Below are 72,089 nucleotides of genomic sequence, written 5' to 3' on the forward strand. Positions count from 1 at the left end.
AACAAAAAAAACTGAAATTTATGATATAGTAATTTTTTATTTTTGCGTGTTATGATCATATTAATTATTTTTTAGATATGATCTCATAAAATTTAAAATCATCATTTAATGAGAGAAATATTTTTTTTTTCAAAAAAATTATTAGTGATGAATATTATGAATGTTAGCAGAGTATAACTTATCAATAGTTTTAGTGGCATATGTATAAATATATATAAAAAAAAAATGGACAAATATAAGATGGTTATTTATATATATATATATATATATATAAAGTGAAATTTAATTTGCTTCAACGAGCTACAAAGAAAGTAAAACAAAAAAAATCTCTATCTAGGTGCCGATGTTTTTATAAATACAGTGTAATTTATACTAAAGGATCACTCATTTTGGGTACGAATAACTGCATCAATCAAATCACGATAAACCAAACCATGCACAATTAATGTTGCTAAATATATCTGATCGAATAAAGAGTATATTGAGTAGAACAAGACTTTGATTAGGACATCCTACTAATTAACATATATTTATACTTGGTTAGCTGTTGGAATCTATCGTTTTTTCTCTTTTTTAAAAAAGCTCAAATTTTAGTTGAAAAACGCTAATAAAGCCACTTTTAATTATAATCAAGCTAGGATAAGACCCACAAACAATTTTCTTGGCCTATCTATCTTGCTATATATATATAGTTATCGTACTGTTTGTGGTGAGGGTATAAGAGGACCCCAAATTATTGTTATTTATTAGGACTTATTAAGGACAAGGTACGTGTCCTCAGGATGTAGTAAGCCATTTTGGACCGTACACTTAATTATTTAAATCTATAACGTACTCATTTCAATGCTGTCTTCAAGACCAAATGCAAGTAGCTCTGAGTGGCATTGCCCAAATCCAAATGGCATGTGTATTTGTGTTATAACCCACCGACAATAATTGATAAAAACAATATTTCTCAATATATATATACATGCATATCAAATATGTATATAACCAGATTATCTAAGTGGGGTAGTAATGCATGAACTTTAAATTTTCACTGAATAGTGCTCTATAATCTTACATTCTCTTAATTTAACCCTGTAATATGGTTCGATGATTACAGACGAGAGCTATCCTCTCATGTGAGACCCATTGACTGTGTATATTTTATAAATATATATATATATATATAAATATTCAAACTTCTTTTAATAACCGATCGATCGGTTCAATCTATTACCATTCTTTATTATATTACTTTTATAGTTTTTTAAATTCTAATTGAATTGGATTGTGCGTAGTTTAGTTGAGATCTTTGTGTTAAAACCAGCGCTAATCAACTGAAATAATCCTTGTTGACTCGTTTTTTCGTTAATTCGTCTAACACCTAAATAATAATATTAAGAAGATTTGTGAGAGCTAAATAAAGTATAAGAGATATTTCTAGTATCCAGAAATAATAGATAAAGAGAGAGTTTTATAGTAGTCGGGCCCAAAAAAATATGGCTTACATCCACATAGTCACTATCATTGATCTTGCAAGTCATGAATTACATTTGTATTTATCTTTTAACTATTTAGCTTCATTGAAGATGGAGAGCTATCTCTGTAAAAAGTTGTTGCCCCTTTTTTTTCTCACCCACTTTCATTTGACCCCTACTCCTCTTATTTATATTGAGGAGTTAGGGTTACATTTGAGTGCGTATAAGTTATTGGGTTTCGCCCAATAATTAGACAAAGTAACGAGTGACTGGGCCTTAGGCATGATCTGGGAAGATGGGTAGTGACACTCCAAAATGGGTATAACAATAGCCCCCCAAGTCAGTCTTCATGTCCGCATGAGGCTGACTTATTGTGTGAACTCTCTCTTTCACGAGGACCAGATCTTTAGGCCTTGTACGTATCATTCCTTGACTTCGCCAATCTTTTAATAGTGATAGTAAGAAGATATGAGCTGCTCGTAGGCTGATTGGGCGTGCTTGTCCGAGACACTCCACTTCAGAGCTAGGCGAGCAACTCAGCAAGATGAATGCTCAAGGTTCCAAGGAACTCTAGGAACCAAGCAAGATGAATGCTCCAGGTTCCGAGAACCTCAAGGAACCAGGCAAGAGGAATGTCCAAGGTTCCGAGGACCTCTAGGAACCAAGCAAGATGAATGCTCAAAGGTTCCAAGCAAAATGAATGCTCAAAGGTTCCGGGGACCTCTAGGAACCAACCAAAATGAATGCTCAAGGTTTAGAGGACCTCTAGGAACCAACCAAAATGAATGCTCAAGGTTCCAAGGACCTCAAGGAACCAAGTAAGATGAATGCTCAAGGTTCCAAGGACTTCTAGGAACCAAGCAAGATGAATGCTACAAGTTCCGAGGACCTCAAGGAACTAAGCAAAATGAATGCTCAAAGGTTCTAAGGACCTCTAGGAATCAAGCAAAATGAATGCTCAAGGTTCCGATGACCTCTAGGAACCAACCGAAATGAATGCTCAAGGTTTTGAGGATCTCAAGGAACCAAGCAAGATGAATGCTCAAAGGTTTTGACGATCTCAAGGAACTAATCAAGATGAATGCTCAAGGTTCTGAGGACCTATAGGAACCAAGGAAAATGAATCCTCAAAGTTCCGAGGACCTCTAAAAACCATGCTCAAGGTTCCGATGACCTCTAGGAACCAAGCAAGATGAATACTCAAGGTTTAATGACCTCTAGGTACCATGCAAGATGAATGCTCCAGGTTTTGAGGACATCTAGGAACCAAGCAAGATGAATGCTCAAAGGTTCCGAGGACCTCAAGGAACCAAGCAAAATCAATGTTCAAAGGTTGTGAGGAGCTCAAGGAACCAAGCAAGATGAATGCTTTAGGTTCCGAGGACCTCTAGGAACCAAGCAAAATGAATGCTCTAGGTTCCAAGAACCTCTAGGAACCAAGCAATTTGAATGCTCAAAGGTTCCGAGAACCTCTAGGAACCAAGCAAAATGAATGCTCAAAGGTTCTGAGTGTTGGAAAAACTTATACAAGATCTTATTTATTTTCATGTACATCTTATATAAAACAAATTAATATAAGAAAACCAAGAACATGTTTCTAAAATTGAATTCATACAGAGATAATGATAAGAACAATTACATTATTGTGCAGTAGAATGATTGAGTCATTCCTTCAGTGTCTTTAACCCTTGTATCCTTTCTGTCGCAGGGTATCACCAAGAAACCGAACCGTTCTTCAATTTTCTTCACAGCCTTCCAAAGTATCCTTAGAATCAGCTAGACTAGAGTTGGCAAATTCTCAACACATGAGATAGATACAAAGAGAAGAAGAGAAAAGAATATTGACGCTTGGAAAAGGACTTATGATGTAGAGAGAATCTAAAACCTAGAGCATCAAGACTAGATCTTCTGATCTTCTCAAAAACTTGTCTTTTTGTATTCTATTTTCAACTCTCACTTAGCATTCCTTTTATAGACCCAATTAGGTAATTTATTTAATTAAAAAATCAATAAAATAATAGCCAATAATCAGCCCTAGGTCGAAATTATCATGAGCTTTAGGCTCGTAAAATTTCTCATTTGATTATAAGCCCATCGGACTTAAAATAAAGGCATGTATTATTTTCTATTGATTTAATTAATTAAATAATTATTCAAATCTTTTATCAAATTAATTATTTATAATTTGAATCTTGATTTAAACTTATTTATTAATTTATATACCAATTTATCTTAATTAATAAATCTGCCATAATTTCTCTTTTCTTATCTAAATAACATAACTCTATGAAACTATCCAAAATTGCCCTAGTCAACTTTGATAATTCTAATTGATAATTAAATCAATTAATTGAGACTATCTAGAGATTTTATCCAAGGTACAGTGGGGACCATGGGCCTATGAAATCAAACTCCAATAAGTTATCATAAATCTAACAAGTAAATTTATTAACTTATTAATTCCTCGTGAGTCCACTAAAGACTCAGAATTGCACTCTTGAATTCATAGAACGCTCTATAAGCAATATAGACACATTATTAATTATTCATTGTTACAACCATAATTGTCACCCAATCCTCTATAGATGGCCTACAATGAAATGGGACTAAAATACTGTTTTACCCCTCATTGTATTTATCATTAAAACACTTAGTTCCTTGTAAATGATATTTCAGTAAATTAATATTAATTACTAAAATGAGATCTCTATCATTTAGCACCTTGAACCAAACTAAAAGGAAACCATCATTTCACTTCTTCATTAGAAGCTGTAGATGTTCATATCTATGATTAACACTCCCACTCAATTATACTACCGAGTTCCCAAGATGTAAGTATGGGCTAGTCCATAGGGTAAGCTTGTAACGAACAAGGTCAAAGAACTCAAATAATACAATCAGTTAGAATACTAATCACTCAAAATTGAGATTGAATTGACCTATGGTCAACTATATGATATGACTAGAATAGATAATAACGGTATGTTTACTTATCTTATCAACTATCAATATCGGTCCTGTCCGATGTAACAAATACATCTGATCTTATCTACTTTGCTAATGTTCTGGAAAGAACATAACACTGTAATGTGTAAGTAGATCATATCGTAGATTGGCAAGTCAGTGTAAATCCAGTGCACTGACTAATCTTAGGACTAACTTATTTTGAACATATAGTCATATTTATATTCCACTGTGATTACGTCACTATAAATAAGATTAGTTATATGCTCGGGATTTAATAGAAGTTTATATTAAACAAATAATCATGAAAATAAAACATGTGAGCAAAGTGATTGACCAAGTCAAAAAATAATTTCTATTCTTTTATTGATAATAAAATGAGATTACAAAGAATTTGAGTTTTAATTAGGGCATAAAACCCCAACACTGAGGACCTCTAGGAACCAAGCAGGATGAATGCTCCAGGTTCCGAGGACCTCTAGGAACCAAGCAAGATGAATGCTCAAGGTTCTGAGGACCTCAAGGAACCAAGCAAGAGGAATGCTCCATGTTCTGAGGACCTCAAGGAACCAAGCAAAATGAATGCTCAAAGGTTCTGAGGACCTCTAGGAACCAACCAAAATGAATGCTCAAGATTCCGAGGACCTCTAGGAACCAACCAAAATGAATGCTCAAGGTTCCGAGGACCTCGAGGAACTAAGCAAGATGAATGCTCAAGGTTCCTAGGAACTATAGGAACCAAGCAAGAGGAATGCTCAAGGTTCTGAGGACCTCTAGGAACCAATCAAGATGAATGCTTAAAAGTTCTAAGGACCTCAATGAACCAAGCAAAATCAATGCTCAAAGATTTCGAGGACCTCAAGGAACCAAGCAAGGTGAATGTTCCAAGTTCCGAGGACCTCTAGGAACCAAGCAAGATGAATTCTCCAGGTTCCGAGGACCCCTAGGAACCAAGCAAAATGAATGCTTAAGGTTTTGAGGATCTCTAGAAACCAAGCAAGATGAATGTGCAAGGTTCCGAGTGTTAGGAACAGTTGCTAGTGAGCTGCGGAAATTGCGGTAATTGTAGCATTATATATAACAAAAAAAATTCATATAAACAACTTTACATGCGGATCCTTTAATATGCAATATGTTAATCAACAAAATATTTATATGAAAAATAATATGAAATGATTTACCTCTTGTAGCCTATCAAGAATCCTTGGATCTTTTCGTATATATTTTGATCTTCCTATCCTTGCAAGAGTAATCACACCAAGATCTTCCAAGATGTTCTCTACACCTCAAGATGTGAGTGGGCACATAGAGAACAATAAAAAAATTTGTGAATCATAAGTATTCTCAATATATGAGACTCTTGATTATAGGCTAGAGAGAAATGTTTATCTTTTGTGAGAGAAAGATGATCAGTTTTTCTGATTTTTCTTTGTAAAACTGTTATTTTCTCATTTTCTATCATATAGAATATATAGGCATTGTTATCATAATAATAATAATAATAATAATAATAATAATAATAATAATCAAATAAAATTGATCATCTTAATAATAATAAATAAATGATAATTAAAGTCAAAGTCTTACATTCCTTTTTAAAAACTTTTTTCAAAATGTTTTATTAATTAATTAAATAAAATAAAAATCAATAACTGATCACTATCAGTAGTGGTACACACATAGGGCAGTCTAGGAAGCCCTATGCGTGTAACATTTCCCTAAAATAAGGGGATTTGACTTTTCATTTATTTTTATTTTAATTAATTAATAATTAGAAATTCAAATAAGGTATCTTCTTTTTAAGGAAAAGATAACAACTTAAATTTAAATTCAAAATTTGAATTTCCATTATCATCTTATTATTAATTAAGTAAATATAATAATCAAAACCAATTTTGACTATAAATATTTATCCTTTCACACTTAAATAAAATAATTGATTAAAATCAACTTCTTTTATGTCTACACAAATTCAAAAATTGCATTAATCCAATAATAAATTGTGTAACTTCAATTATCACATAATTGCATACTTATTCCGAAGAATAAATATTTTCTCGAATAGCCCATTCACAGTTTGACCCTTGTATCAACTCTTACATTGAATAGTGTTGATAGAGCCGCCCCGAGGACCTATAGACCAATAATTCCAAACTCCAATAAATAAAAGATTATTAACCAAAACTCTTTGATTCAATAATCATATTTATTAATCTCATGATTACTCCACTATAAATATGAGACTGTGCTCTTGATAATTAAATACATATATTTATTGAGTACTTTATTGTAACCATAAAGTGTCAATTGATATAATCATTACATACAAATTAATCCTCTATTGATGATTCATAATTAAGTGGGAATAAAATTACCATTTTACCATTTTAATTATATATTGATTCCTAGTGTACCATTGACTTTACTAGTAAAGGCTAATTCATAATCTGATTATGAATTTGACGTCAATAACATTTTCAGTTCCAAAAGTCAACCCAATAGGGAACTGTTATCCTTATTTTCTCCCAGGACACGTGGCATGACACAATGGGTCCACGGACTCCCTCAAAAAGATTCAGGCCCATCATGAGCCCGATGAACAGGGAAGAAGAAAGTCCTGATAGCCCAATCGTCAATGAACCCAACAACGTTCGATGGGCGCGATCATAACAAGGGAACCGGGACAAAGGTGCAGGCCCAACTCTTATTCCCGGTCCCGACCTACCCATATCCTCTGGGATGCCAATAAAGTTTGCAGGCTCACTAGTCTGGGAATAGACCTTGTCGAGAATGAACCCGTCCTGGTGAGCAAACCAGGACTCCAGTAAATGAACTGAGAAATAAGTAAAGGAACCTGGACCAGACGTCCGGATATGGAAAGTTTGATCTTCCCTGATTCTGATAGGTCCCCGAGAAACACAGAAGTTGGTATCCTCAACTAACTTGCAGAAAAGGGCACACACAGAACGTACATTATTCCTAGGAAACAGTACTACCACTACTATGACAGATCATGTCCCCAGGATCTCCTTAGAAGCCCACACGGACTAGTCTGAGCTAACGCACTAGGGGCAGCTGTAAGGCTTGGCCATGCCCATGCCGACCCAATGGGCCCAGATTACTATATTTTATTATGTAACATTCTTTGTATTATGACTCCATTAGTGAGTAAACCGTGATTACATCCCTATTGGGCCCAAATTAGTCTGGTCCAAGCCCACTGCACTTGACTGCCTATAAATAGGGTCAGTTGTGCACTGTAGCGGGGATCCGAGATTTTCTCTTGTAATCAATTACTATGCTAAAAGCTTGTAGAAAACTCCATTGTCGAAAGCTCTCTAAAGTCTAATGCAATAGAATCGTGGACTAAGGCTCATTAAAGTCCCAACCATGTAAAAAATATGTTTGTTTCTCTTTGAGCCTATCTTCTTAGCTCTTATTTCTTAATCTATTTCTAGTTTCTGTAAAATTCGGTAAATAAGAACCATCATTCAATCTATAAGAAGGTATAGATTCCATGTATGTTGAGCTATGTGTTGGGGTTTTATGCCCTAATTCAAACTCAAATTCTTTGTAATCTAATTTTATTATCAATAAAAGAATAGAAATCATTTTTTGACTTGGTCAATCACTTTGCTCACATGTTTTATTTTCATGATTATTTGTTTAATATAAACTTCTATTAAATCCCGAGCATATAGCTAATCTTATTTATAGTGACGTAATCACAGTGGAATATAAATATGACTATATGTTCAAAATAAGTTAGTCCTAAGATTAGTCAGTGCACCGGATTTACACTGACTTGCCAATCTACAATATGATCTACTTACACATTACAGTGTTATGTTCTTTCCAGAACATTAGCAAAGTAGATAAGATCGGATGTATTTGTTACATCGGACAGAACCGATATTGACAGTTGATAAGATAAGTAAACATACCGTTATTATCTATTCTAGTCATATCATATAGTTGACCATAGGTCAATTCAATCTCAATTCTGAGTGGTTAGTATTCTAACTGATTGTATTATTTGAGTTCTTTGACTTGTTCGTTACCAGCTTACCCTACGGACTAGCCCATACTTACATCTTGGGAACTCGGTAGTATAATTGAGTGGGAGTGTTAATCATAGATATGAACATCTATAGCTTCTGATGAAGAAGTGAAACGATGGTTTCCTTTTAGTTTGGTTCAAGGTGTTAAATGATAGAGATCTCATTTCAGTAATTAAATTAGTTTACTAAAATATCATTTACAAGGAACTAAGTGTTTTAAGGATAAAATACAATGAGGGGTAAAACGGTATTTTAGTCATATCTCATTGTAGACCGTCTATAGAGGATTGAGTGACAATTATGGTTGTAACAATGAATAATTAATAGCGTATCTATATTTGTTATAGAGCGCTCTATGAATTCAAGAGTGCAATTCCAAGTCTATAGTGGAGTCATGAGGAATTAATAAGTTAGTAAATTTATTTGTTAGATTTATGATAACTTATTGGATCTTGATTTCATAGGCCCATGGTCCCTATTGTACCTTGGATAAAATCATCTAGATAGTCTCAATTAATTGATTTAATTGTCAATTAGAATTATCAAAGTTGACCAGGTCAATTTTGGATAGTTTCACAGAGTTGTGTAATTTTGAGAAGAAAAGAGAAATTATGGCAGATTTATTAATTAAGATAAATTGGTATCTAAATTAATAAATAAGTTTAAATCAAGGTTCAAATTATAAATAATTAATTTGATAAAGGATTTAAATAATTATTTAATTAATTAAATCGATATAAAATAATACAGGCCTTGATTTTAAGTCCAATGGGCTTATAATCAAATGGGAAATTTCACGGGCCTATAGCCCATGATAATTTCGACCTAGGGCTTCAAAATGGCTGTTATTTTATTGATTTTTTAATTAAATTAAATGGCCTAATTGAGTCTATAAAAGGAGTGCTTAGAGAGAAGATTTGAGAGACGACAGATAAGTCACAAGTCAGATTTTCTGATAGTTTTATATTCTCTCTAAACACAAGTCCTTTTCTAAGCCACTTTGTTATTTTCTCTTCTTCTTCTCTCTATATCTATCTCATGTGTTGAGAATTTCCCACACTAGTCTAGGTGGTTCTAAGGATACATTGGAAGATCGTGAAGAAAATAGAAGATCGGTTCAGTTTCTTGATAATACTCTGCGACAGAAAGGATACAAGAGTTAGAGAAACTAATGGAAGGACTCTTAATTCCGCTGCGTATACTGTAAGTATTATATTATTTGTTTCTCTTTGAATTCAATTTTAGAAACATGTTTTAGGCTATCTCGTATTAATTTGTTTAATATTAGATATACATGAAAATAAATAAAGATCTTGTATAAGTTTATCTAACACTATGTCCCCATCCATATACATCATTGAGTCCGCAAAACAATAGTTCTTAGCCTGATCATTCTGACAAACCGAACGCATGAATCAAAGGATCAAATGACATATATACGAGTTCATAGTAACTTCAGGATTAAGATCAGTTTGTATATGATCATCAGTTGATGTGTTTTATAATACTACGAAATGGTATTCAAACAAGTATAATTAAATCACATCTGGTCCAGTTCAACATACTCTTAGTATGCAAAGTACATCTACTAAAGTGTCTTACTACACTAGTAACTCGGATCTAGGTCACATATATTCAAAATACTAGTGGACCATACTAGCAGTAATTAATCTAAAGATTCCATAACTTTATTTTACTGCGAACTACTTAAGTCCATTATCTCAATCTCGATCCTCTTATACCAGTATGAGATTGAGACCACATAGATGAACTTGGGAATTTTATGATATTTACTTAATATTATTAACAATAATATAGTACAGAAGCTACATATATACAATAATTCAATTCATTCATTTATTTAATTAAAACCATTGTCTACTACAATTACTTTAAGGGCACAATTCCCAACACCGAGGACCTCAAGGAACCAAGCAAAATGAATGCTCAAGGTTCCGAGAACCTCAAGGAACCAAGCAAGAGGAATGCTCACGATTCAGAGGATCTCAAGGAACCAAGCAAGATGGATGCTCAAGGTTCTGAAGATCTCTAGGAACCAAGCAAGATGAATGCAAGTTTCGAGGACCTCTAAGAACCAAGCAAAATGAATGTTCAAGGTTCTGAGGACCTCTAGGAACCAAGCAAGATGAATTCTCAAAGGTTTCGAGGACCTCTAGGAACCAAGAAAAATTAAAGCTCAAGGTTCTGAGGACCTCTAGGAACCAAGCAAGATGAATGCTCCAGGTTCCGAGGACCTCTAGGAACCAAGCAATAGGAGCCAAGCAAGATGAATGCTCCAAGTTCCAAGGACCTCAATGAACTAAGCAAGAGGAATACTCAAGGGTCCAAGGACCTCTAGGAACAAAGCAAAATGAATGCTCAAGGTTGTGAGGATCTCTAGGAACCAAGCACGAGGAATGCTCAAAGGCAACCTCTCCTTTCAGATAATCCCAATAGATCCTAGACATGCGATAGCACCCGGGAGTGATCTTTTGCCTTTGGTAGTTTCCAGTATTTAAGCACGTCTTTGGAGATGGGTCCCCATATCTGACTAGCCTTAGATGTGCATATCTAAGGTAATTCGCCAATGCGGGAGAGCTGATGAGCCAATCTTCTAGCTACTAGAGTGATATGTCAGAGATATCGCCCAACAGAGATGGCTTAGGAAAGCTAGTCGTTGGGGGAAATTTCAGTGACTCCAATGTCTATTTCCTTGCGTTCAGCTCTCAATGAAAGCACCAAAATGTTGACTCATTTTTTTGTTAACTCGTCTAACACCCAAAGAATAATATTGAGAATATTTATGAGAGCTAAATAAAGTATAAGATATGTTTCTAGTGCCCAAAATAATGGACAAAGAGAGAGTTTTATAGTGGTTCAAGCCCAAAAAGATGGTCTACATCCACTTAGCCACTATCATTGATCTTGCAAGCCATGGATTACATTTGTATTTAGTTTTTAACTATTTGGCTCCATTGAAGATGGAGAACTCTCTCTGTAAAAAGATGTCGCCCCTTTTTTTTCTCTCCCTCTTTTGTTTTGCCCCTACTCCTCTTATTTATATTGAGGAGTTGGGGTTACATTTGAGTGGGCTTAATTTATTGGGCTTGGCCAAATAATTAGACATAGTAACAAGTGACTAGGCCTTAGGCATGATCTAGGCCGATGGGTAGTGACATTCCAAAAATGGGTATAACAATCCTAAAATCCAATATATATATATATAAATAAATAAAATTTGGGTAGTTGTAACACCTTACTACCCTAGAGTCGTTACCATGTGATTTTAAAATGTGCAATTAACTCGTTAATAGAGGTTTTAGAACAAAAAGTGTGATTAAATTAAGGTGAAGACTCATTTAATGAAACTTTAATGGAAAAGGTTGGGATATTCATTAAGATCATTAAAGTGTTACATTGGGATCTCAAAACTTAGTTTGAAACATAATTACAACTCAAAAGTTAATATACAGCCAGCCTAGGTGACAAAATCGGTCATTTGCACAGTGTTCCTCAAAGCTACCCCGGCTGTGGCGGCCAGGTAGGTCAAACATGTACTTGTCGCTCCATGCCCTCCAACTCATGCTTGGTCGACCTTTCCCTTTCTCTTACCTGCACCATAGAGCACCCGTGAGCTAAAGCCCAGCAAGAAAACTCCACAAACATAGCATATAATAATTCATTTAACTGAATGCATAACTAAATAAACACAACAGACAATTCACAACAGCAGCCTAAGCCGATTCAGGTGCGTTACCAGGCACCAGGTTCATGGTCCTAACCGAGTGGGTGAATACAGCACCCTAGATGGCCATGCCATGGCGGCCTGCATTTAGAAAGCTTATCGCCGATTCTGACCCATGCTGATCCCGGCCCTTTCCGATCCCAGCCTTTGTCGATCCGTCACAAACATATACATGACATAACAATTACAGACATTCATACATAACACTAAGCATAGATAATTAGGCCATGCTGTAATGCCCCCAAAATCCTTAATTCAATTTAATGGTTGGATTGGGAGGCTGGGAGGGTCATAATTGATTTATTATGCCATTTAATTATTATATGCACATTTATGTGAATTATTCTATAATATGATGGTAACTGCATGCATGTGGGCCCACATTTCATGTTAGGGGCATTTTGGTAATTTGGCCCGTTGAAGGCATAATTGTATATTTGTATGCATGTTGGTGAATTTATGAGGCTACATTATAAGTGGATTTGTTCGAGCCATTCGGCATGAGACGATCTTTGAATACAAGTTATCGGTTTGGTCATAACTGGGTTGAGTTCGAGGCTCGGGGTGAGTCTCGGGGTAATTTGGTGATTAGATCATTACCGAGAATTAAAGGGTAATGAGATATGATTTTATTAGTATTTGAGAATAAGGGGAATTGGATAGCGTTTATTATAATTAACGAGATAGGCGAGGAAGGACGGCTTTGCCCTTGGGGGCTGTTAATAGGTGAGTTAGGCATGGGGGGTATTTTGGTCATTTAACCTAGGTTATATTAAGTGGATGTCTGTAGAGAAACAAAACCAAAATAGAGTTCTTTCTTACCTCCCTCACGATCATCTCTTTCTCTTCTCTTTTCCTTTGAATTTTGAAGCAAGTTTGGGGATTCAAACTTGGAGATTGAGATCTTAGGCTAGTGTTCAACCATTGAAGAGGATTCAATTCAAGTTTAAGGTAAGGTTTTAGTTCAAGTTTACGGTTCCTTGCTCTGTTTTTATGTTAGTTTTGAGATTGGAGTTTTGATCATTGAAATGGGAATTTGATGATGTTTTGATTGGTTTAACGCTTAGGTTTTGTTGGTTATATGGTGGATAAGTTGTGGTGATAGTTGGTAGCTTTGCTTTGTGATAGTGGGAGTGTTTTAATGGGTTTTTGAAATGAGTTCGGAGGGGAAAAACAGGGGTTTTTGGCTGAGTTTCAGGTGGGGTCGCGGCTCTGTTCTAGAGTGCCACGACCCAAGCATGCTGAAGAGGAAGGGTGGAGCTAAAGGGGTCGTTGGGCCGCGACATGGTGAAGGAGGGCCGCGGGGCGTGTTGGGGAATTGGAGTGTGGCTGCTTCTATTTGAGGAGGCGGGCCACGGCATGGTGGTGTAGGGCCACGACCCTTAGTGGAATTTTGGCCAGAATTGAGCTTTTGTCGTGGGGAATCAAACCTTAGGCCTCAGGATTGTTCCTACTACTCGGTTTAGTAGGATTCGATGTCCCGGAGGCTAGGTCTTGGTTTGAGAACCTCTATTATTCATTTTATTGATGGAATCCCATAATTGGTTATGATCAGGTGACCGTCAAGGAACTAGAAGGTTGATCGTTCTCAAGGGTCGTTCTTTTGCTAATTCTCGCTCGGACTAGAGGTAAGAAAACTGCACCCCATATGTGACATGCATGGTTAATCATGAGGCATGTTGAGTGTTTAAATGTGGACATTGATTGCATGTCAAATGCTTAGCAAATCTTGCTTACTTGTAAATGGCACTGACTTATTAGTCAGAATTAGCAATGGTGACAGAATTGACTATGAAGCTGTGACTTACTAGTCAAGTTCGACAGTAATACTGAGCACTGGTCGTATGTTATTAGCCTATGAGTCAGGAGCGGCATATGCGTCATGAACGCAAAACCGAAAAGATTAGAACTAATCGACATCAACATTGAATGACTCATCATGAGCATTAATGTCGGACCGACCCCAAGTTCGATGAAAATTAAAAGTGCTTGTCTAGTTCCATGACTAGTCACTCAGAGCCAGGGCCAGAAGGCCCAGGTGACTGCATCGTCACATGGCTAAGGGTACGGAACCCACATTAGTGACTCCATGGTCATTCATTTGGTTTACATTAGTAACTCGCTCATCAGTCACTCATCTGGTTTAAGCTAGTGACTCGGTCACTCATTTGTGAAGGGTGCGCACATTAGTGACTTACAACATTAGTCACTCATTTTTTTGGGGCTATAAGCTATGGATGGTTATCATGACCATCATTTGATATTATATACATGCAGTAATGAGTTTTCTTACTGAGCCTTGGCTCACGGGTGCTATGTGGTGCAGGTAAAGGGAAAGAAAATCTCACCCATCCTTAAGTGGAGAGCTTAGGTGGTGATGTGTACATATGCGGCCGCTTGACCACCACGGACAAGGAGTTTCTCGGAGGAACTAGGGGGTTAACCCTATTTTTTCCGCTTAGGTCGGCGGGTTGTAATTTTACACTATAATGACCATTTTGGATTGTAAATAACTTGTAAACGCTTTGATGGGCCCATGAACAATTTTATGTTTTAAATAAAATATATATTTTCCTTTTTGATTGATTTTTCACCTTAACCTATTAATAACACTTAGATGCACGTTTATAACCAAATGACTCGATTAGCGAGTTAAGCACGGTTCAAAGTTCACAGTAACGGTCTTGGAGTAACCAGGGCGTTACAACTTAGTATCAGAGCGTGCCAAGGTTTAGGGTTCTTGTAGACTGGTTGGGCATGTATACTCGTCACTGAAGTCAAGCTCAACTCATGGTTTGGTAACTATTTATGTAGTTATATATATTTAACTGCTTAAATATAGTATAAATGCTTTACCTGTCTACATGAGATACCTTGATAAGGTTGTGCCTTGACTACTGCATCATCAGCAAGAACGTGCTTATTAGTACTGATATTGTTGGAACATGCTTATTATTATTATTATTGTTCATTGTGAATTATTATTTGATACATGTTAAATGTTAAATGCTATGATCATGTATCCATCTGTATATTTGTATAACTGTGGAAATGATCAAGGAGGGTCAGTTGGGTGATCCACAGCTGACCAATATCAGAGAGGATGTTTGGGCTGGAGCATCCAGAGATTATACAGTGTTTGAGACGGACTTGTTGAGATACAAGGGTCGAATATGTGCTCCATTAGACACTGCTATGAGGTAAGAGATTCTGGATGAATCTCATACTACACCTTATTCTTTGCATCCAGGCACCACGAAGATGTATCAGGGTGTGAGATCGTTGTATTGGTGGTCGGGGATGAAGAAGGATGTAGTAAAATATGTGGCTAAGTGCTTGACATGTCAACAGGTCAAGGCTGAGCATTAGAGGCCAGCAGGATTATTCCAGCCTCTGGATATCCCAGAGTGGATATGGGAGGACATCACGATGGATTTCGTGGTGGGGTTATCCAGGATTGTTGGTCAACATGATTCTATTTGGGTTATTGTGGATCGCTACACCAAGTCAGCTCACTTCTTGCTAGTAAAGACTACATATACAGTTGACCAGTATGCCGAGCTCTATGTGAGAGAGATCGTGCGCCTCCATGGAGTATCGAGGTCGATCATGTCAGGTCGGGACCCCACTTTTACTTCCAAGTTCTGGGGGAGTTTACAGAAGGCCATGGGAACATAGTTGAAGTTCAGTACTGCTTATCATCCTCAGACAGATGGACAATATGAGAGGATGATTCAGATATTAGAGGACATGCTGCGAGCATGTGTGCTGGACTTTGGTGGATCCTCTAGTAAGTATTTACCTTTGATAGAGTTTTCCTACAACAACAGTTATTAGTCTACCATTGGGGTTGCACCTTATGAGATGTTGTATGGTAGGAAATGTAGATCTCCCATTCATTAGGATGAGACAAGGGGAAGGAGACACTTGGGTCCTGAGGCAGTTTAGAGGACCAGTGAGGCCATTTAGAAGATTAGAGCTCGGATGCTCGCTTCTCAGAGTAGGCAGAAAAGTTATGCCGATCCCAAGCACAGGAACGTGGAGTTCCAGGTGGGAGACTATGTTTTCCTTAAAGTCTCGCCATGGAAAGGGGTGAGAAGATTTGGGAAGAAGGGAAAGCTGAGCCCTAGATTTGTAGGACCATTTGAGATCCTGGAGAGGATTGGTCAAGTGGCTTACAGGTTGGCCTTACCACCAGTATTGTCATTCGTGCATAATGTGTTTCACATTTTAGCTCTTCGTAGGTATGTATCTGATGTGACTCATGTTTTGAGCTATGAAGATCTAGAGCTTGAGGCATATCTCTCCTATGAGGAACAGCCAGTCCAGATACTTGACAGAAAGGACAAAGTCCTCAGGAATAAGACGATACCTTTGGTTAAGGTATTGTGGAGGAACAACAAGGTCGAGGAAGCGACCTGGGAGCTGGAGTCAGACATGCAGAATCAATATCCCGAGTTGTTCAGGTAAATTTCGAGGACGAAATTTCTGTAAGGAGGGGATAGTTGTAATGCCCCAAAATCCTTAATGTAGTTTAATGGTTGGATTGGTAGGCCAGGAGGGCCATAATTGATTTATTATGCCATTAAATGATTATATGCATATTTATGTGAATTATATTCTAATATGATGGTAAATGCATGCATGTGAGCCCACATTTCATGTTAGGGGCATTTTGGTAATTTGGCCCGTTGAGGGCATAATTGTATATTTGTATGCATGTTGGTGAATTTATGAGGCCACATTATAATGTGGATTTGTTCGAGCGATTCGGCATGAGACGCTCTTTGAATACAAAATATTGGTTTGGTCATAACTGGGTTGAGTTCGTGGCTCGGGGTGAGTCTCGGGGTAATTTGGTAATTAGATCATTACCGAGAATTAAAGGGTCATGGGATATGATTTTATTAGTATTTGAGAATAACGGGAATTGGACAACGTTTATTATAATTAACGAGATAGGCGAGGATGTAGGAAAAACTCATTGCAGGATCTTTATTTAAATTTAAATTAATTAAAAATAATAAACAAAAATAAAAGTCTTGGGCTGCCATATATGGACTTGTGCCCAATCTCTTTGTTTTGAATTTAAATCTCAACTGGGCCTAAATTCAAAACCTTTTATTTTTATTTTTATTTTTTTAATTAATTAATTAAATCCTTATTCAAATTAACTAATTATAATTTGAAACTTGATTTAATATTATTTATTTATATTGATACCAATTTATCAATATTAATAAATTTACCCAAAGATTCTCTTTTATTCTCTAAATCTTATATCTCTGTAAATTTTCCAAAATTGACCTAGTCAACTTTAAAAATCCTAATTGATAATTAAATCAATTAATTGAGACATTCTAGATGATTTACTCAAAGGTGATGTGGGGACCATGGATCCATGAAATCAAGCTCCAACAAGTTACCGTGAATTTATTTACGAATAATTTCACTACCTTATTAATTCCTCGTGACTCCACTATAGACTCGGAATTGAACTCTTGAATTCATAGAACGTATTTTTAAAACTATAAATACCTTATCCATTGTTATAACCATTACAATCAGTCAATCCTCTATCGATGACTTACTAACGAGCTGGGTGCAAATTACCGTTTTACCCCTCATCAGTATTTTATCCTTAACTCCCACTAAGTTCCTTATAAATGATATTTCCGTGAACTTAATCACAGAAATGAGATCTCAATCATTTAACCTTTTGAACAAAGCAATTAAGGAAATCATCTTTTCACCTCTCATACAGAAGTTATAGATTTCGTATCTATGAATAATACTCCCACTCAATTACACTAATAAATCTCTATGATGTAAGTATGGGCTAGACCGTAGGGTAAGCTGGTAACGAACAAGTCAAAAGATTTAAATAATATAATTAGCATAATATTATCACTCAGAATTAAGATCGACTTAATATATGGTCAACGTTGTGACATTGATTAGATTTGATAACAACGATACTTATTTATCAATCAATAATCAATATCGGTCCTAGTCCGATGTAACTAAATACATCCGATCTTATCTACTTGGTTGAAGCCTTGGACAAGACATCACACCCTGAATATGTAAGTAGATCATATCGTAGATTGCCTAATCAGTGAAAATCCAATGCACTGATCTAATCTTAGGACTGGTTCCTTTGAACATAAAATTACAACTATAATCCACTATGACCTAGTCACTATAATTGTAATTATCCATATGATCGGGATTTTATAAATGTTTGTATTATTTCAATTATCATGTAATAAAATAAATGATTTCTACTACTTTTATTGATAATATGAAATCGTGCTACATGTCCGACATGGTTTTATAAGGGCATAAAACTCAACAGAGGAAGGACGGCTTTGCCCTTGGGGGCTGTTAATAGGTGAGTTAGGCATGGGGGGTATTTTGGTCATTTAGCCTAGGTTATATTAAGTGGATGCTGTAGAGAAACAGAACCAAAACAGAGCTCTTTCTTACCTCCCTCATGATCATCTCTTTCTCTTCTCTTTTCCTTTGAATTTTGAAGCAAGTTTGGGGATTCAAACTTGGAGATTGAAGCTTGAGATCTTAGGCTAGTGTTCAGTCATTGAAGAGGATTCAATTCAAGTTTAAGGTAAGGTTTTAGTTCAAGTTTACGATTCCTTGCTCTGTTTTTATGTTAGTTTTGAGATTGGAGTTTTGATCATTGAAATGAGAATTTGATGAGGTTTTGATTGGTTTAACGGTTAGGTTTTGTTGGTTATATGGTGGATAAGTTGTGGTGATAGTTGGTAGCTTTGCTTTGTGATATTGAGAGTGTTTTAATGGGTTTTTGAAATGAGTTCGGAGGGGGAAAACAGGGGTTTTTGGATGAGTTTTAGGTGGGGCCGCGACTCTGTTCTAGAGCGCCACGACCCAAGCATGTTGAAGAGGAAGGGTGGAGCTGAAGGGGTCGTTGGGCCGCAACATGGTGAAGGAGGACCCGACGCATGTTGGGGAATTGGAGTGTGGTTTCTTCTGTTTGAGGAGGCGGGCCGCGGCATGGTGGTGTAGGACCACGACCCTTAGTGGCATTTTGGCCAGAATTGAGCTTTTTTCGTGGGGATTCAAACCTTAGGCCTCGGGATCGTTCCTACTACTCGGTTTAGTAGGATTCGATGTCCCAGAGGCTAAGTCTTGGTTCATGAACCTCTATTATTCATTTTATTGATGGAATCCCATAATTGGTTATGACCAGGTGACCGTCAAGGAACTAAAAGGTTGATCGTTCTCAAGGGTCGTTCTTTTGCTAATTCTCGCTCGAACCAGAGGTAAGAAAACTGCAACCCATATGTGACATGCATGGTTATTCATGAGGCATGTTGAGTGTTTAAATGTGGACATTGATTGCATATCAAATGCTTAGTAAATCTTGATTACTTGTGAATGGCACTGACTTATTAGTCAGAATCGACAATGGTAACAGAACTGACTATGAAGTTGTGACTTACTAGTCAAGTTTGACAGTAGTGTTGAGCACTGGTCGTAAGTTATTGACCTATGAGCCAGGAGTGGCATAAGCGTCATGAACGCAGAGCTGAAAAGATTAGATCTAATCGACATCTGCATTGAATGACTCATAATGAGCATTAATGTCGGACCGACCCCAAGTTCGATGAAAAATAAAAGCGCTTGTCTAGTTCCATGACTAGTCACTCAGGGCCAGAAGGCCCAGGTGGCTGCATCGTCACATGGCTAAGGGCACGGAACCCACACTAGTGACTCCATGGTCACTCATTTGGTTTACATTAGTGACTCGCTCATCAGTCATTCATCTAGTTTAAGCTAGTGACTCGGTCACTTATTTGTGAAGGGTGCGCACATTAGTGACTTACAACATCATTCACTCATTTGTTTGGGGATATAAGCTCTAGATGGTTATCATGATCATCATTTGATATTATATACATGCAGTAATGAGTTTTCTTACTGAGTCTTGGCTCACGGGTACTATGTGGTACAGGTAAAAGGAATGAAAATCTCACCCAGCCTTGAGTGGAGGCTTTGGTGGCAATGTGTACATATGTGGCAGCTTGACCACCATGGCCAAGGAGTTTCTCGAAGGAACTAGGGGGTTAACCCTATTTTGCCGCTTAGGTTGGCGGGTTGTAATTTTACACTATAATGACCATTTTGGATTGTAAATAACTTGTAAACGCTTTGATGGGCCCATGAACAATTTTATGTTTTAAATCAAATATATCCTTTCCTTTTTGATTGATTTTTCACCTTAACCTATTAATAACACCTAGATGCACGTTTATAACCAAATGACTCGATTAGCAAGTTAAGCACGGTTCAAAGTTCACAGTAACGGTCTTGGAGTAACCAGGGCGTTACACATGCCCTGCTCTACGGGCACAGACAGTTTTCTTACCTTGAGTCCCACAAGCCCTGGGTAAGCGGCCTAGATACGATCCTCGTCAACCGCTCAAATTAGCCCTAAACCACAATAATATGTAACCTCTATCAATCTCAAATAAATAAAGATGTCTGAACCTAGTTTTAGTCCCCGGGGCCTTGAATTCCACTATACCGGGTAGTAAGATCCTTCCTGAGCCCCCTAAGTCGAGTTCGCGAGCCTAAAAACCCTAATTGGCCTATATTTTCTATTTGATTCGCAGCCCTCCTTAGAGGTTTTGTGACCCTCAACAAGTCAGAGAGCAAACATAGACTTTTCTCTGAACACGTGTCGCGCCGCATCCTACTTAGCGTCACGACGCTAAGGTGATTCAGCGAACCCCTTAGGCCTTCTGGGTTCATGCAGGTCGCGCCGCGACCCCGCGAACCCAGAATTGCTATGATTTCAGACATCGTAAATCCTTCCCAATCCACCCTAAACTTGATTTCTAACCCATTTCAACCACAGAACTACACCAACAATACAAAACTACCACAAAGTAGTAAGAAAAAACTATCTAAACGCCATCAAACTTAGAATCAGAACTAAAGTTTTGAACCTAGAAAATTAAACCATGGTTGAAATTCATTAAAACCAGAGCAAGGAACCTTACCTCACTGTAAATTACGACCTTCAGCTGCCTCTAATCTCTCCTAGCTTTGATTTCTCCAACTCCCAACCTCAATTTTTGAGCTTCCTTTTCAAAACTTCTAAAGTTCCCCCAAAGCCTTAGAGAGAGAGTTGAACGGGAGAGGGAGTATGGGAGAGAAACTGAGTTCTGTTTTTGGTTCCACACTCTTAAGGTACTGATGGACCCAAAATGGGTATGTTTTAAATATTTATATTGCGCACAAATAGTTCATATAATATAGTGATCGTGTAAGCAAGGATGTCGAACCCAAATGAGTTGTCTAAAATAAAAAACAAAACTATTTTAAACCAAAATTAATAAACTCTAACCTAGCTCCAAAGATTGATGAGATTTTTGTATCAAGGAAATAAAATAAAAGATAATAATAAAAATATTAAAGCAAGAAAAATAAACAAGATAGAAATTGTAAACAAGTTGTAAGAGAGATTATTAAGATAATAGAATCCACAAAATATAAGTTCAATAATATCTATAAGTATATTGATTCCCAAGTTTTAATAGTAGAAATTAATCAAACTATTACCTATTCAATTTAGATATTTTTTTAAGGCACAAGTTATTATATTAATATAGGATTTATCTTTACTTTTAGCAATATAATATCAAATTATTTAGTGCTAATCAATCTAATGAAACAACAACAAAATCAATGAATATTATTTATAAGACAAAACATAATATTTTTGTTCTAAGCATTTGATGTGCAAAATTTAATGGCACACCTTAATAAAAAAATGTTATGATTTTGCACTAATGAAGAACAAAGTGTAAATATATGCTAACAATAAAAAATACATGATATTAAAGATGAAAGAAAATATTTGAAGAAGAAAAAATCCATAAACTTTGTTGCACAAATGGGAAATCAACATACAAAATAAATACTATTTAGTTACAATTTGTTTCATCATCACCTTAATAATCTTAAAAATATTATAAACTCATAACTAGAATAGAAATTACAAACATAAATAGGAAAATTTGGAGGAGGAACCCCCAAAATTTTCCTCTAAAAACTCATAGAAAAACGACAAAAAAGAAGAAAAAGATGAAAAGAATGGAGTGGTCTTGAAAGTGTAGCAATTGTGTAGTGTACCCTCCCCAGAAATGGTCTTCAAATCCCTTATATATAGCTAGAATAAAATGTTTAAAATAATCAATTTAAATTAATTAAATTGATTAAATTAATTTCTAAATTGAGTAATAAGGTAAGTATGGTAAAATTTTAGGTTGTAATGATGAATTTAGTAGTAAAATGTGTAGAAAATTGGGTAAAAAAAATGACATTTTTAGACATTGGGGGACAAGGGAACATTGTTGGGCTCAAGAAAAATTGCTCCCAATTGCGTTGGGTTTGGAAGCAAGCTTGGGCTGGTGGTTTGGGCCTGAATGGTGGAGGAAGGAAGGCGGGTGGGCGTGGGCCTGGGAGTGGCGTGGGCCTAGTTGCTGCTGCTGGGTCCAAGGAGGTGGGCTGGTGGCTGCTGCTGGGAGCAGGGGAGGCACGGGCCTGGGCTGATCGGTGCAGGCAGGCCCGGTGGCGTTGTGGGCCTGGGAAGGGGGCAGCTAGCTTCTGGGCAGGCCTGGGTCTGGGCCTTTGGGCTTTACAGATTTTTTTCTCTTTTTTTTCTTTCAAAAATTCTATTTTTTTCTTTCTTTTCCAAAGGCCAAAAATACAGTTTATTTCCCGTAAAATATCATAAATTAAATGATAATATAATATTTCCATATTGAAAATATATCAAAATAAATCAATGAAAATATTATTTAACTTAATTTATTTTGACAATAAAATGACATTTTTGGACCTCCAATGAAACAACAATAATTCAAATCTACAACATATTACAACAAAATAACTTTAAAAAGACCCAAAATTATATACAATCAAAATAAAGCTAATGAATTCAAAATTACTTAAAAGCTACATAATTAATTAAAAACCCAAGCATTAAGTAAAAATTAGCTTATAAAATGTGGTAAAATAAATCTATTTTATAGAATTGTCAGGTACTAAGCCTAAGTCTATTCCCTAACACCAATATGACCAAAATGTTGATAAATCCCTAGCCCTTTAATGCCACCAAGGGCAAATCTGTCATTTACCACATTCCCGCTAATTCCTCGAGTAGTGCTATAAATCCACAATTAATCCTGGCATACCCAAATAATCACTAAATAACTACTCGTTACCCGGTAAATCCCGAATATAGGCCAACTTCCCAAAATACCCATAGGCTCACCCCGAGCCGGGTATTTGACTCCGTTGTGACTATTCCGCTAATTCGCTCCCTAGGACCGCCTCGGACCACACATCTCAAATATATCTCTGTAAAAATCATTTATTGGCTAACTTTAATTTAGACAAAATATTTTAAAGTTATTGAGGAAAATCAGTAGCATATCCTTATTGATTCATGATTTAATTATCAAATTGATTCAGCTGTTTTTTTAGTGTGAAAATATATTTTAAGTGTGAATACATTTTTTACCTTATTTATCATAAATAAACATTATTTGGTAAAAATATGTATTTCAAATATCTTGAGATTATTTTTCAAGGATTATGTTCATTCTGGAATAAAGAATGTGTCGAAAATGAACATGGTCAAAAGAAATGACCATGTTCGTTCTGCCAGATAAAACTGATGGCGTGGCTAGCTCATCAGTTTTCTTTTCTGTCGACACATAATTCATTTAGCTGGCTGATTTCCTAAATCAAAGGAATTTTCAAATTGATTACAAAGATCTCAGAAAATGATGGCCTTGGACGATTTCTTTTCCTAAAAATACATTGCCAAGGCCTTTGGAAATTTCACCTCTTCCATTTTGAATATTTGTAAACATTATGTTATTTTGAATAGTGTTTTATTTGTAAAGATTAAGTTTGTTCACCTTAATATTTTTTTAGAGTGCTGAGTGTAGTTGTGGATATCTATCTAGTCCCTTGTAAACAGGTAGTGTCTATTATGAACGTGTTTCGAAATGATCTTCAGGAGATGATTCTATCTAAGTCTCACTTCAGGAGGAAGTGAGTACTCGCTTTTCTTTGAAGGGATTTCAAGAGAATCAACGTTTTATCAAAACCAGATTCGTAGAGAAGAGTACAACAAGATTGCCACAATAATTTAAGAGAGAGTCTTACATTGTTTAAGTCGATGCTTTTGTACACATTATTTCTTTACTAATTGGTTTATTCTCTAGGCGTGGCCCCGTGGATGTAGGTTATCTGAAAGGATTTATGAACTACGTAAAAATTCTTGTGTGTTGATTTTTTACCTGTTTTTCTGTTTCTGTTTAACCAGTTGCATAAGTAGTGTTAACAAAACTGAAATATGTCAAAACAACTTAATCAGTATTCCACATTTAATTAAGTTGTTTATTTTAAATCACTTGGTAATATTAAAATACGGAATTTCAATCTCTACAATATTGTGGTATTGCTTATATCGCATACACAACACATATATATATACTCTCAACAGGTCAAAAATTAAAAATATGTCATTGTTAACCAGAACGAGCCCACATGCATATTTAATACACATAACACATGCATATCTAGTCATATACTAATGTAACTCAAGCAACCACATAATAATTCACATATATCATGATTAATCACGTAATAATACAATTAAATCATTTATTGCCATCCCGACACACTAATTAAGACACTAAGCTTTATTAGCAAATTTGAGACGTTACGATAGTTATTTTTTTAATCAATATCTAGGTATACTTTTAGTAGTTTCGATACAATAATAAGTTACAACTCAATTTTTTATACACGATGGTATATAATGTAATTATAGGAGATCTCTCACAAATTTTTAGGAAATTCTGGATAAGTTCTGATTCCGAAATTATGATTTAAACAGCTATTTGCACGCATGCTTGTTTTGATATTTATATGCGCATACAACATGTTGTTTGAATTCTGATTTTAGCATCCTAAATTATTTAGAATTTCTTGAAAATTTGTAGGATGTCTCTTGCAACTACATTATACACCGTCATATAAAAAAAATAGAGTTGCAACTTATCTATGTACCAAAAATATCAAAAATACATATAGATAGTGAATAATCACTACATTGTACCCATAAATAAATATATGATTTCATTCTCCTATGTAATATATAACATATTCTCTCATTTATTTGTAACTTTCATGTATTATTTAAATTTTTAGAGGGTTTTTCAAACTCCTTACCTTACAATTAATTAACTCACGAGTTCAGGAATTTATATATGTGCTAAATTAAATTATAAACTTAATTATAATTTCAAATTTATATAGTCAATTTATTATATCATATGCATATGAGATTGGCCAATTGGCTATATGATCATATAGGAAGAAATTGATGCACACGTGAGAATTTAGGTTCAGTTGTAGAGATATGAAATGGTTGGATTCCAACCGATGTGCATCCACTACAATGGGAACCTTAGTAATTAACACTCTGGATTCTGGTACTTTTTGCAGAAAATAAAAAAGACTCCAGTCCAAGTCAAATGTTATAGCACACCAACTAATAATATGGTAAAAGTACACCACTTTCACTATAATATAAATAAACCTAGTTTGGGTAAAGTTTATTTGACTTGTATTAGTATATGACCGAATAAATACACCTTAATGGATGTGAGTGAAACCCATGAGCTAGCTATACACGTGTTGTTTTTTTTTTAAATGGAAATATTTCATAAACTATACACGTGTTGATTAGCTAATATATATGGATTAGCGCCAAATTAAGTTTTGAAAATTACATTTAGAGTGCATAAATAATGATTTCCATTCATCTTAAAAATAACATTTGTTGTCCTTTGCATTTATTAGGTAGTACCGTGTGTGGTTTTGAGTCCTAGATTCGAGTCCAATCAAACTATATAGTATTGTTTTCCATAACTAATTGTTTTTTTAACGAATTGAAAAAACAATAGAATTTGTATATAATATAAATATGTATACAAATAATATCGTTACATAGATGACATATTTGTGAAATATATATATATATATAAATATATGAACACGTTAAGAATAGAATATGTGTATATATGTACATCTACTATTTGTTTGATAAACGATGACGAAAAGCTTCAAGGCTTAATCAGTCTCTTAACTACTCTAATAATTTATGTAATTCATTTTGTTTGTTACGTTTCAGAAGAAACTACAAAAAATATGAAAATGACAAAAATAAGAAAGACATATAGGCTCATGATAATCACTTTACGAGATCATATAATAAAGGGGACAACAAAAAAATCCAACCCCACATGTCACACGAACCAAACTATACAAATTGATAAACAGAAACAGATAAACTTGGATTGGATAAAAATTGTTTCTGGGAAAATTGAAGAGAAACTTTCCGAGCCTCCAAACAGAGACACCACTAGCTATAGCTGGAAGAGTCATCAAGCTGGTCCCACACGCATTTACAGCTAAAACTGGCGTGACAATTGGACATCAAACACATGCAATTTCTTTGTCTCCTTTTTCCTATTTATCCTTATTAGCTTCACACTTAACGCGCATTCCATTTATTATAAAATAATAACTCACACATATTAAGAAAATAAAATATCCTCTCAAAATATAATAATAATAAATATATACCAAAATAACCAAAACATACCCCACAAAATATAACTTCCCTTTTTTTTTTTCTTTTTTTTTTTGAACTCGTTACACCCACATGATTTTTATTATTATTTTAACCATATATCTCAAATATTGATTCCTCGGCTTCATTGACTCTCTCTCTCTCTCTCTCTCTCTCCCTCCCTATATATATAATTGTTTTCTCATACAGAATTTTCCTCAAAGCAAAATCCAAAAATAAAACACCAAACACAAACCATTTTTGTTTTGTTCTTCTCTCTTATCTATTTCTTAGTTTCTCTCAAAACCTATACTATATAGCTACCTATAGAAGAAGCAGAAGAAGAAGAGAGATCATGGGGAACTATGTTTCGTGCACTTTGGCAACGCCTTTGATGAAAAACTCCAAGGCAGTGAGGGTGGTTTTTCCGGGCGGCGAAGTGCGGCAGCTCCGGGATCAGATCGTCAAGGCAGCGGAGCTCATGCTGGAGTGTCCCAACTTCTTCTTAGCCAATTCAAAGTCTCTTCACATCGGCAGGAGATTCTCCGCCCTCGCCGCAGACGAGGAATTGGAATTCGGTAATGTCTACATCATGTTTCCGATGAGACGAGTGAACTCCGTCGTCACCGCCGCCGATTTGGCTGTGTTTTTCATGGCTGTTAACTCTGCCGCCAAGCGGATATCCGGTGGAAAAGTCAATGGAAAAGAAGGTAATTGTGATTGTGGTGTGGAACAGAGTGGTGGCGATGAAGAGGCGAAGCGGCAAACGACGACATTGAGTTTAGAAGGAATTGAAGGGTTCGATCAAATCGTGCCGGAATTCAAATACAGATTAGCTGCATGCAGATCCAGGAAACCTATGTTGGAGACCATAAAGGAGGAGCCAATTCGTTTAAGATAAAATTATTTCTGTTAATCGATGGTAGGAATTAAAGTTAATTTCATTATGTGACTTTTTTATATATATATTTTTGGTTATCCTTTTTAGAAAACAGAGAATTTATATTGTTTAGTTTTGAATATATATATATATATATATATTGGTGCCCGGAATCAAATCACTTATTAGTCCATTATTCTGAATGTAAATTAAAGGGTCAGATTTTGTTATTTGTGACTTTGGTTTTGATTTTATAAGTAATTAAGCCAAAATTATTGTATCTATAAATGGGATTTATTTTGAGAAATGAGCATTATTTCTCATGGAAAAGTATAGTTGGTCAAAATGATTAATACAATTTATACAATTGAATGAGTTTAAATTTGATTATTGGTTAATTGATTTGTAGTTATTATGTTGTGGTGTTAATTAAGAATCTTGTTTTTTTTTTTAAATAAAGGTCAAAGTTGACATATAGCTTCTTATTAATTGGTCCAAGGTAGAAAAAACTAACCTACCCCCAAAGAAAAGTATAGAAAATAAAGTTAATTGATAGGGAAAGAAACGAGGTCGATACGTGGGTCGATTTGTATCATATTCTCAAGTAAAACACGCGGCAGCAAATTCATTCTACAACACACAAATCTCGTGTCATTAGAGTCGTCAAGAAACATCAACAGTGGAAATTCATATTTGCCGTATATATATTTATACTAGGTAGAATCAATGACTAATTTTAAAATTAGAAATATTATTTATAATTTTAATAAAATTGATACACTATTTTTTTTTAAATATATATAGAATAAATTATAGTTATAAAGTATATATAAATATTTATATCAATAATCTCTACCGACATTAACATAGATTTATATTTATATGGCTTCATGACATAGGTATAAAATACAATAATATTTAAAAAGAAATTAATATAATAGAATTAAAAGAAAAATAGAAAAAGTCCTAGTTTAGAATAGTATTTATGTATCAATTATTTTTAGTTTCTAATGTATCTCGTAATGTTCTTTAGTGAATTTGATAAAAAAAAAAATTTCAATCACTTGATAAAAAATAAACTATCACATAAATTTATAAGATAAAAAAATGATATGTTTGATTTTATTATTTTTAAATAAATATGATTTAATTATTTAAATTATCATAAAATATCTTTAAAATATTATGTTTTAATTAATTAATTAATTTATTTATTTTTGTTAAGTTGATGTTTGTTCTAGTTTTTAAATTTGACAGTGACAACAAAAAAATATATATTATATGTTTAATATAATATTAAGTTTAAGTTTAATTAAATTTTATTTAAGTTATAAAATGTATGGTGTTATTATTTTTAAATAATTATCATTGTAAAATATTTCAAAAATATCATATTTTAATTTGTTTAATTATTTATTTATTTAATTTTATTTAAGTTTAAATCATGTTTACAATCTATAGTTAAATATAAGAATATTCTATTAAAAGTAATAGAAAAAATAACCATTAAAACAAGAATTTCCGTTATCCACACCATTTATATATAGAAGAGATATACAAGATACAGTCAACCTCGTTGCTTACTTTAATTTATAGAGTTTATTCATTATTTTTCTTAAATTTGTATCATTTTTACATAAATTTTAAATAAATAAATACTATTATATATTAAAAAATGACATAGACATATAAAATGAAAAATTAAATCAAAATATTATTTATTATTTTTAAAAATATATATATATATATAATATGATAATTTTTTAAAATATAAATGATAATTTTTTTAATAAAAATTAAGATTATGATTATAGATTATTATTATAATATATATTAGTAAAAAAGTAGGATTATATATTATTATTATAATAATATTTTATAATATTTAAATTTATATTAATATAATTATTAAATATCTACTTTTGTATTATATATTATGATAATAAGGATGTTAATAATATTTAAATTTGAATTTAAATTTAAATTTATATTAATATAATTAATAAATATTTATTTTTAATTATTTTTAAATATATATTAGGTTAAATATTTAAAATACTCCATTAAACTTAAAAAAACAAACCGTTATCTACTCACTTTTTATATAGAATAGGTATATATATATTATATTTATACATACAACTTCGGCAAGATCACTTTAACGTACTAAATAATAGAGAAAAATAACAAGATGTGATTTTGACTATTAGTAATTTTTACTTTATTAAATTTTATGAGGTAAAATCGTGATGAATTGTCTCCCCCGTGTATAATTTTAAAAGGTCATAAATTGACATAAATAGTGATTATTGAAACAAAATCAGAAGAATAATTATCAATATTTAGTAGTATTAACAGTACTCATAAGAGGCTCCATAATTAAAGAGTTGAATTGATATATATTTATATGGAGCATATTTAGTGAATTATTTGTTCATAAATATATTTGTTGTGAGTTGACATTAATCTAATTCATAGCACGCTTTTATCACTCTTACAAAATTAAATTATTAATTTAAAATATCAAAATTTTATATTTATTGAATTTTGTTACCATAAATATTAAATGTTGTAACTTTACTAATAGTTATGATTATAAAAAGTAAGATTTTTTATATTTAAATTATAATTATTTTTTTAAGATAATTTTTTTTTAATTCTATCATTAATTTTTTTCAATAAATATTCTTTTCTTAATTGCCCAAAAATTGATGGTAATTTTAAAAAAATATATATTTAAAAAGACGGTAGGGGAAAAAAATGACATGACAATATAAATGCATAAATCTATTCAAATTAATTAATGAGCTATATGTGTAATTGGTACTTGTAATTTGTAGGCATAGTTTGGTATATTTATATTATTTAAAAAAACAAAACAAAAAGTGGAAAATTACAAGTTAATTTTGACTCTTTACTCTGATTAAAATTTACAAAAAAAAAAAAATAACAACTAAGTTACCTTAAATGCTTAAAATTTTTGATTAAAACTAGATCAAATATATTAAAGAATGTAATTATAGACATATTCTGATGACACTACATATCTCCTCACACAAAGAAAATTTTAAATTTAAAACATAGTATAAAATTACATTATTTAATATAGAAATTGAAAGAATAATGATATGTGTACTAAAATTATATACCAAAACATTACATCAATTGACGTGACACTGTTTTTTAAGATAGTGGGTTCCGCCTGAAATAAATTTAATTGGTTAAATTAAACTGTTATGTGAGTTGTGCAATATTTTGGTGCACATATCCTTACTCGAATAATTAAGACATTTAAGTTTGTTTCTTTTTTTTTTTTATCATTCATTTTAAACAATTTGAGACATTGAACTTTAAAAGTTTGGAAGAAGTCTCATTTCTCCATTACCAATCAATCAGTTTAATTTTCTTCTAACCATCTTCTTCCATCACTCTCTATCGACCCAAAGTCTTTCCTTCCAAACATAATGTAATGAAATTAACAAAAAAACAAGAATATTTTCTCTTACGGTCCAACATATTTTCTCCCCTTCATTACTATCTCATTAATTATTAATGTATCCAATTGCTTTTAGAAAAACCAAATTCAAAACCTGAAACTAAACAGAAATTCGTTAACAAAATAATATACTATTTCTTACTTGTGAAAATTGAACAAATCTTTCTTTTAGAAGAAGAAGTTACAAGGTACCTAATCAATTAATAATCTCAATTCTCTTTTCTTCCAGCCATGATGAACGCCATAAATATAGTTGACAGTTTGACTGAAGAAGAATCAAACAAACTAGAGACTACTTTTGTTTTGGTTTAAGAAGAAAAAGGAAGGGCTTGCAATTATTACCTAGAAAATTTACACACATGTATTCTGAATTATTAAAGGTAAAAATTTATGTGATTTCCTTATCCAACTACATTCATTGTTGTTTTAACTGACAATCTTTAATTGATCATTAAGAAAAAGAAATTAACTTTCACATAATGTGTCAGCTTTAGGAAGGAAAAAAAGGGCTTTTCTTACTAATAGTTGTTGAGTTTTGAATTCATAGAGGCAAAAATAAAAAAATGTATACTGCCATGTATAAACTTGCATGATTTTGATTGAGATATATATAAGTATAATTTTGCAAAAAAAATAAATTATTTGAGATTATGAGGGTTTTTTTTTTTTTGGAACATGCTTTTTGCTATACAAAATGTGTGGTCTGTACTTCTATTGTTGATGGAATCTCTATAAAATATGGTTCATGGCTGAAACTCAAATAGTTGTCACTTCAAAATCAATGTTGATGATGCCTTGTGTTATGAATTATGATGGATGGAATTTAAGGCCATTGTCCCTAATTCAAACTGTGAAATTATGGCATTAATTGCACACAAAAAAGAAAAAAAATATATTGTGGAAGAGCCAAAACTTTTGAGTATTGTGCTTATTTGGCTAACACATTGTGAATCAATTAGCAAGCTCCATTTCAATATTTGATCCTTCTAATTTGCTATTTTTTAGGAAGTAAAACAATGTTTTAACACAATATATATGGTTGGAGTTGGAGGAAGGTCCTTCTAATTATTGACATTTTTTATTTACTGATAAATAAAGAAAATTTCTTTTGGTTCTGCTGTTAGTTGCAAAGAAGAATGAATTTTTAAGTTACTACAACAATTGAGTTGTCTCCAACAAGACCTAAAAACTGTTTTGGGCCCAACAAGATTAAACTGAGATGACCTATTATCTATTATTGGGCCAGTAAAGCAGTTACGTACTTTTTGAGACCCACTTAACCGAAAATTAGGCTGCCTACCACTTTTAGTTAGGTTTATTAGAAAACACAACTTTTTTCTTTGCCTATATAAACTTACCCTTACTTTTATTTAGCAAGAATTATTGTGGGACAAATGTCACCCCCAAGGACGACTATGTTCATTGATTAGTGGACATAATTTGGAATTTGATTGGGTTAGTCCTTCATAATCATTAAAGCTTATCTTCATTAGTTAAATAATATTTTACAGCATGAACATTCCCAAATCTGGACATTTGATTATACATAAAAATTCTAATGTTTATTTTTGGACAAGATAAGGTTACTTACTTTAGACAACACGCAATTATAAACCATATGTATTATATGAATTGTGATTGTGCCTAAAACATAATTACTTGTAATGGTAAAGAAAAAGTTAAGAACTACTAATTAATTGATAAAGTTGAATTATGCTCGTACGTGGCATTCTGACACTACAATTCTTAATTCATTGTATTTTTGCATTTTCTGACCAAATAAAAGACTATGAAATTAATGTTGGAAACAGTATAATTTGGAAATTCTTACAAACTAAGCCAAGATCGCCTTATCATATACTATGGTACACCCTAAAGGATGCAAAAGCTATATATATGTACCTAACGAATTAAACTCTATGTAACTTATTAAATCGCCATATATTTTTTTTTCTCGAGCACGATCACTATTCAAACAGTTATTTATAGAAACATAAACATGTATATGAATTTGGTTATTATTATACTCACATGCAAACTAAATAATTACGTTTGGCGCCTATTGGATGAACAAGCATGTCCTAAAATTAGACATATGTTGCGGTTAATTACGGCACTTGAATAAAAATGTGTCATGAGTTTATTATTATTTTGATTTGATATTATATCACTTTTGGTCAGAATTAAAATGATAAGAGAGTTTGATTATAATGGACTATTTAAACATGGTTGGTTGTGTACCATCCCATCCAAGAAGCTTAATATATAGGGAGCCATATATATAGAAAATCAAGGTAAGATGCATCAAGTTGAAGCGACTAGTAATTAATATATATAGAATAAACATGTACGATGTTTGAGAAATACCAAACATAATTAAGAGAACTCTCTATACCCACCAGTATATATATATATATATATACTCAGACAAACATATAAATATATATATATATATATACTATTACATGTGTGTCGCATGCATGTTTTTATTGTGTGGCCTAGTATGAGTCTTATCAATCAATATATACTGTTCATATAAACAATATTAATGCACTTGTACTTGTGTAATTTTATACCATTATATAATGGCAAAAGGTCTAAAAGTAGGTATGTTACTGCCTGCTACAAGTTTTCAACTCTATGGCAAAAATATCGTCTATATATATAATATTACTATAATTATAGATTATATATAGTTAGTCCGAAATAATGAAAATGATTTCGGCTAGCTGGCATCTATACCCGACTGTATTATAATAATCCTATATAAATATCAATACCGGAAAGAAACCATAAATAATAATTATAATTAAAGATGTTAATTAGTTGGAACCATATATGATCCATGTAGTAGTGATCTTTTGATCATCAACGACCTCCGCTGCTACGACACATGCATTTCCATACAACGCTAGCTAGCTCTAATAGATTTTTACAATTTGATCATTTTTTACAAGTAGATATGACCATATATATATACCAAATCAAATTGAAGCTTTTTTAGAAGTAATTTAATTTGGTCAAGTGAACTATGAAGGAAACAAGGTAGATGCAAAGAGTGCCACTGAGAAAAGCAAGGCCAATTGCGGCACTTCCCAAACCCAAAAGCTCTAAGGAGTACTCCCATAACATTATAGCCAACCCATCATGATTATGATTATGATTATGATCATTTCGCTTCTGTTTATTCCATCCAATAATACTACTATTATTACTGTTATTAGTAGTACTATTATTCCAACCAATGTTCTTCGTCATCATATATTTTTCCATTCTTTCCTTCGTCCTCACCTCTTCTATTTTATCTCTTAAAACACTTAGATTAGCATCCACAATATTCTTTGCCGACTTTCCTGAAATTTTTTATAAGAAAAACTACTTAAAATATTATAACATATAAGAAAGAAGAAAAAAAACCAACTTATTTACTTGTTTTTATGCATGTTTGATCTCTAAAATATCTATTTAACAATATATATATGTACAATCATGTACATGTGTATATGAAATTCAAGATGAGTACATATATATATATATGATCTAATAAATATAATTACATAAATACCTTCATCAGATTTGAAGACCTGGGATCTGACCACTGATGGGTGCTTAGTGAGAACCTTGTGCCTGTTTAATGGCCGGTTGATAAAGCTTTTAAGAGATGATATAGAAGAAGCCATGTGTATATGTATATATATTTCTAAGTTATATTCCTTTTTCGAAGAATGTATGAGATATCTAGCTCTCTACTTCTTCAGAGTGTATATATATAACATATATATCCAAGAGCTAAAAAATTTCACCAAATGAAAGATTAACTCCAAATTAATATAATAAAGAAATACCATATGAGTTGATATGATCTAGATATATATAATCTTATTGTTGGATTAATTAATTACATATGTAGTGAATAAAATATACAAACTTGCCAACTGAACATACACGTACACGTATCTATATTAGTCCCAATGATCAATTTGGTAATAAATATTTTTATATCCTCGAAATTATTGTCTCGTTTATTCATTTAATTTAAGGTCGTGATGATTCATGATATAGACAGGACATAATATTTCACATCAAAAAGCATTATAATATATATATATATATATTTACTGAAGCAATTATATATAAAATTTGTTTTTATAATATAATTTCTTAATATTTAGTGAACAATATCACAGATAAAGCATTACAGAATACAACCAATCAAATTTGATTAATCAAGTAATAAGAAACAAACACAAAATGCATATTAGTCATAAATCAAACTACATAAACAACCTGATTAATTTAGTGATAGATGTTCTCGTGCGAAAGCGATTTTTAATAACATTTTTTAAAAAATCTCTATACATGTTTAAAAATAAAATAAAAAATGTAGTAATTTATTCAAAATAAAATGCCGAGCTAAATTTTCTGTCTCTATTTATTCTGTCTTTTCCATATATATATCTCACCACCAACTAAACTCATCTAAAAGGATTATTTATTTTTCACAAATATATTATTAATAATTATTTTGAATGAATTGACTAACTACCACCCCTTTATATGAGTTCGTGTATCCCATAAAATTGTTCATATATCAAATCAAGACGTTTCCATATATGGTGAGATTTTGTAATTAATGCAACTTCTTTTATGATATATTTACTTTAATACATCAAATTACTGTATTAAAGTAATTCTCTTATTTTAGTTGTATAATAAGATATATTTACCACCAAATTATATATCCCCACAAACAGATCTAGCTTTTGTTACCTATTATTTATTCACTACATTAAGGATTCTCTATTCTTTGATTATGAAATTAAAGCAAATTTTCAAGTAATTCTAATTAATACATTGATATATGAATTTGGTATTTTGACCAATTAAATAGATGAAGTGGAGAATAATTATATATCACATAGCACCTCCATACACTTAACCTTTCGCCTACGAAAAAGGGCGTATAAACTTGACTTTAACGTTGTAAAAGTACAAATGTATGTCTAATCGCAACCTAATTGCAATTAATAAATGCAAACCTTTTTTGTAACTAACAAAAATAAAGCAAACAAATATATATTACTACGCGTCAATCATTTGCACAGTTTGCTAACTTAGTACGTAATTATATGCTGATTATGGCCAACCTTATAGAGTCCTATAATGTGACAAGTAGTTGATAGAAACTAACATATAATTTATACAGTTAAAGATCAACACAAAGGAATTTATGGTCAGAAACTTGTCATCATGATGAATTTTTGGTAATAAGTCCCGCCATCTCAAAATAATTAACAAGAGATCCTAAGAAACTACGTATTTTTTTTAATGGGAGTGAGAAACAGAACTTTAAATTTTAATATTGACATCTACGTACTATGATTATCAATATCAATCGATCAAGCTAAACTTGCGGATTTTTAATAATGAAATAAATTACTCTCACAAATGTTCAATTGATGAGGGTTAGATAGATTTTGAAAGGGGTTTTTTTTTTTTTTTTTGAAAGGGGGATATTGCTTATTAAGTATACCATAAATAATGTTATACTAGAATAATCAATATAATTGTATTTGTATATATATACACTGTACACAAGTAAAATGACTTTTATAGAGATAAGTATCATATTCGACATCAATTAACACTTAGCACCTAAGGCGTGTTGGAAGTAGCTATGCAATTACTAGGCCGTGTAATTACTAAGGTAGTAATTACATATCCTAGTAATTACACTATTATTTAAAATACAATGTGTGTTTGGATGTCAAGTGGTAATTATTTATTAATTCCTAATGTCATGTTTTGCAAAATAGTTAGTAATTACCTAGTAAGAGAATTATGTAATAAATACTATTTAAAATTGATAGTATTTAAGTAATTACACAGTGTAATTTACATTTAATTACACAATATAAGTACATGGTCAGACAAACATGCCAATTCAAATAATTTTTCAAATTACACTCGATTCTAATTACAAAGTGGCTTTCCAAACACATTCTTAGAAATATTTATTGAGGAGAGGTGTTCCTATTATTATGAGAATAATAACTTGATTAGTTGGGCTTTTGAAAACTACTTTTCCGCTTTTAAAGATTAAAAAAAGTACTTCTAAGGTTATATTGAATCATGCACTTTAGCTTTTGACAGATGAAGCTCATCTTTATAGTTTTTTTGGAAGCCAAAAGCATAAACTTAGTGGAACAATGTAACATTCATAATCCATTCTTTGTCATTATATTATTTTGTTATATATATAAAGTCGAGAAAATTATTTAGCTAGGAACTAAACCAAATAACAAAAAAAAAAAAAAAAATTATCGCAAGAAATTGAAAATAAGTTCATTACTTGGCATCTGATAAGTAAAGTAACCACATAACCTTCACCTCGTATATATAATTGATAGGTCTCACACAATAAGCTATTTATATCATACATACTTTTTATATATAGATTTTTATTTTATGGTAGCTGATCTCCCATTTCAATTACACTTCATATTTGAATTAGGAAAAAAAGAACTGCGTTCAATAAAAGAGAAGTAAAAAAAGCCTAGTCTTAATTAATTAAAAATAATATGTTTTCTTTCTTTTTCTTTTTTCCAACAAAAGATGTATTCTTCTAACAAAAGATATGCTATCAATAGTGATGTTTTTAGCATTACTCCGTGACAGAAACTTAACTTAAATATTATATGATGTTTATTCTTAATAGAGAATATACTCATTTGGTATCCTATGTTTTTGCAAAGTATCATTTTGGTACCCTCTGTTTTCAATAATGCTCATATGGTACCCTGTATTTTAAAATCGTACATATTTGGTACCCTAAACTCAGATTTGATAGATAAAATTTTGTCAATTTAATCAAACTGCCGTCAAATATGTAAGTTACAAATTTAAATTTAATTACATAATTACATATAATTGATGACAGTTTGATCATATTGACAAAATTTTATATATCAAATCTGAGTTTAGGGTACCAAATATGTACGATTTTAAAATACAGGGTACCATATGAGCATTATTGAAAACAGAGGGTACCAAAATAATACTTTACAAAAACACAGGGTACCAAATGAGTATATTCCCTTCTTAATATTTAAATAGATTATGGAATACATTATTTTGGGACTTAGGTATATTTCCGAAAATGACTAATTGCAAAAAGAAGATATACATTTGAGCACCACCAAAAACCCTAAAAAGATAGAACCATGTTAAGTGGCATGAGTTGGCACCAAAGACAAATATCATGATAGAAGGATTCTATAGCCCCACCATAAATTTCCCACGACACCACCATATGCAACCACATTTACCATAATGACGAATGAGAAATGGATTATATGAAAGAAGATTAAAGGTATCAAAAAAGAAAAAGGGAAAAGCCATATAGAAGCACACACGTTAAATGACCATGAATACAAAGATTGAAACCAAATATAGTATTCCCTCTATCTTAACCTTTTCTCATGATAGACCAACAAGTGTACCATCAAAAATGTACTTTAGTTACATTATCATGCAGTTAGGCCCAGAAGGATATCTTTCTTAGTTTAGTGGACAATGAAAAGAAGATTTTCATTTTAAATGTATGTGTTCATTATTGCTTAGTATCATTCTGTGTATACATATTATATATTTATATATCCGGTCTCTATACCAAGAAGCAGAAGTGGAAACACTCCAACTAAAATGGAGGTGAGGGTGAGGCTTAGTATGTTACCTTCATTAATCAAGTCACAGACCAATAAATGAATTCCATTCTTTTATAAATTAATTTTGTAAGCTTTGGATACTACTTAACTAATTAATCACATATTTGATACCTTCTAGAATTGGGACCCATACTGATATATACTTTATTTATTTTTTATAGTCGAAACTCAATTCCAGGACAAGGATGTCTAAATATTTATATAGACACTACGAAGTTATACAAATTAAATTACAACAATTTTTCACTTCAATAACGGAATAAAATCACCTTCTATTCAACTCAATCAAGATCATTATGAATTGTCCCATATTTAATTTTGAAAATAAAAACGATGGGGAGATTTCACTTTCTTTGCTTTGATTTTTAAAAATAAAAATAAAGTTAAAAAAAATAATCTCATCCAAACAAAGCCTCCTGGAGATTCAAAATCGGGTTGCTTCTAGATATCTTAGAAGTTAGAACAGTCAATTTTGTCGCCCATAACCCATGGGCTTATTTGGACTCTTCTTCTTGGGATCTTCGGTCAACAAAAACACACACACACACACGAATACACTTTTCTGTGGCATGAATGTATCATCAGATGTCATTTTGAATGGGATGAACTACACAAGCAGATGATAAAGCTCCATTTCTAACAGAACTTAAGTTTGAAAGAAAGATTCATATTCTTCTCAAGTTCATAAAACGATATTACATTAATACACATAATCTTTGGCTCAAGGCTCATGGCTCATGGTCTCGTGCATACCGACATACATGACTTAATGTACATAGCAACACTCCTATCTACAGGACGACTATGAACAAGTAATATACGCACCAGAACTAAAAGGCTAACCTACTACTACTACTTGGGTCACGAGGGTACAGAACCTAGAAAGTTAATATAGCTACAGATGGACGTCAAGAGTATTGACATAATTCACATATACCACCCTAACAAGTAACAGCATATCCGCCTTACATGTCCATTCCATCAAAAATTTCTCCATCTTCCTCATAGCGTAGACCATCAACGAGGAATTCATCAGACACCATGTTACTACAACATAGAGCAGAGATAAGCCTCAAAATAATATCCCAAATGTAATAATTGTAAAGGCTCAAAATTCTAAGGAGTTCAAATGAATGTATAAGCCTACCTTAAACAGCAGAAACGGAAACTAACAACCCGCTTAAGTTTTCTATTATAGAAGAAGAAATTGAATGACCATCTGAAAGAATAAGGCAAAAAAAAAAGAACCTAAGTCACCAGTCCGGTCATATAACAACATGTAATGTGTCACATAGTATAGAAACTTACATAGCTCCTCTCTCAAGAAAAGGATCTCCATCAGAGTCTGGACTATAGCAATAAATTTCACATTCCGCCAATTTCACAACCTGTATCAAAACTGGCATGAACTTTTGTCCCAGTATGACTATTAAAATGTACTTCTGTTCTGTATATTGTACTAACCTCGTCTAGAGCCTTGTACAAAGTCTCCAACAAGGAGACACCCTCACTTGTCTGTGTCCATTCCTGCAAATAGATTACCCAGAAACCAAGATAAATTAACAATTTCCAGCTCAAGAGACTATGGTATGATGGCGAAAAATAAACGCAGTATAGCACATGTAATAAATAAAGGAAAGTGCAAATGGACATGAAGCCAAAGGGGGGAACAAATGCAAGGAAAAAGGGAGAGAAATATATCCCTCAACAAAATCACTAAATCAGTTCTGTAGAAGAAAAAGGATACAGAAAAGTACTAAAACGGACTGCCAGAGAAATTCATCTCTTATGTTAAGCAAAAAAAAAAATTTAGAGAAGGCATAATTCTACATCTGCGGTGAAATTATTTTGCAATTTTTAATACCCAAAAGTTCGAAAGCATAGCTAGAGCATATGTGACACAAAAAATAATTAGTAATAAAAAAATCTATTTCTTTTATTGAACATCAAAACCTAACATCATGGATTTCTTATATCATCTTCCAAGTTCTACTTTTCTCACATAAAAATCATGTCTACTTTATTCTCATTTTAAAAAGTTGAGAACATATATGACCATCCCAAGTCCCAACTGCTAAGCATGTCTGCATATCCATACAGTGCATCTGGACAGAAGCACAGAAAATACAACAATACACAAAATAAATAAATAAAATACCTTGGATGCTTCAAACATATAGGTATCAAAAGTCTGCTTAAACCCATCCCAGGTTTCCTCTGTGAAGAACTGATGAGCATTCATAGCACTGGAAAACCGCAAAAAATGATGAAACATAAAGGAGCCATTTCAAAACAATAACAAAAAGATATTGTCATTGTAGCAGCAGAATGTATACCCTTCTCATCGAATAGCACCATTACTTTAAGAAACTTTTACGACAAAGTTAACACAATTCAACTTTGAGAAATGGAGATATTTGAACTCTCAGCTCCTCCAAGAGCAACAGTGTCCAAACTGTCTGTCAAACCTCTTGACAACACTCCCAGTACGATTAGAAAAGGATCATACAGTGGGTTGCAACGCCACTCAATAAGCTGACAGTAACATTACCCATGATCCTCTTATTTAGGTTAATTTCATATAAATGTGTGAATGATAGAACATAAGATATAAACAAAGCAATTCAACTTCGGGAAATGGAGAGATTTGAACTCTCAGCTCCTCTAAGAGCAACAGTGTCCAAACTGTCTGTCAAACCTCTTGACAACACTCCCAATACAATTAGAAGAGGATCACACAGCGGGTTGCAACGCCGCCCAATAAGCTGACAGTAGCATTACCCATGATCCTCTTATTTAGGTTCACTTCAAATAAATTTGTAAATGATACAACATAAGATATAAATAAAGCATTTTAACTTCGGGAAATGGAGAGACTTGAACTCTCAGCTCCTCTAAGAGCAACAGTGTCCAAACTGTTTGTCAAACCTCTTGACAACACTCCCAGTACAATTAGAAGAGGATCACACAGCGGGTTGCAACGCCGCCCAATAAGCTGACAGTAGCATTACCCGTGATCCTCTTATTTAGGTTCATTTCAAAAAAATGTGTCAGTAATACAACATATGATTCGAATACCTGAAGTCATAATCCGGATACATATGATAGAGTGTCAGAACCAGGTAGATCAATGTCTTTCGGCTGAAGAGAGAAAATACGGAAAAACTAGTTAAATACAATACAAGACAACATGCATGCTTGCATTTTATCCTATTAACAATTATTCATTCGCCACCTTGATCTGCTCAAAAGAAATTCAGCTGGCGAGGAAGAGTCTGTATCTGAAGATTTCCCAAGATAATCAAGGATCTAAAGCAAAAAACAGCATTGACAAATCATCAATAATCATCCATTTGCAATCAGAAAACAATAATAAGATCACAGCTTATAAGATTTGAGACTTCCAGATTGGATATGAAGAAAGGAACCATGCAGCATAAAATGAATTTCTTTTCTTTTATAAAAACAATAATAAAGTAAACTCCGGTATAAAACTCAACAAATCAATTTCAACCAAGAATTGGAGTCATTTCCTTATTCACAAAGTTAAAATATGCAAAAGTCACGCATATACAAGATCAAAAATACCCAAATCTTGTTTAACCAAACCAACAATACACCGAGAAATGAAACCAATTAGCATAACGTTCAGGGGTTTGTGAACAATTTCAATTTTTTGCCTGCAGTGAGTTAAGAATAAGCCATAAAGAAGCCATGTATGACTTATTTTACCTCATTCTCTAGACTAAGCGACAACTTCTTATCCGTCCCCGTGTGTTTGCCTAAACAGTAAAAAATAATAATATTACAAATGTAAATAAAATAATTCTGTTTCAAACTAATCCAAAATTTCAAACGAACTCACAGGAATAAGCTTCGAGACAGCCTTTGATAGTACGCTCTCCAAGATTTAAACAACTCAAGAATTCATTTATTCTGAAAACAAATCCATCGTTAAGAACCTAAAAGAATTATTTGATGAAGAAAAACTACACGAAGATTACCTTTCTAATGGAGTGTATTCTAGAAACTTCATTGTGTCCCAGATACTCGTTAATGTGAACCTTAACAACTGAAATTGGAAAGTGAATTAAAATTGCGAAATTATACAGTAGAAAATTTGTGCAATAAACATTTAAATTTTGACAAAATCGTCGAAAATTTTGAAAATGCGAAAGCAAATAGAACAGAGATATGAAGAATGAGACCAATTTGAGAAACTCAAATCACCTCGGAGTAAGCCTTGATGAATTTGGGGAAGATTTGGAGCGAAATTCAACCAAATTTGAGTAATTACTGAAATTTTTGGGATCGGGATGGTTTCAGGAAGCCCTAAATTCGAATATTCGGAATATGATCTGATTTTTTGTTGGCGTTAAGGGCTTTGATCGCTATTTGCCACAAATAAAAAAATAAATAATATAATATTTATAATAATTGACAACACGAACCAAACCTGGGCTTAGTTATGGACCTTATGTAATGTAGGCCCAAATGAGAGGCTTGCCGTGTTATTTGGTTTTTTTTTTTTTTTGAGATAAAAGTATATTAATAAATAGTAGATCAAAATACAACACATGCTAGTGGAGGGGGAATATGCTCCAACCTACGGGTGTACGCGGGTCGGGTTTTCGGATTTTGGGTGTATCGGATTTGGTTTTTGTAGATTTTGGATGGAGGTAAGTGGTACCGAATCTGGTCTGAAATTTTCGAATTTTTGGGTGATTTCAAGTTTCGGGTGGGATTGATCCAAAAATAGGTTTTGGGCTGAAAATGGGCATTGGTAAAAAAATTTCAAAATACTATTTTTTGACACTTTTGATTTTTCTTTTTTACTTTCCACATGCTTTTTTTTTTACTTTGTTGTTGGTTTGATAATGATTTTTTACAGATTGGGTCTTGGTAAATTTTTTTAAAAAGCATTAATTTTTTTGAAAATTATTTATTTTTTTCAATTATATTCGGATTCTGGTTACACCTGAACTCGTGTGCCCTTAATTTCAAAATCTGAACCCGACCCAAACCATGTCGGGTTCGGATCAGATTTCACCCAAATTTGACGGGTTTTGCAAAAATTTGGGTTGGTCGGGTGAGGTTTGTCGGGTTTTTCAGGTCAAATGTTCACCCCTAGTCCAACCAAATACAAATAGTATCCACCGTAAGAGAAAATTTGGCTAAAAGGTGAGCCTCATTATTAGCATATCAATATTCATGTGAGTTTTGTGCTCTAGGACAATTGGATACAAGTTATCGAATATCCAATAAAAAAGAGTGAAATTCAGTGCGTAGTTGTACACGCGAATGCAATCCATTTACAAGACTGTGTTTGTGTAGTTGTAGTGTCAAAATTTATAAATTACCAATAAATATTTAAATTAAATATAACACTTGTTTAATAATTTTATCAAAGAGTTTCATTGTACAAAAAAAATCTCAACAAATAAATAAAATATCAAATTTGACATGTTGGTAATAGAATTGACGTCCTTTAAAAAAAATTGACGTGTAACCTTATAATTAAAAGAGAAAATACAATGTTGGTCCCTGTATTTTTCCTGAATACGCGAACGGCCCATGTGTTTTGTTAAATGACAATTTGGACCATGTGTGTTTAAAAAATTGATCAAAACAGTACCCTAGACCCGATTATGGTCAAAATATTTTCAATTATAAGATCAATTCTTGGGTCATTAGCGATGCGATGAGTTCAGAGAAACAAAAAAGTGGTCGATGAGCTCATAATGAAATATTATATTTGAAAATTTTGACAAAAATTGAGTATAAGGTACTACTTTGATCCATTTTGTAAACACATAGGTTATGAATTATCATTTAACAAACACATGGGCTGATTGCGTATAAAAATACTGAAGTCAAACTTGTATTTTCCCTAATTAAAAAAAGTTGTGTTTGATTTGTGTCAACTTATTAATTAATATATACGAGTAACTTTTCAATGAGTTATTATGATATCATTTTCGAGTTAAGTGGGTCAACCCAAAAATTATTTCTTTAATAAACGTGTAGGCAGATCAATTCAAATATGATCAAATTTATTTATCCCATGCAAGTTTGAAGTCATGTTATTAAATAGGAATGTCAAAATGACCTAGTGGAGAGGGGTGGGTCGGAGCTCCGATCCAACGGGGTGACTCTGATCCGGATTAAGCGGGGCAGGACAGGGCGCTACCCCGTTCCGATCTAGTACTAATTATTGTCAAGGGTCGTGACCCTCGCGGTAGCTCTTTTGTTTTTGTTTTTTTTAAAGAACATTTTTTTTAAATACCTTAAACAAGCAAACGATTCAGTCTCCTGAGTGAGTCTCTTCTTCATCTTCTTTTTAAGTTTAGCTGAATCAACCCTCTCTTTGTCTCATGGGTTCTCTCTCTCTCTCACCTGGGTTCTCTATCTCTCGTGGGTTCTCTCCCTCTCTCACACTTGGGTTCTCTCTCTCACCTGGGTTTTCCTTATTTGGGGTTTTATCAGTTTCTATTATATTTTGTAACCTTCATAGCCATGAAAACTCAACTTTGGTAAAAACTCAAGTGTCGTATGGCTATTGTTTGGATTGTTTTTATTTTTCTCTATTTTAATATTATGAAAACTATATATATATATTATATATACTGTTTCTTTCTGTTATTTTTTTGGGTATGTAACTATTTGTTACCCTCTATTTTTGTAAAGTACCGTTTTAGTACCTATATTTACATTAATGCTCATTTTGTACTCTATATTTTGAAATCGTACATATTTGATACCCTGTATTTTGAAATCGTACATATTTGGTACCCTAAACTCAACTTTAATTGATAAAATTTTATCAATTTAATCAAACTTCTCTCAATTATATGAGTTCTAAATTTAAATTTAATTACTTAATCACATATAACGAATGGTAGATTAGTAATATTAATAAAATTTTATTTATCAAATATATGTGATTTTTAAATACAGGGTACCATATAAGCATTATTGAAAAAGAAGAAACTAAAATGATATTTTACAAAAATACAAGGTAATAAATGAGTAAATTTCCTTTTTTTTTTTTTTGTAAATATATTTTCTTACGTTTTGTTTTGTTTATAATATTTATTAAATGAAATAGTCATCATAAGGATATGATGATATGCATATACATCGCTAAATGCATTGTCTTCCTTTCATTATTAAATAAAGGGAATATACTTATTTGGTACCCTGTGTTTTTGCAAAGTATCACTTTGGTACCCTCTGTTTTCAATAATGCTTATATGGTACCCTGTATTTTAAAATCGTACATATTTGGTACCCTAAACTCAGATTTGATAGATAAAATTTTATCAATATGATCAAACTGTCATCAGTTATATGTAATTATGTAATTAAATTTAAATTTGTAACGTACATAATTGACAGCAGTTTGATTAAATTGACAAAATTTTATCTATCAAATCTGAGTTTAGGGTACCAAATATGTACGATTTTAAAATACAGGGTACCATATGAGCATTATTGAAAACAGAGGGTACCAAAATGATACTTTGCAAGAACATAGGGTACCAAATGAGTATATTCCCTTAAATAAAACGATATATTCTATCTAGACTTTTATTATTTGTCATAACTATTCTGTCTAGAATTGACCATAGCTTTCTTTTCATTAGAGAACAAGCCTTTGGTTAATTTACATTTGAAATCAATAAGAAAGAATCAAATGTTATTTTATTTTCTATAATTTATTTTTTTTGTTGGTAATATTTTACAAAATTTAGAAGAGTTTGAATATTTTACATATTTATCCATAGTGAAGTAGGTTTTGAGATTTTTGTCTGCTGCGGTAATAACGGAAGGTTGAGAACTTATGTGTCTTAATGAAGTATGTTGTAAATTTTAAAATTGACATATTTTATATAAATATCATTTTATTAAAAGATCAATTTTTTGTTTTCTTTTATTGTGTTTTTCGAAATTAAACTTTCCCTTTCTTTTGATTTGTGGAATATTTACATTTCTTATTTAATTTTATTTGATTATAAATGTAAGTAATATCTTGCAAATATTCCGTACTTATTCAAAATCATTATTGGAATATTTGACATTATATTTTCGTGCAGCTCAATAATTGAAATTCAGGAAACTGAATCTTTAATGTCATTAATTGTTCTTTCTATTTTGAGCATGTTTTCGATCCAACACAAGTCTAAGTTGTCCCCACCAAATTCATATCTGTCGGATCAGCATCTTCTAAAAAAGGCAATTCTTCATCAATCAAGAATATCTTCAATTATTCTTGACTTTATTAGGATATTCTTTCTCAACCTTTATGAGCACAAAAATGACTCTATAAATAGGGCTCTAAAGGCAGTGAGAAAAAGTGAACTCTTAGATGCATAATTTGCGAGTGTATTGTAATATTTGTGAGAGTCCCTTATTTGTATTCAAGATCATAGTATTCACGTGATCTTGTAGAAATATGAGTGTTTAGATTTTGTGGTGAGTTTATACCACGTTCATGAGTGAATACACATTGTAATTTGAACACAACTTTTATAGTCTTTGGGAGAAGATTTTTACAAGCCTTGCGTCAGGAGGATGCAAGCACTCGCTGGCCATTGAAGGGAGTTCAAGTGGTTGAGCATTTCAATCAAGATCAGATTAGTGAAAAGAAGTACAACAAAGTTGCGACAAATCTCAAGAGGGAGTCTTGTTTTGTTTAAGTCAATATTTTGTAATTGTGATTCTTTATTAATTGGTTTATTCTCTGGGCGTGGCCCTAGGGAGTAGGTTATCCGAAAGGGTTTCTGAACCTTGTAAAAATTCGTTGTGTTCTTTATTGTTTTGCACTCTCTTTTTATTGTGTTCAGTTTCTGTCGTGACAAGTTCGGATTCTGTCTTGACAGAACTGCAATCTGTTTAAATAGTTAATTACCATTCTGCACTTTAATTAATTCACATGGTTTAATTAATTTGGTAATTACTAAAAACGGAATTTCAATTGGTATCAGAGCAGGTCACTCATTTCTGAGTGTGATCTTGGTTTATTCCGTTTGTTGTTCTTGTTCTTGCAATGTCTTTTTTCACAGAAGAAGGCTCCATAACTCGACCCCCTTTACTCAATGATTCGAACTATCCATATTGGAAAGTTAGAATGAGAGTCTTCATCAAATCTCAAGATGAAAAGGCTTATAGAGCTGTTTTAAGTAGTTGGACTCCTCCAGCAGAAAGCGATGATGTAACTAAGGTAAAATCTAAACTTGATTGGACTGATGCTGAAGATAAACTGTCCAATTACAATAATAAAGCATTACATGCTATTTTTAATGGTGTTGGTGAAGGTCACATTAAATTGATTTCTTCATCTGTTTCGGCCAAAGATGCTTGGCAAATTCTTCAAACTCAATTTGAAGGAACTGCTGATGTCAAGCGTTCTAGGCTTGTTATACTCACAACAAAATTTGAAAATGAATGAAAATGAAACCCTCACTGAATTTTATGAGAAATTGTCAGATATTGCTATCGAATATTTTGCTCTTGATGAAAAACTTGAAGAGAAAGTTTTGGTTCGAAAAATTGTTAGAGTTCTCCCTGACAGGTTTCAGACGAAGCTAACTGCAATTGAAGAAGCAAAAGATCTGGACAAAATAAAAGTAGAAGAATTGATGGGTTCACTCTGAACTAAACCAACAAATTAGACAAAAAGGTAAGACAGAAGAAATCAAGGAGAAATCTATTGCCTTGAAATATTCTAACGAAAAGAAGGAAAGTTCGGATGATGAGGATGATGAGATGGCTCTGTTGACAAAAAATTTCCAAAAATACATAAAGAAATTGGGAAACAAAAAGGCCATATCCAAAAACCCAAAAGGTAATTTTTCTAAACCCTTTGAGACTAATAAAAAGGGTATTCAGTGCAGGGAATGTGAAGGATTTGGACACATTCAATCTGAGTGTGCAAATACCTTAAAGAAAAAAAAAGTCATGATAGCCACATGGAGTGATCAAGACTCTGAACAAAGTGATGAGGAGGAAAATAGTGTTGCCTTAACCTCTGTTCACAAATGTATGGTTTTCTCTTCAGTTGATTACAAAAATGTGTTATGCCTTAATAATTATGTTCAGAATAATGAGAATTCTGACATTAATTCTGATGATTCTGACTTAGATGAGAAGTCATTGAAAGAGTCTTATAAAATAATGTATGATCAATGGCTGAAAGTTTCCTTTGAGAATCGTCTAATGGCTAGCAATAATAAAAAAATTGTTGAAAAAATTGAAGAACTTGAGATGATTATTGCTTCCAAAAATGATGAAATTAATTCTTTGAGTAAAGAAATTGATCTTTTGCAAAAAGGTGTCAAAATGCTTAATCCTAGATATGGAATATTGGATGATATTCTTTCTGTAGGAAAAAAGGTTGGTGATTATAGTGGATTAGGATCTAATGGATCTGAATCCTTAAGAAAAACGATTTGCGTAAAATCTATGAATTATCCGACTGTTGTACCAACTATCCGTTTTGCAGGAACAAGTCACTTTGCTGAGACCACGAAGTTGTCATCTATTCCAACAGATCTACAACTAAAGAAAATTTCTCCAAAAAGAAACATTGGACAATTTGTACCATTTTGTCATTTTTGTGGGATGAAAGGACACATAAGACCTAAGTGTTTTTCTTTGTTAAATTTGTTTAAAAAGAATTATGTTAAACACTTTGGTAGTATAAATTAATTCTTGACCAAAAGAAATTCAAAATAAAAAACAATATGGGTCAAGAAAGTTAACTCTGTTTGCCTGGCTACCTTTACCTGTCATAAAATGCATGCATCTAGTTCATGGTACTTTTTTAGCGATTGTTCAAGACATATGATAGGTAATGCCAACATACTTACCAACTTCAAATCCTTGAAGTGTGGATTAGTAACATTTGGGGATGGAATGACAGGAAATATTTTAGGTAAATGTACTCTAAACATTGAAGGGTTACCGAAACTGAAAAATGTGCTTCTTGTTATGGGCTGAAAGCCAACTTAATTAGCATAAGTCAAATTTGTGACCAAGGTTTTCTTGTTAATTTTTCGCATGATGAGTGTAATGTTATAAATCAAAGTGGTGACATTGTTCTCAAAGGTTCTTGTTCTTTGGATAATTGTTACACACTCACACAAAAATTCACATGTCATGCGTCTTCATCAAGTTTTAATATTACTGACTTGTGGCATGAAAAATTTGGACATATAAATTTCAAAAACTTGAAAAATATTGCTAATGCAGGTCTCATCCGTGGTATACCCAAGCTGGGTAAAGAATCACTTGGTAAGTGTGAATCATGTCAATTGGGAAAACAATTGAAAATTTCCCATAAAGCATTATCTAATATTAATACTTCAAATGTGTTAGAATTATTGCATATGGATCTCATGGGTCCTATACAAGTTGAAAGTATTAATGGTAAGAGATACATTTTTGTATGTGCGGATGATTTTTCTAGATTTACTTGGGTAGATTTCTTAAGAGAAAAATCAGATACATTTGAAATTTTTCAAACACTATGTACCACTATGTATGAGACTCAGAGTTGAAAAAAATTGTAACATTGGAAAGATTGTAAGAATACGAAGTGATCATGATAAGGAGTTTGAAAATTCTGTTTATAATGAATATTGTAAATCTTTTGGAATTTTTCATGAATTTTCTGCTCCCAAAACCCCTGAACAAAATGGGGTAGTGGAACGGAAAAATCGTACTTTGCAGGAAATGGCCAGAGTTATGCTAAATAGCAAAAAACTCACAAAGAAATTGTGGGCTGAAGCAATTAATACAGCTTGTTACACAATTAACCGTGTTTTTCTACGTCCAGGTACAAATAAAACTCCTTATGAAATCTGGAAAGGTAGAAAACCCAATGTCAATTATTTTCATGTATTTGGGTGTCTGTGTTATATTCTTAGAGATCGTGAGAATCTAGGCAAATTTGATGCCAAAAGCGATGTAGGAGTTTTTCTTGGATATTCCACCAATAGTAGGGCTTATCGTGTTTATAACATGAGAACCCAAACTATTATGGAATCAGCTAATGTGGTTGTAGATGATTTAAAAGATTTTTCTGAGTACTCCCATGAGGAGGAAATTAACAGGCTCATTGATGTTCAACATCATAAAGAAATGGCAGATCTGACAGCACAACCTTCAGAGGCGACAACAACCACTGCTGATGTATCAAACATTGATTCTGTCGAAACAACAACTGGGCAAACAAAGAAGGAAAATCTAGTTATTTCCTCTGACTCTGTTCAAAGAGAACCATCAACCAGAGTAAAAAAGAATCACCCTTCTGATCTTATTATGGGAAATCTTGAAGAAAGTATGGTCACTCGAAAGAGGTATGTAAATTTGGTTCAATTTGTTTTTTTTACTTCTACTTTGGAACCAAAAAATGTGAAGGAAGCCTTAAATGATGAATCAATGCTATGCAAGAAGAGCTAGATAAATTCACAAGGAATGAGGTATGGATCCTTGTCCCTAGACCGAGTCATACTAATGTTATAGGTACAAAGTAGATATTTAAAAATAAAACTAATGAATTTGGGACCATAATAAGAAATAAAGCTAGACTAGTTGCACAGGGGTTCACTCAAGTTGATGGAATTGATTTTGATGAGACATTTGCCCCTGTTGCAAGACTTGAATCCATAAGATTATTACTAGCTATTTCATGTGTTCTTTGTTTTAAATTGTTCCAAATGGATGTAAAATCCGCCCTTTTAAATGGATTTTTGATTGAAGAATCCTATGTGGAACAACCCAAAGGGTTTGAGGATCCATACAATCCTAATCATGTTTTTAAATTGCAAAAAGCTTTGTATGGGTTGAAACAAGCCCCACGGGCTTGGTATGAGAGACTAACTCATTTTTTGGTCTCAAAGGGGTACAAGAGAGGGGGAGTAGACAAAACACTTTTTATAAAAAATGTTGATGAAAATATTATGATAGCAAAAATCTATGTTGATGATATAGTGTTTGGTTCCACTAATGATTCTCTAGTGCAGGAATTTGTGAAACAAATGCAGGAAGAGTTTGAGATGAGCATGGTAGGAGAACTCAATTTTTTCTTAGGACTTCAAGTGAAGCAGTTAGATGATGGAATTTTCATTTCACAAAGCAAGTATGCAAGAGGTCTAGTGAAAAGATTTGGACTCGATGCATCTAAACCTGCTAAAACTCCAATGGGTACTACATTCAAATTATCTAAAGATGAGAATGGGAAGAAAGTTGATCCAACTCTTTACAGGAGTATGATTGGGAGTCTCCTATACTTAACTGTAAGTCGCCCTGACATCAGTTACAGTGTTGGAGTGTGCGCTCGTTTCCAAGGGAACCCCATGGAGTCTCATGTGACTGTTGTAAAAAGAATTATTCGTTACATCAATAATACTCTTGATTTAGGCATTTGGTACTCCAAAGAAACAAATTCTAACCTTGTGTTATAGTGATGCAGATTGGGCAGGAAACACTGATGATCGTAAAAGCACAAGTGGTGGTTGTTTTTACTTAGGAAACAATTTGGTCTCCTGGCATAGTAAAAAACAAAATTCCATCTCCTTGTCAACAGCCGAAGCTGAGTACATTGCTGTGGAAGCTGTTGTACTCAACTTTTGTGGATGAAACAAATGTTGGTAGACTATGTGTTTGATATTAAAACTTTAATCATTTTTGTGATAATACAAGTGCTATTAATATCTCCAAAAATCCTGTTCAGCACTCTCGCATCAAACATATTGACATTCATCATCATTTTATTAGGGAACTTGTTGAAAACAAAACATTGATTTTAGAATATGTTGAGACTAACAAACAAATTGCAGATATTTTTACTAAAGCTTTAGACACGGTCAGATTTGATTCCCTCAGGAAGTCCTTGGGGGTTTGTTTTATTTGAAATTTCCAATAAATTGATTATCTTGCTTTGGATATGTGTTTGAGTAAATCTCGTGTCCTGTTTGAAAGAAATTTGATGAGCATATTTTTTTTTATTTTAGAAAATGATTGTTATAAGTCTTATACTTTGTTTGGAATAAAAAACGATATTTGAAAAATTATAGACCATCCAAATTATATTTGATCAAATCATTATGTTTGTATGAACATTCCTTAATCCAATTTCTTTTTCAGGCTCCATTTTGGAAAAGAGCTACCTATATTGATGTGTGAAAGCCGATACTGAGTAAGTTGATACCAGGTAATTAGCAATTATATTGGAGGATACTCTATCAGTGTAAAGGGCTACTATCAGTATAAAAGTTATAGCCTCCATTATGGTTACAATTTGAAAAATGCTACAATTGCCAAATATGGGCAATGACCCTAGCTTTAAAAGGCCAAAAAAAAAAAAACGCCAAATTGATTAATTCACATGGTTTAATTAATTTGGTAATTACTAAAAATGGAATTTCATATGTTATGAGAAATTTGTGCGTTGTGGTGACAAAACTTGTGTGTTGTTTGATTGTTTTAATTGATATTGACATAAGGATGTTATGGCGACACTTAATAGTGGAGGATAAACTTTTAAAGGGGTACCATTCTTAGGTTTACCTATTTCTCATGAAAAGCTTCAACTATCTATTGTAACACCACCAAAACTTGAATTGAAACTACTTCCGGAGCATCTCAAATATGTGCACTTGGGCGGGGATGAGACATTACATGTAATTATCACTACACACCTTAACCAAGTACAAGAGGAGCGTTTGATAAGGGTACTTCGGGAGTACAAAACAACCATAGGGTGGACAGTAGCGGATATCAAGGGAATAAGTCCAACTATGTGTATGCATCATATTTTTCTTGAGGATGGGTCAAAGCCTTCTAGAAAAGCTCAACAAAGGTTAAATTCACCTATGATGGAAGTTGTGAAAAATGAGATCCTGAAGCTCTTAAATGTTGGTGTGATTTATCCTATTTCAGGTAGTACATGGGTGAGTCAAGTTCAAGTGGTTCCAAAGAAATCTGGTATCACAGTGGTAAAGAATGATGAGAACGAGCTAGTTCCAACTCGGGTTCAAACGAGTTGGAGATTTTGTATTGATTACCAAAAGTTGAATTCTACAACTCGCAAAGACCTTCCCTTGCCATTCATCGATCAAATGCTTGAAAATTAGCGGCACATTCTTATTATTGCTTTCTTGACGGTCATTTGGGTTATAATCAAATTGTTATTGCTCTGGAAGACTAAGAGAATACTACTTTTACATGCTCGTTTGGCACTTTTGCTTTTCGTCGAATGTTATTTGGGTTATGTAATGCTCCCACCACTTTCCAGCAATGTATGGTTAGTATTCTCTCGGATTACATTGAGAACATCATAGAAGTAGTTATGATGACTCTAATGTCTATGGCGATTCTTTTGATAAGTGTCTTCATAACCTAACTCTTGTTCTTAAATGGTGTATTGACACTAATCTTGTCTTGAATTGGGAGAAATGTCATTTTATGGTACAACAAGGTATTGTGTTGGGGAATGTCATTTCAGGAAATGGAATTGAAGTGGACAAGGCCAAGATTGATCTCATTCGTTCTCTTCCACCACCATCAAGTGTGAAAGAGATAAGATCTTTCCTTAGTTATGCAGGTTTTTATCGGAGATTTATTAAGGATTTTTCAAAGATTGCTACACCATTATGCAATCTTCTTCAGAAGGAGGTGACATTTGAATTTAATAGTAAATGTTTGTAAGCATTCAAAAAGTTGAAGGAATCCTTGACTACAACTCCCATTATTCAGCCACCAAATTGGGAGTTACCATTTGAAATAATGTGTGACGCTAGTGATTACGCAGTAGGAATAGTCCTTGGGCAACGAGTTGGTAAAGTTCCTCATGTCATATACTATGCCTCTTGAACTCTTAATGATGCTCAGCTGAACTACTCTACTACAGAGAAAGAGCTTTTAGCGGTCATTTTTGCTTTGGAAAAGTTTCGGTCTTACTTGATTGGAACTAAAGTTATTGTTTACATTGACCATGTCGCTCTTAAATATTTACTAGCAATGAATGAAGTGAAACCTCGACTTATTTGGTGGATTCTACTCCTCCAAGAGTTTGATATAGGAATAAAAGACAAGAGAGGGTCAGAAAAACTAGTGGCGGATCATTTGATTCATCTTATTCGAGATGAGGATAATTTGTCTTTGTATGAAAAGTTTCCCTATGAACAAATCCTAGCATTGCAAGAAGGTATTTTGTGGTTTGCCGATATTGTTAATTTTCTAGCTACCAAGGAGTTACGGGAGATCTCACACAAGTTCAAGGAACAAGATTAAGCATGATGCTAAGTTCTACATTTGGGATGAACCTTATTTAACATTACACTGATCAAGTCATCTAAATGTGCGTTCTCGAATGTGAATTTCAATCCATTCTTTCTTTATCTCATTGTCATGCTTGTGGCAGTCATTTTTGTCCGAAGAGAACAACCCACAAAGTACTTGACAATGGTTTTTATTGGCCTATGATATTCAAGGACTCTTATGCATTTTGTAAGTCATGTGATCGTTGTCAATGTGTTGGTAATATGACTGCTAGAGATCAAATGCCTCAAACTCTTATTCTTATTATCAAGATTTTTGATGTATGGGGCATTGATTTTATGGGACCATTTCCATCGTCGTTTGGTTTTGAATACATTTTAGTAGCGGTGGATTATATGTCCAAGTGGGTGGAAGCGAAGGAAACCAGAGCGGATAATTCTAAAACAGTAGTTGAGTTCATTCGATCAAATATTTTTTTGAGAATCGGTACTCCAAGGGCAATAATTAGTGACTGAGGTACTCATTTTTGCAATAAGACTATTGAAGCTTTATTTCGGCGCTATCAAGTGACTCAAAAAGTAACCACTGCCTATCATCCACAAGAAAATAGGAAAGCGGAGGTGTTGAATAGAGAAGTTAAATCCATCCTTGAGAAGAGTGTGAATCCAACTCGGTAAGATTGGAGTGTAAGGCTTGACGATGCCTTATGGGCATATCGCACAGCATATAAAACACCACTCGATATGTCATCATATCGCTTGGTGTATGGAAAGCATTGTCAACTGCTGGTGATTAAGGCTTAGTCGGCTGTGAAAAAGTGTAACATGGAATTGGATAATGCAACCCAACAAAGAATGCTTCAACTCCAAGAGCTTAAGGAAATTCAAAATGAAGCTTATGAAAGCTCCAAGATTTACAAAAGAAAAGACCAAGGCCTTTCATGATAGAAACATAATCATTCAGAAGACTTTTGATGTGGGACAGAAAGTATTATTGTATCACTCTTGTCTCAAACTTTTTTCGGGCAAGTTAAAGTCTCGATGGGTGGAACATTTCGTCGTTATACATCACTCTCCTCATAGAGCGATAGAGATAGCAATTCCAACGACATGAAAGACATTTAAGGTGAATGGTCAGAGATTAAAGCTTTATTATGAGTCAATCAAGAAGGAATAAGCTACATTGGTTTGCCTCTTCGATCAGGAATATGTTGATAAAGAGTAATTCACTCAAGTCGAGCTAGCGACGTTAAACTTAACCACTTTGTATATTAAGTTATTTTTAGTTAGAACATTTGCTTTTCTTTTATTTTTGAATTATGTTAAAGGTTTTGCTTTAAGTTTAGTTTTAATTTCTATAATTTGAACTGGGAAAAACGTGGAAAAAAGGGTCCATTAGCTATGGTGGCGGCGAGCCTTTATGTTGGCCGCGACCTCCAAGTCAGAGGCTCACGACCGCAACCAACATAGCCCAGGCAGCGACCTCACGATTCAAGCAAGTAAAGGTGAATCCAGGTGCCGCGGCGAACAACATGCTAGGTCGCAGCCTCCCAGACAGTAAGCCATGATTGCAGCAATCTATATCCTAGGCCACGACCTAGACCCAATGGCATGAAAAAAATGGTTAGTTTTTAAAAGCTCAATCACTCACACCCAAAATCCTCTCAAAACCTCTCTTCTTCTACTACCAAAATGTAATCATATATTCTCTAATCTTTCAAATTCTCCACCAAATTCACACAAACTCACATCTTAATCTTCAATTCTTCCCTCCTTATACACTATTCACCCCTAAAAATTCTTTCAAGCCATTCAAACTCCCATTTTAACCTTAAAACCCCAAATTCCAAAAATTGGTGAGTGTGGTTCTTCCAATCATTCCAAGGAGATTCAAGAGCAATTTCAAGCTTTGGAGAACCTACATTGTCTACACCAAGTAAGTTCTTGGTCTACATTGTATGATTTTTGGGTTGTTGAATAACATATGAGTTAGAATTGAGGCATTTGGGATTTTATGAAATTTTGGTGAAGTATTGTTATAATTGTTGATCATTGAGGGTGAATTGAGGTTTTATTAGTGATTAATATGTTTTTAGGGAGATTGTGGATACAATAACACTTTTGCAAAGCTTGGTTTTTCTTATGCATACCAAGTGTTTGATAAAAGTACTAAAAGAAGTGTAATTGAGGAATTGGTGGCTTTCATTGGTGATTTTGTGGGAGTTTTGTTGGTTACTTTGTTGGTGCTTTGGTGGTGATTTTGGGCATTGGTGTAGTGAAGAATTAGGTGTTTTGTGTTATCTAAGGGGAGTTTCTTTGTGACTTTTAAAGTGAAAATATGGCACCTAAGAGAAGCAAAAAGAATGCTCAAGACACATCCTCTTCTGGGCCACGATATGATACAACGAAGTTTGTCTCGGAAGAGGCATTCAAGCACTACCAAGAAGTTGTCACAAAACAAAAGAAAATGGTAGAGGAACGAGGATTTGATTTAGAGATTCGTCATCCCTATCCAAAAATTGTTGATCAAAATGAAAAGAGGAATTGGCAAAAATTTTGTTCACAACCTGATGCTGCAGTGATACCTCTAGTGAGGGAGTTCTATGCTAATGGAGTTTCTCATTTCCACACTAAGGTTATGGTAAGAGAGGTTATGTGAATTTTTCAAGATCCGCAATCAATTGGTTTTATGGGTTCCCCGACATTATTGAAGATGAATATAGTCAATTGGAGGAGAATCCAAACCCTGACGAGATCAATCAATTCCTTTGTCAAACAAACACTCAATGGATTATGAGTTATTCTAGTGAACCTAAGCAGTTTAAATGAGATTTCGTGGGTGTACTAGCAAAAGCTTGACATAAGTTCATTGGAACAAAGTTGCTTCCAACGAAACACTTTAATGAAGTTGACATGGAAATGGTGGTTCTTCTGTATGTCATCATGAATGCTAAAACAATTGATGTGGGAACAAAATTCGATCTTCCATCTTCAGTAGCATTAGAATATAAAGAAAGGGTTCTTTCATCTCCATTTGATCACGACAATGTACACTGAAGCAGGTGTTAAATGGGATCCATTAGAGGAATGCATATCCTAGATAGAGCTAACATTGTTCACTTCAAAGCAAATTGTAATGTCCCAAAGTTCCTAATAAGGCTTAGTGCCTTGATTAGGGTGCTGGGAGGACATTATGGGAATATTGTGTGATATTATATGATTTAATTGAATATATTATGTGATTACGTGAATTGTATGAGTTATACTTTAATATGACTGGTTATGCATGTTTAAGTATATTAAAGGTAAGGCTCGCTTTTATTTAAAGAGGCATATTTGTAATTTTGACTCACTGAGGGTATAATTGGGATTATATGTGAATTATGTGATTGAGACTACATTATTATGTGGATATATTTGAGATATTCGAAAGGAGTTGGTCTTTTTGAGCAAAATAGCGGTAAAGTCACAACGGGAATCAATACCCGACTTGAAGGTGAGCCAATGGGTATTTTAGTAATTTGGTGAGTTGCCAACACTCATTGGAGTATGAGTTATATTTGGGTAAAATTGTGGTATTTCGGGATTGGTGAAATTAATTGGGTATTATAAGTGAAATTTGAAGTTCAGTGTGATTAAAGTGTCTAATGACTTTTTGCCCTTCGGGGGCTTTGAGAAGAAAGTTATGGAGTAGGGGCATTTAGGTATTTTGGATTATTTGTTTAATAGGCGCCACATAGGGATGTTTCCTATCCCTGAGATTTGAATTTTGAATTTCAAATAATTTGTTTATTTAATTGTATATTTTTAATTATTCTTTTTTAAATATGATTTAAATTAAATACTTAAATATGTTATAATTGATTAGATTTATTTTAATAAATTAAATATTAATTAAATTATTTAATTGTCTTTATAAACCTAAAAAAAAGGTTATTGTTTAACACAGACTCTCTCTCAGATCAGAAGCGGTATAGTTTTCCTAAACCTGAAAATTATTCAATTTCTCTTCTCTCTATCAAACCTCTCTAGATATCATGTGTTGAGTACATATAAAGAGTCATAAATCAACTTTTTGAATCCTACGTGCCCACAAACGTCCTTTTGTGTATGAGGATTGGTATGGAAAATCAAGATGTGAGTCTTCAGAACTTGGATAGGAAGATCGTTGATTTTATACAAAAAGATTCGAGGACACTTGATAGGCTACAAGATGTAATCTCTAATCTGATTGTATTTGATTTAATATATGTGTGTGTGTGTGTGTGTATGATCTTGACTGATATTAATAATTATTAAAAAAGGCTCATTCCCCGCTGCATATCTCTAATTTGCTCTTTTAATACAAACAATTGGTACCAAAGCAGTCTACATATATATATATATGTGAGTTTCTTGCATTTGTTATATGTATGTTGATATGTATATTGAATGGATGAATATGTTTTTTGAATGTATGGTTGAATGATGGATCGTTAATTATATGGTGCTATTGGGTTAGGAATTTGAGTTTCTAGATCTTGTGAAAGTCATAAAAGGCATAGGATTTTTTGTAAATTTTATTTTTGAAATATGTAATTTTAAAAAATCTGAACACAAAGAAAAGGAGGACCCGAGCCACCAGCCAAGTTAACGGCCCGAGCCCTCCCCAGCTAACCGCGGGTATCGCCCAAGCGAGCCCCATGCTTCTGCACACATATCCCAGACGAGCCCCTTGCTTGCGCACGCATGCCGCCTGCACCACGCACCAGCCTCGGGCCTGCGTTCTGCACCGCTGGTGTGCCACACCCCTGTTGTTGAGTCCCTACGCCAACCCCCATGCAGAGGCCACCCGAGCCTTGGCTCATGCCCTTGTGCCACTGGCCCTAACCCTAGGGCACCACACTTGGTGCCCAAAACTATAGAATTTTGTGGATAAATCTTTTATTTAATTAAATTTTAAATTATTTGAATTTAAAAGTTTAATTATCTTATTTTATTTTCATTGGAAAAATAAAATATCTTTTAGATGGTTAAGGTTTTATCTTAAGTTTAAATAATTATTTGAATTTGATTATTTAATTATTTAAATTCAACTAAATTAAAAAGATGACAAAATAGTTGTTTAATTAAAAGTTAGTTTTAATTAAATAAATTAACTGGAAAGTTAGTTTCTAATTAATTAGTTGGGCCTAATAAATTCCTAAAGATTTGCTAGAAAGGCTAAAAGAGAGGAGAAACATTCTTGGAGTCTTGAAAACAAGTCATAGACTATTTTGAAATTTTATTTCTATTTTTTAAAAGTTTGTAAATTTAGGAAAAACCCAATAGTACTCGGTTCATCATTTATTTTTTTTATTTATTTAAATAAATATTAATTAATGTTTGATTGATAACATGATCATTCATTAGTCAATTACATGCCATTCATGAAACCCCACACAATTTTCATTAATCATGCATCTTTGAGAAACATGATTATTTATGATTGTCCTAATTGTTTATGTGAATTGTTTTGGAGAAATCAATTGCTTGTAAACTACTAAGTATTAAATTAGTTAAAACTTGGTAACTCACACCATAATAAAGGAAATAGTTTTTATAGGCCTTTAAGATAAACAATTTTATTTAAAAAGTGTTTTAGTAAAGTTAGATGAATGTAGTGGGCAATTATCTAGATCGCACTAATTGTAGAAACATGCTATTTTATAATTAAATGTATTTTGTAATTAATTACATTCATAGGTTATTAATAAACTAGTAATTAATTTGAAATTAATTTATTAGTTTAATAAAACACATTATTTATAAAATAGTAAGTGGGAAAATGTGAACATCTCAATGTGACTTATGATCTCCATTATTAGTACAACACCATGAGATATAAATAGGGTCTCGAGGCGACTTTGTTTTCATCCCCCTAAGGAAGGCTTCTAGACATATTAATACCAAAGTTGGCTTCTTACGAAGATAGAAATGAGTGATGTATTTTAGGTTTGACCGACCCTAAGGTGGCACTGTCTAAGTTAAGTCATGAATTCTGAAATAATGTGTTACATTACAAATGTGCAATTAAGCTTTTGTAGTGGATAATTGCATCTTGACCAAACCAACGGTACTTTATTTTTAAAAGAAAAAATAAAGAGTTATTTTGAGTTTTAAATTATAAAGATAAGATTGTCTTATAAGCTATCCAAATTTAATTTGACCGACCCTAAGGCGACACTTTATTTGTTGGGTAGTTTTATCGTGGAAAATTAAATGTTTATTTATGTGTTTTAATTGTTGCATTCATGCATCATATCTACTTTCTGAATAATTTATATCTTTTCAAATAATAATATTGTTGTATTTTATTTCTCTCAGTTAAAATGTCTTAGTACTACTGCAATATAGTGATTGAACTTAATGATGAAAATATAGTATTTTGGAGACATGATATCGATATATTATTGCTAAGAGAGAACTTGATGTAAGTTGTTAAAATACCACCAATTCAAGAACCATGAATAGAAGCTTCAGTGAATGATGAGTTTGAGTATGCCAAGTGGTTGAGGATAAATCATATGACAATGTATTATTTGCTTCAAGCAGTAAATAAAGAGACCAAAAATACTCTAAAAAACCTTAAATCTGCATATAAGATATGGGAGGCCATCCATGCTACATATGTACACATATATGATAAGTGGTTTTATGAGAATGAAATCATATTGGCCAAGCATGAAATATTCGTTGAAATTATGAAGAAAAGGTAAATATGATTTTTTTTCATTCTTATAACTAAGTGGAAAAAGATATGTCATCCTGAATTTTACATTCAGGGTCCACTAACAATGTTTATTCTTCTATGCAGATAATTGAATCTTGCGATTCAAAAAAGGCTACTGATGATGTTCATGAAGTCAAAGAGAGAGAAAGCGTCTAGTTCAAGAAAGTGATGAAGAAAGTCTTTTTAAAATTCTTTAGTTATTATAAAATAAAACTTTATTGTTGTTTGAATAATGTCTTAGTTTGTTTCTTTTAGTATTTTGAATTTTATTGCATGTATTGACTTTAGAATATTTTATTTATAATTTGATTATTCTTAATTTTTCTTTAGACATGCAATTGAATTTTCAGACTTTAAAAACACTTTCATTAAAATTGAACATACGCTTAATAACTTAGAATTATTCAAAGTAGTAAAACTGCAAGGAAACAAAAGACAGAAAGTTTCAAAGGAGAATGACACATATCTTTTGCATCTTAGACTTGGTCATATATGTCTAGACAGGATAAACTGATTAACAAAAGATGGACCTATGAGAGAACTAAGAGTTAGAACTCTTCCGATTTGTGAATCTTGTCTAGAAGGCAAAATAACCAAACGTCTTGTAACGTCCCAAATCACCTAATAAGGCTTAGTGCCTTGATTAGGGGGCCAGAAGGGCAATAAGTGGTTTACTGTATTATTATGTGATAATATGCATGATTACGTGAGTTGTATTATTATATGACTGTATTTGCATGCATGTGGACCAATTTCTTATTAGAAGGACATTTTAGTAATTTTGGCCTGTTGATGGCATATTTGTATATTTGTGTGTATATGGATTGAGACCACATTATTATGTGGATATATTTGGGTTATTCGGCACAAGGCGATCCTAGGGAGTAAGTTAGCGGTTTAGTCATAACGAGGTCAAATGCTCGGTTCGGGGCGAGCCTAGGAGTAATTTGGTAATTTAGTACATTACTGGGATTGATCGGATAATGGGAAATTATTTGGTAATTATTTGAGGATATTGGAGTAACGAAAATTTTGAGAGGGAAAAGTGGTAAAGGACTGAATCGCCCTTGATGGGCTTTGAGAGAGTAATTTGGGCCTAGGGGCATTTAGGTCTTTGTGTGCAGAATTAGTGACTCAGTCACTCTTCCCTTCGGATGTAGGAAACCCAATACAGAGTATTTCAATAACTCAGTAGCTTTCTCCCTTTTCTCTCTCTTTACCTTCTCTTCCACTTGGTGTGCCTTGAAGTTATTTGAATTTTGAAGTTAAGGCTTGTTTTTGGTGAGCTTGGAAGGGATTTAGAGCCAGGAATTGAATCAAGGGTCGACCTAGAATTGTATTTTCAGTTGAGGTAAGCTGTAATTTAAGGTTTAAGCATTGAGATTTTGTGGATTTTGAGTTTTGAAGCTCTAAGTTGAATTTTGTATTTGGTGGGCAATTTGTTGAGTTTGAAGTTGGGTTCTGACATTTATAGTGTATTGAAAGTGTTTTGAGATTCAATTGTGGGTTTGGCACAACTTTAGAAGGTGAGTTGGGTTCGCAGGGTCGCGCTGTGGCTCCAATAAACCCAGGAGCCTAGGCGGTTCCCTGATCCGCCCTTGCGTCGCGGCGCCTGTGGGCTGTGCCGCGGCCCGTGTTTAGAAAAAAAAAGAGTTGGGAACTCTAATTTAAGGAGAGTCGTGGTGCCAGTGAGGGGAGTTGTGACTCAAAATAGGAAGTTTGACCAAATTGGGTTTTCGGTGGCATAAACTCGAACCTAAGGGCTCGGGAAGGATTCTACTACCAGGTTTAGTAGAATTTGAGGTCCTAGAGACTAAGACTCACTCCGGAAGTCTTTATTTACTCGATATTGATGAATATCATTTATTATGGTTATGAATAGGTTACCGTTAGTGCTCGGGAATGGATCGTGCTCGAGGTTCGTTCATTTTTTTAACCTATGGTTGGATCAAAGGTAAGAAAACTGCACCCAATACGTGATGTACATGATTAGGGCTTGGCCCGGTTGTCGAACATAGTCCTGATTAGGGCATAGGCCCTGTAAATGTGCACGATTATGATTATGCCTGAGATTGTTTGATTAAGCATGCAGAATGCTCTGTATCTGGATATTTGTTGTATGATATATACTTGTTTGCATTATCTGAGTGAAAGGACTTGACTTATGAGTCAAGAACAACAATAGTGATATGAGCGCTGGTCGAAAGCATTGACTTATAAGTCAAGGGCGGCAATAGCGCGCTGAGCGCTGGTCGATATGGTTAGGCCTAGCACATCACATGCTTGTCCAACCCAATGGTCATGAAAAATTAAGCGCCAGGTACGCTGGGCCAGCTCCAAGGCTGGTTATACAAAGGATATGGCAGTGGGCCCTGGGGTGACTTATCAGTCCCATATCCTTGGGCTGGGCCCCAGTATGATTCATCAATCATGTATTTCGGGCATCGGGTCCCAGTATGATTCATCAATCATGTATTTTGGGCAATGGGCCTCAGTACGATTCATTAATCATTTAATTAGGACATCTGGCCCCATATGACATTGTAGTCATTTATGAATGGTATGCCTGCATGAGTAGGGTTATTACTGCTAGGCATGCTTATTGTGATTCGGTAATGTGTTATTAGCTGCTTATGAGCATGTTTAAGTTTTCTTGCTGAGCCTTGGATCAAGGGGGCTATGTGGTGTAGGTAAGAGGAAAAAGAAGCTAGACTAGCCATGAGTTGGAGAGATTCGGTGGCGACGTGTACATATGTGGCTATTCGACCACCACGGCCGGGGTTTCTTAGAGGAACTGGGGTTAAACCCTATTTTTGTCGCTTAGGTCAGCTAATTGTAACTTTTGAGTTGTAATTACCCTTTTGGAACTGTAAACAACTTTGTAGACATTTAGTATGGGATCACATGTACAACTTAATGTTTTAACGAAATAAATATTCCTTTTGGCCGAAATTTTTAAACCTAAAACATTAATCACATTTAGTTACACGGTTAAGGCCAAATGGCTCGTTTAGCGAGTCTAGCACTATTTAAAATACAAAGTGCAACGGTCTTGGCTATCCAGGGCATTACACGTCCTTTCTCAGCGAAATGCAATAGAGCTAAAAAACCTTTGGAGCTTGTAGCGATGTCTGTGGTCCAATCAATGTACAAGCAAGAGCTGGGTATGAGTACTTTGTCACTTTTATTGACGATTACTCAAGATATGCTCATACTTACTTTATGCTTAGGAAATCTGAAACCTTTGACAAGTTTCAAAAATTCAAAGCTGAGGTTGAGAAGCAGTTAGGTAAGACTCTTAAAACACTTCGATCTGATCGAGGTGGAGTATATTTGGATTTAGAGTTCAAAGTTTTCTTGCTGGAGCATGGTATTCTATCCCAACTCACAACATCAGGAACACCACAACAAATGGTGTTTCTGAAAGAAGAAACATGACTTTGTTAGACATGGTCAGGTCTATGTTAAGCTACTCTTCACTTCCTCTCTCATTCTAGGGATATTGAATTCAAACGATGACTTACATTTAGAATGTAGTCCATCTAAGAGCGTAAGAAAAATGCCACTGGAACTGTGGAATGGAAACAAACCTAGTTTGCACCATTTCTGCATTTGGGGTTGTCCTGCTCATGTTCTTAGACCTAAATCAGGGACACTTGATTCAAGGTCTGAAGTGTGAATATTTTTGGGCTACGCTCTAGTAACAAGAGTCGGTTACTTCTATAGTCCCAAGGACCAAAATGTATTTGTTTCAACAAATGTGACCTTCCTTGAACATGACTATATGGATAATTATAGACCTCGAAGCAAAGTAGTTTTGGAGGAACTCACAGCTGATAAGATTCTATCACCTTCATCATTAAATGATAAATGACAAATAGAGGAAACCACTATTCCTATAAAAGAAACCCCGGTGCAATGTTGTAGTGGGAGGATTGTGAGACAACGTGTTTGCTACGAACATGATGCACATCTCCTTGTTTCTGATACAGACAAGGTAGATCCATTAACCTTCAAAGAGACAATGGATGATCCTGAAAATGAGAAATGACAAGAAGCCATGAACCAAGAATGGAATCTATGTATTCCAATTCTGTCTGGGAACCTGTAGATCCACCTAAAGATGTCAAGCCCATTGGGTGCAAATGGATATACAAGAAGAAAAGAGGTGTAGATGGGAAAGTGGAGACTTTCAAAGCAAGGCTAGTAGCCAAAGGCTACACTCAGAAAGAAGGTGTTGATTATGAAGAAACATTTTCTCCTGTAGCCATGCTTAAATCCATTCGCATCCTCTTATTCATAGTTACCACCTATGACTATGCGATATGGAAAATGGACGTCAAGACAACTTTTCTGAATGGCTATCTTGATGAAAGTATCTATATGGTACAATTAGAAGGGTTCATCAAGAATAGGGAAGATCAAAAGGTATGCAAGTTGCCGAAATCCATTTATGGATTAAAGCAAGCATCTAGATCTTGGAATATCATCTTTGATGAAACAATTAAAACATATGGCTTCAAACAGAATGTCAACGAAGCATGTGTACACAAATACATCAAAGGAAGAGTAGTGGTTTTTCTAGTTCTTTACATGGATGACCTTCTATTCATTGGCAATAATGTAGAGACATTGTCAAATGTGAAGAGGTGGTTAGCTGAAAAGTTCCAAATGAAAGATTTGGGCGAGGTGAGCTATGTTCTGGGAATCCAAATCCTAAGGGATAGGAAGAACAAACTCTTGGCACTTTCTCAGGCTAATTATATCGATAAGGTGCTTGAAAGATTCTCTATGGAGAATTCCAAGAAAGATCAGTTACCGATCAGACATGGAAATTACTTACTCCAAGGAACAGTGTCCTAAGACACATAAGAAGGATGAGGATATGAGAAAGTATCCCTATGCTTCAACAGTTGGGAGTCTAATGTATGCCATGTTGTGTACTAGACTCATCATATGCTATGCAATAGGGATTGTGAGTTGTTGTCTATCAAATCCTGGTTTGGAACACTGGATTGCAGTAAAGCACATTCTTAAGTATCATAGGTGAACGAGAGATTATATGCTTGTGTATTCAGGGGGTGAGTTGAACCCTACTAGATACACTGATTCTGATTTCCAATCAGACAAAGGCAGTCATAAGTTGACATTTGGATCGGTTTTCACTCTTGGTGGAGGAGCTGTGGTCTGGAGGAGTATTAAACAATCTAGCATAGCAGATTCAACCATGGAAGTCAAATACATAGCGGCTTGTGAAGCGACTAAGGAGGCTGTTTGGTTGAGAAAGTTCTATACTGATCTGGAAGTAGTTCAAGATATGGATAAGTCGCTAATCCTATAGTGTGATAACAGTGGAGCAGTAGCTAACTCCAAGGAACCAAGAAGCCATATAAGAGGAAAGCATATAGAAAGGAAATACCATCTGGTTAGAGAGATTGTACACCGAGGTGATGTGATTGTTATGAAGATAGTGTCGGAACAAAACCTGGCTGACCCGTTTACCAAGACACTTCCTGCAAAGTTATTTATGGGTCATGTATGCAACATGGAATTAAGAGAGATGCCTCACTTGCTTTGAGAGCAAGTGAGAGATTATTAGGATCAATGCCCTAAAAGCATGTTAAGACATTTTATTGAATTAAATAAATAAAAATTTATTATATATTTGAATATTATAATTATTGTTTGAATTAATTATTTAATAATATCAAGAAAATTCCTTATTCATTCATGAGAAAATAATCTTGTATTAGTACGAGAGAATTAGGACGATATATAAAGAATAAAATAGTCAGTAACATATTAAAGTAATGAATCTTTAATGAATGGTTACTAGTGCGGTTTACTATGCATACGAGATGCAAGTGATCTAGATTCAAATTACTGATGTGGATAGACATCTTAGTTAAGGTGTTGTATATAATAGAGATTACATATGACAAGACTGATAAGAATTAATTATCGTTTATAAACTTGCCGTTTGACATAAAGATTTGATTCTTATCATAATAGATGATCATTTGTAGATCAGTCTAAATCTCGAGTATTCATGAACTCCTGTTTGTGTTTATTGGATCTTTTTATTCACTCGTTAAGGTTTCTTAGTATAATAAGGCTAATGGCTTTTGTTTTTGGAGATTAAATATCATGAATGGATGGGAACATGAATTACAATAATGGAATCCATTCTTTCCTAACGGATCGATTATTGGTTCCCTTAAGGGTTAATTCTGGGATTGAATAATTATTGAGCTCAAATCTATAATTTGATTATAGATTAATTATTCGCTAGCGAATTAATGGTACTTAAGGATCAATAGGCAATTAGAAGGGTAAAATGGTAATCGTGACCAGCTCTAATTAACGAACCAATAAATGGAAGACATAACTACATTTATTGATTATATTAATGGGCTACAAGAGAATACTCAATAAATATAATTCTATAAATACTTAGAGTGCAATTCCATATTTATAGTGGAGTACATGGAATTAATAAATAAGATTATTGGATTAAAGAGCTTGATTAATAATCTAGTTTATTGGAGCTTCGTATTATAGGTCCATGGTCCCCAGATCACCTCTGTCCTACAATGTCAAGGGTAAGGATGTCAAAAGAAAGATTTGTAGGGAGAAGTACTTAATTGCAAATGAATTAATTTTCTAGGGCAATGCAATTATTATTTGATAGTTATGGACAATTAATTAATTATTTAACTATATATTTGAAAAACTATAGGTTAAAATAAGTATTAATCTTGTTTGGATTAATATATAATGAGAGATTAATAATTATCTTATTTAGAATAAGATATTTATTTAATTATTTGTGGATACCAAAATTTTAGTTGCACAAGGCTCCGCCTCGTGACCCTCAAAATAAAGGCTCGAAATGGAAATAACCAAGACTGGCCTTGTGCCCTGCGCCATAGGCCTCTCAAGGCACACACCTCTCTTGCCTCGCTTCGCCTCGTGCCCAAGCTCAGGTAGGATTACCCCTAAGAGCTAACTACACATTTCGCACTAAGGGTCCCAAGGGGGCAGATGTCTTGCTAATAATGCCCACTTCACTCCAAGGCCTCGCAAGGCACAGCCTCGCGCCCACACCACAACTCCGTCTCGCACGCAAGGGTCTCATGCCATGGCCCTGTCTCTCACGCAAGGGCCTCGCACCACGGCCTCGTCTCGTGCACAAGGGCCTCGCACCATGGCCCTGTCTCGCGCGCAAGGGCCTAGCGCCACGACCCTGTCTCGTGCCATGGCCCCATCTCGCACGCAAGGGCCTTGCACCACGACCCAATCTCGCATGCAAAAGCCTCATGCCATGGCCCTGTCTCGCGCATAAGGGCCTTGCGCCACGGCCCCGTCTCGCGCCATGGCCCTGTCTCGCGCATAAGGGCCTCGCACCATGGCCTTGTCTCGTGCGCAAGAGCCTCGCGCCATGGCCCCGTCTTGCGCGCAAGGGTCTTTCCCCACAAGGTTGTCTCACGCCAAGGGTCTCATGAGGCTCTTGCCTTCCACGCTCTTTGAGGTGATATCTTCCATGACAACCCATAAGTTCTACAACACTTACAAAATGAAAGAAAGTTTGGTGAAAAGGTGTATCTTTGAAATAGGAAAAAGAACCATCAGGTACAAGGCATGCCCATAAGTATGAGATGTACGACCGTTAGGAGGACAAAGGCATGACTCTAAAATTCGTGCCTAGCAAGTAGTGGAAGTACGAGGAGTGGTGGCATGACATGCATGTCTCTGACCACAAACAAGTATCGACACCACGATCCTCTTCTCCACCACAACATGTGCCACTACCATGACAGTGTACCCAACTACCTTCTTGTCCCCTGGGACCATCTTGTATCAGAGGCCATTAAGGCCAAGTTATAAATAGACCTCCACCCCTCAAACTAAGGGGTTGGAAAATTCTTGTAATGCCAGGCTATTCAAAATATACATGTTTTCTTTCATTACTCTACTGTCGTTGTTCTCTGAGTCTCCATAAGTTTTCATAAGTTTATAAGTTCCTGGTTAAGTCATTGAATTTTCTGGCCTTAATTCGTTGATGAGTTCTTACTGTCAATAGTTTGGCACCGTTTGGTGGGAAGGATAAGTGTCAAGCCACTATTCTTCTATTGATTATGGCAGAGAAAGATGCAAGACGTCCTAAGCATCTGAAAGAATCACGAGAGGTTGAGGTCCACCTGGACGGAGATCAGCTAAAAGCCTCCATGAGGAATCCTCCACCCAAAAATTTGGATGCGTCGAAGGAGCCCATGGCTCCTGAAGATGAAAGGGAGGCTTCATCCCCAACTATCCAGCCAGATGAAAGCCGTCCAGGACCAGCGGCAGCCCCTATGGGAGGTGTCGGAGCATTTTCGCCCCCAAGGCCGCCGTAGGTACCGAACCCCGACTAGCAAGATCTAGGTCCATCAACTCATAGGCTCGACAAGGTTCCTCGAGTACATTCCATAAGCTCAAGCTCCAGGACTCGATTCTATGAAGAGGAGATACGTGAGTTACACCAAAAAAATAAAAGGCTAAAAACCACCTTAGGAAATATGCAAGAGGTGTTGAACGACCTGTTACAGGGAAAGTCAAGCATGCCTATTCCTAAGTGAAAAGGGGAAGGCCATGAAGGAGGAGAAACCACAGTCCCTATAGATGAAGGGAGGACTCGACTCTCCACTAGCAATACCCCTCGGTCAAGGCAGTGCGAGCATCCCAGATAGGCGAAGCAGCCTAAGAGGCCTGAGCGGAGGAACAACCCTAACCCTCATAACGAAGTGGAGGTCACTTCAAGGGAAACAACCCCAGACTTAAGGGAAGAACTCAACAAGAAAAGGACGAATGAGAGGACCGTACCTCCTGTGGCTCCCTCAGAAGATAAAAGGAAAGGAAAGGCCAACCCATCCGACTTGAGAGACTCCTTGAACAAAAGAAGGCAAGACTTGGACTCCGAGATGAGGAGCCTACGGAGCAAGATAATCACTGCATTTGGGGGGCATGATGTCAACGACGAGTTTTTTTATGTATCGCCCTTCGCTAGAGAACTCCAAGCCATGTGGCTCCCATCCAACTTCAAAGAGCCTTACATGACCCTTTACGAGGGCGATACATATCCAAAATACCATCTTGATGCGTTCAATGACCTAATGAAGTTAAGGGGAATTACTAGCAGAGCCCGATGCCACTACTTTGCTGTCACGTTAAAGGGTCCCACATACAAGTGGTTTAAGAGACTCCAGCCAGGGTCCATTAGGTCTTGGCAACAATTTTCTGACGAATTTTTCCAACAACATCATATTGTGCGTGATTACACCTTGCTAGGCACCAGCCTTTCTAATGTGAAACAAGGAGAAGAAGAGAGCCTGAAGAGCTATATCCATAGGTTCAATATGGAGGCAGCCAAAGTAGGAAGCCTAACTCATGGGGAGTTAACAATGGCCATTACAGCCGGGGTGCACTCGGGTTGTAAGCTGTGGGATAACATGCTAAAGAGGGAGGTCACTGACTTAGACGATTTCTACGAACGGGCACAAAAGTACATTCATGTCGAAGATGGCCATGAGAACCTGAAGGCATCACTTGTGAAGCCCTTGGCCCCTAAAGGTTCAAATGATGCAAAAAAGAAAAGAGTGTACGAAGGGCCAAGAGACGACCACCAGAGGAAGCACAAACACGGAGTAATCCTAGGCAAACATCCCACACCTTCTACACTGACCTAACACATACTAGGGAGCATATCTTCATTGCGAATGAGAATCAGGTCCCCTTCAAGAGACCACTGCCAATGAAGAAAGATCGATAAAAAAGAGACCCCAATAAATATTGTCAGTATCATAAATACATTGGCCATACCATCGCAGAATGCACTCATTTGAAGGTAGAAATCGAAGAGCTTATACGCAAGGGACACTTGGGTGTATACGTTCGCAAAGAAAACCAAAGACGTGAAGAAGGAGTACCCTCACCACGGGCACGAGATGTATCCCCGAAGGTGCAAGGAGAAGTTAGG

General features: G+C 34.1%; 3 protein-coding genes across 3 annotated transcripts; 1 reads left to right on the forward strand and 2 right to left on the reverse strand.

The window, feature by feature from the left end:
* The first annotated feature begins 27,289 nt into the window (after positions 1-27,289).
* On the forward strand, positions 27,290-27,835 carry LOC133824094 (uncharacterized). Its single transcript, XM_062256961.1, has one exon. The coding sequence runs from the start codon at positions 27,290-27,292 to the stop codon at positions 27,833-27,835; it is 546 nt and encodes a 181-aa protein (XP_062112945.1).
* Positions 27,836-34,151: 6,316 nt separating this feature from the next.
* LOC133821106 (uncharacterized) lies at positions 34,152-35,063 on the reverse strand. Its single transcript, XM_062253599.1, has 2 exons — positions 34,876-35,063; positions 34,152-34,663 (listed from the first exon to the last, which is right to left on the reverse strand). The coding sequence occupies exons 1-2, from the start codon at positions 34,988-34,990 to the stop codon at positions 34,311-34,313; spliced, it is 468 nt and encodes a 155-aa protein (XP_062109583.1). The 5' UTR covers positions 34,991-35,063; the 3' UTR covers positions 34,152-34,310.
* Positions 35,064-39,657: 4,594 nt separating this feature from the next.
* LOC133822652 (uncharacterized) lies at positions 39,658-43,437 on the reverse strand. The gene is made up of 11 exons (XM_062255056.1): positions 43,268-43,437; positions 43,042-43,109; positions 42,903-42,973; positions 42,770-42,819; positions 42,273-42,346; positions 42,116-42,178; positions 41,196-41,283; positions 40,502-40,564; positions 40,346-40,425; positions 40,185-40,256; positions 39,658-40,084 (listed from the first exon to the last, which is right to left on the reverse strand). The coding sequence occupies exons 2-11, from the start codon at positions 43,071-43,073 to the stop codon at positions 40,003-40,005; spliced, it is 675 nt and encodes a 224-aa protein (XP_062111040.1). The 5' UTR covers positions 43,074-43,109; positions 43,268-43,437; the 3' UTR covers positions 39,658-40,002.
* Positions 43,438-72,089: the final 28,652 nt, after the last annotated feature.

Source organism: Humulus lupulus, chromosome 3 (genome assembly GCF_963169125.1).
Source record: "Humulus lupulus chromosome 3, drHumLupu1.1, whole genome shotgun sequence".
Taxonomy (NCBI): Eukaryota; Viridiplantae; Streptophyta; class Magnoliopsida; order Rosales; family Cannabaceae; genus Humulus; species Humulus lupulus.

Bases quoted from the DNA above. Each gene is read 5' to 3' on its own strand.
- LOC133824094 (XM_062256961.1), top strand. From the start codon at position 27,290: ATGGGGAACTATGTTTCGTGCACTTTGGCAACGCCTTTGATGAAAAAC.
- LOC133821106 (XM_062253599.1), bottom strand. From the start codon at position 34,990: ATGGCTTCTTCTATATCATCTCTTAAAAGCTTTATCAACCGGCCATTA. The intron at 34,664-34,875 runs GTATTTATGTAA...AAAAAATTTCAG, and splicing joins GGTCTTCAAATCTGATGAAG to GAAAGTCGGCAAAGAATATT.
- LOC133822652 (XM_062255056.1), bottom strand. From the start codon at position 43,073: ATGAAGTTTCTAGAATACACTCCATTAGAAAG. The intron at 42,974-43,041 runs GTAATCTTCGTG...ATTTGTTTTCAG, and splicing joins GAATACACTCCATTAGAAAG to AATAAATGAATTCTTGAGTT. The intron at 40,085-40,184 runs GTAGGCTTATAC...TCTATGTTGTAG, and splicing joins TTCCGTTTCTGCTGTTTAAG to TAACATGGTGTCTGATGAAT.